Raw genomic sequence first — 71,466 nt, 5'->3', positions numbered from 1 at the left:
AGTGGGTGGTTAATGATGATTTTTGGTATTCAACTTTCTGTCAATTAGCGTAACTTCCCAAATTTGCTATTTTCATGTTAACTGTACTCATTTAAATAAACTTACACAATACACTTGCACACTATTCACTTTCACAACCTACACTTTCATATTCTCTCTAAACCTCCAACACACTTTCTTTCTCTCTCGTTAGTTTTCCAAACCCTACCCTAATCTCCAACAATGGTCGGACCTTCGTCATCTTCTTCAACAAAGATTCCACCGTTTATGTTCAAGAATCTTCAGATTGTTGGGAACGAGATGGAGTTTCCTGAATCTGAACTTTGCTTTCTGTCTGAGAAGATTGTGGATTTTGATAGTCTTTCTGCAAATGGTTTTGAAGTTAAGCAGTACTTTACATCACAAAGATGGGATAAGTACTTCGACATGCTTAACGGTCCTATCTACCCAGACTTGCTTAAGAAATTTTGGATGAAAGCAAGAGTGTTTGATAAACATGAAGCAAAGAAGGAAGAGATTGCTGCTATTGAGAGGAATCCTAGTCTGAAGGGTAAAACTAGGAAGGAAATGGGCTTGCTGGAATTTACAGGTGTTCAGATTAGGTCTAACATCTGTGGGATGAATATGGCTTTCTCACCAATTCATTTCAATGCTCTTCTTGGTCTACCTAACTCTGGGATAGAGTTAGATGCTTTTGAAAAGGATACAAGATATAGAGATGATCTTCTGCATCTCATCTGCACTGACTTCAAGCTGAAAGGGAAAGTCAAAGGATTGACTGACGAGTGCAGAGTTTTGTTCAAGATAATCCTTGCTTCTATCAGTCCAAGAGTTGGAGGGACTGATACAATCTCCTGGACGCATCGTCATTTGTTATATTTCCTTCTGACAAGGAAGAGAGTTAATCTTGGAGATTACTTTTTTGAACGGATTTGTGAAGCAATTTTTGCAAGTAAGTCTCAGAGGAAAACTACTATAGTTTATCCCAGGTTGTTGTCAGATCTTCTATATCAAGGTCACGTGATTCAGAACCTGCAGAAGTTCCACCCAGAACTAGTTCAGAAGAAGTTTTATCCAGAGATTCTGAATGCTAGTTTTCTATCCAAGATGCGTTTGATTGCATCTAAGCCTGTTGCTCCTCCTAAAGAATTGTCTGTTAGGCTTGAAAATTGTAACGACCCAAAATTTAGTATTCGTTATTTAATTATTTTATTACGCGAGGGCGTGATTTATAATTAAATTATTAAGCGGCGAATAATCATTTAGCGAGAACGTAAGTTAATGAGCGAGAAGTTATGTTGTTGGGCCTTGGGGCGTGTAAGTGGTTATTGGGCTTAGCCAATTGGGCTTTGATCCATGAGAATAGAGAGAGCTATAAGTAGCAAGTCAAACCAATGAATAGTCTCATAAGTTGCAATTCTTGAGAAAGAGCAAGAGGAGGAGCTCATGAGAGAAAGAGAGGAGCTCGTGGGAGAGAAAGAGAAGAGCAAGCTTGTGGATTCGTCGAGCTAAGGTACGAGAGTTAGATTACATATTCGTGAGTGATTCGAAAGAGGGGAGGATGTCGATTCCTCCATTCCCAAACTCTTTCCACTCTATTTTCTTGTGGGTTTTGTGGGTGATTTTCTTAATGGAAAATGGATTCTTTTGATCCTAACATGTGTAGTGAACTCATGGTAGATGAGGTAAACAACTTTGGGGAGTTGAAAATGGGAATATGTAGATGTTTGATCAATGATTTGCATGTTTTGTTAAACTTGCTTATTTTGCAAGAAATTGGCATGATTTTGATTGTTTGAGGTATTTGGATGTTTGGAAGGGATGATTAATGTTCCTTGATACCATATATTCTTGAATTAGCTGTTTATAAGAATTTATAACATGTTTAGATGAATTTTTGGTTGGATTTCATGTTAAACCGCCTTATTGAAACTCAAGAACAGATATTTTTCTGGTATAGTTCGCTAAGCGACCAGGAGTTCGCTGTAGCGAACAGGTTCGCTGAAGCTCGCCAAAGCTCGCTATTAGCAGGTATCCCCGGGTGAGGTTCGCTTAGGCTCGCTAAGCCTTCGCTCAGCGAATAGTTCGTAGAAGCTCGCCAATGCTCGCCATGAGCAGGTGATTCTCTGGTGTGGTTCGCCATGTCTCGCTAAGGCTTCGCTTAGCGAAGGCCTCTGTGACAGAAATCTTTGTTGATGTTCGTAAGTGTAATTAGACACTTGTAACATGGTTTAAGGGTATCCTTACATGATTATTGATACATGTTGATACTGTTAATGCTTATTGTTAATCGTTATATGATTGATAAACGTGTATGCAATAAGTTGTAGCTTAAAGTGAGCAATGTGATGTTTTAGCATTAATTTGCAATGTTAAGGAAATGATGTGTGTTTTATAACATAAGTGTAAATGAAACTTTATGTGTATAAAAATGGTTATGCAGATAATTATCATGTGAATAATTATGATTGGAATGATAGGATATTGTGTTATCCTAATGTGTTAGATGTTGGAATTGTGTTCCCGCATTCATAATGAGTAGCTTCGAGCTAGAAATATCATATTGATGATATGTGCAAACATACATGCATTCATGTATATATATGTTGAAATTGGAAACTTGGGTTCCAATAGATTTAAATGGATTTTTGAGTCCATAAGGAAGCCGAGGATCGGATTAGATGAATCCATAAGATCTAGAGCTGCTATCCAGCAGGATATAAAACTGTTTAACTTATCCATGAGGGATATGAAGGTTCGGTAAGTTCCGACGCATCCAACAAGATGTAAAACTGGGTTCATCTTAAATGGGGTGAATAGCAGCATCCAACAAGATGTAAAACTGGGTTCATCTTAAATGGGGTGAATAGCAGCATCCAACAAGATGTAAAACTGGGTTCATCTTAAATGGGGTGAATAGCAGCATCCAACATGATGTAAAACTGGTTTGGTCCACCATTGGTGAGACGCTTATCCTGCATGATGTAAAACTGCTGATGTAGAGTCCGTACATGACTATAATCTGAACAGTCCGTCATGACTGAAATCTGAACAATGTAAAATTGGTACCACATGCATTAGTCGTGTCTAGGGATGACATGACATTGGATAATTGGCATTAGATGCATTAGGGTGAATGCACGTGTATCTGATAATTGTTATGTGACATTATCTGATTGGATTGTAATGTGTTTTCCGTATGTGTTAAGCTTTGGTATTTACTAATTGTTTAATACTGTGATTATTGCCATGACTTGGTATGTGAGTAGAGTCCGTCATGACTATAAAATGAACAAGTGTAGAGTCCGTCATGACTATAAAATGAACAAGTGTAGAGTCCGTCATGACTATAAAATGTACACTTTGGTAGTGTCCGAGAAGACGTGAAACTATATGATTGGTGTGTTTGTAAATGAATGATTAATTGGTAGTCGTATTTGACGATGTATGTGCGTGAGTTAGAAATGTATGATAGCGTGTGGAGTGTGTAGTATACTACTCACACTTATATTTATGTTTATGTTTTCTAACTCTCTGCTTTGTGTTAATTGCTGGACCTTTGGGGGTCCAGGTTGACAGGTTATGTGTTAGCCTCGTCCGAGTGCAATGGTGAAGCTCTGCTCTGATTGAGACACGGGAAAAAGGGGTTTTTATATGTATATGCATGTAGTCCTCTTAGTATACTCTGTTGGTCTTAAGCTTTCATTTGAAAAGTATCCGTTTTGTATAACTAATAACGCATCGTTCGATGCGAGGTATTGTTTTTAGTTCATTCGAATATTTTACTAGATAAATGTATTAGTATTATCTTTGAATGAAGTTTGTGATATTCAAACCAGCGCTTTATAAATCAGATTTTCAATTTTTCCGCTGCGTATTTTCGAAAAAGATTTTATAAAGGCAGAGTTAATTAAATAACGGGTTTGGGTGTTACAAAGTGGTATCAGAGCAGGTCGTCTTCGGACTGTGAGGTTAGGTGTCAATCAGAGCCGGTCTGTGCATTCAGATCGAGTGAGCATGTGTGCCAGTTGTGTCTGTCTTTTCTTGTTGTGTGTACTTGATGCGATTGATACTTATCATTGTTATAAGTTATCAAGTCAAGTAGTGGTTGTGTATTTCTATGCTTAAAGTTTTAGAAATTTGTGTGGTTTGAACTTTTGGTTTGTAGATGCTTATTGCTAATTGTTGATGATCCAGCATGATGTAAAACTGCATGTGATGAAGATTTTGTTGAAAATATAAGATTATTTTCTTTTGAGTAAGTGAAAATGAATTTTTTCACTAGAGTGAGAAAGGAGTAGGATGTAAGTAGATCCTAATGTGTGTTGTTATATGTTTGTTTATAACATGTAGTAGATTGATTACTAGTACTTAGTGTGGTTCTTTAATTGAACTATGTGAATATATTCTCATGATGAGAACTTGTTTGAGAACATGCTATGTTTTATACATGTTTGAGTAGATGTTGTAAGTATGCGAACAAACGAAATGTAATGCATGTACTTGACTCGATGTCTTGTGTACATGGATGTTTCATTGTCTTACATATAGTTTAGTTATAAATATATGTATAGACATGTGGTAGTAATTATGTATGCTAGTTGTTACGTAGGTCGTTACATTAGCATAGAGGGGAATAGTGTGTTTATGTATTTTGTAGTGGGTGTATGTCAAGAGGACTGCACCGGAGTTTTGAGTAGATGCTTAGATATCTTACCTTATGTTTACCCTTTGCATACGACATGCATGTGAATGCTGTCGGTATTAGATTTCTCTTGGGAGGAATAGATTTGGAATCGATAGGACGGTTAGGTGCTTACACCGAATGTTCTAGTGGAAGTGTGAAGGTGGGTTTGAGATAAGTGGGGGAGAAGATTTTGTCTCTCCAAGATGTTTCGAACGCGAGAAGTAAGGACGAATAGAGATGTTCTTGAAGTGGATTGTTTAAGATTGAGTAGCATTGTTCGAAGTGGAGTTCTTATTTGGAGAATATTTTGGAGGAAGTATCAGATGATCATTTCGGAGTGAGTCGGAATGAATTTGTTTAGCCGTAGGGAGAATGTGGCCATTGGGGAACGATGGAGCAGATTGAATGTTAAGTGAAAACCGTTGCTGGGAAACGGAGAAGACGTGTGCGTCGAGGGTAAGAAAACCTAGTGATGATCATACGACGAGTATGCGAATGGTGGATACCTTGAGGGTTAAGTTAAGTGGGAGATTGATGTCAAGGATGGAAGGTGTGGTTAAGGAACTGAAAACCCGATTACAATAAGTGGGACTGGTGGTGTTTCTAACGGAACTCGTAGCAAGAATGTTCCATTGTTTGGTTGTCTTTCACTTGATGGTTCATCCTCAAAGAGGAGGAAGAGTGATATAGATGGAAGCTTTGTTGATGAAAAGTTTTCAGAGGAATCTGATGAGAGTTGTGTTGGAATCAACAAGACAGAGATCATGGTTGTTTGGAAATCAACTTTTGATAGTAGCTGAGATTTAAATACAGAATTACTAGGTGATCAAGAAGAGCCTAGGAAGGATTTATAAAGGTTGAGTATGTTTGAACCGAGTAGTCATTTCTTGGAAGGATTTGAGGAACTTAGAAATAGAGGTGGAGCCTTGTAAACCGTTAGTGTTAGTTAACCACGGAATGAGAATGAAGTTATGAAGATATCATAATAAGATTAGCAAACTTTTTAAGTTATCAAGTGGCATATGATTGTACAAGTAGTAGAGTTATTCCAAGATGGAAGTGGGATAACAAATCGAAGGATTTCATAAGAAGTTTATAGAGGAAGGAAATGAATCCATTTGGACGATAATCAGACAATTAGTGTCTAAGATTGGATGAAACCTTAGAGGTTGATGAGAAGCTGAGTGCGAAGTGTTACCTTTGGATGTTTGGGGATAAGAAAGTTAGCCTTTGGAAACGTGTCGAGCACGAGTATTAGAGAGACGTAAGAAAGTGACTTATGTCAAGTAAGAATTTGCGGAAAGGACTATCTCACACATAAGTGATTGTTGTGTTTGGAAAATGTGCGTTGAGAATTTAGAAGTGATGCTTGAAGTAAGTATCAGAGATGTTTTGTAGCAATTGGAAACTAAGTGATGTTGGGAACATCGTATATGTTGGAGTAGTATAGTAATACTATGTGGTAAGGAAATGAAATATTTTGGATAAAAGTACCTCGACGGAAAAGTGACATTGGAAATGTCGTGTTAAGGAACCTGGAAATTTGGATAAGAGATTGTTTGGAAAATAAAACAGTTATGATGGGGTTGACGCAACGATTTGGGAGTTGCGAAGGAAAGGAATTTGACGGTTGGAGATAATATATTTTTGGAATGTGTTAAGAACTTTGAGAAGTTAGACAGCAGATGAGTGTAGAGGTTGTGCTACCGAATGAATGGTTGGAGTGAGATTCGACGCAGTCAAGAACTTATGGAGTTTGAAAAGTTGTGAAGTATGCAACGGAAGGGTCTTTCGGAGTATTTTGGGTTAAGTAGTTTTGTTTTGGAGTGGTGCTGCGAGTACCGTAAGATGTTAAGAGAAAGTTTTAAGTAGTTTGATGAGAATGGTTTATGCCATCATCACGATTGTTGACTATCTATCGACAAATCAAGGGATTAGCTGTCCTTGATCTATTGTTGATGAGTAGACGAGATGGTGTCGATTGGGATTGACTGATTTTGTCAAACTTGGTTTGGTTTGGAGTTTGTATGTTTTGTTGGTACGAATCCGGAAGAAGTGTGAATTTGAATCGGGGTTTGTGTAAGAGACCGTATCGGTTAAGGTGTTATGACTAAGAAAACCCGTTGGTTAGAATGCAAGTTGGGAATTAGAAGGTCGGATGAGGGAGTTTATCCGGAGTTGTGTTTTAGTCGGGTAATTTTCGAGGGCGAAAATCTTTTAAGGGGGGTAGAGTTGTAACGACCCAAAATTTAGTATTCGTTATTTAATTATTTTATTACGCGAGGGCGTGATTTATAATTAAATTATTAAGCGGCGAATAATCATTTAGCGAGAACGTAAGTTAATGAGCGAGAAGTTATGTTGTTGGGCCTTGGGGCGTGTAAGTGGTTATTGGGCTTAGCCAATTGGGCTTTGATCCATGAGAATAGAGAGAGCTATAAGTAGCAAGTCAAACCAATGAATAGTCTCATAAGTTGCAATTCTTGAGAAAGAGCAAGAGGAGGAGCTCATGAGAGAAAGAGAGGAGCTCGTGGGAGAGAAAGAGAAGAGCAAGCTTGTGGATTCGTCGAGCTAAGGTACGAGAGTTAGATTACATATTCGTGAGTGATTCGAAAGAGGGGAGGATGTCGATTCCTCCATTCCCAAACTCTTTCCACTCTATTTTCTTGTGGGTTTTGTGGGTGATTTTCTTAATGGAAAATGGATTCTTTTGATCCTAACATGTGTAGTGAACTCATGGTAGATGAGGTAAACAACTTTGGGGAGTTGAAAATGGGAATATGTAGATGTTTGATCAATGATTTGCATGTTTTGTTAAACTTGCTTATTTTGCAAGAAATTGGCATGATTTTGATTGTTTGAGGTATTTGGATGTTTGGAAGGGATGATTAATGTTCCTTGATACCATATATGCTTGAATTAGCTGTTTATAAGAATTTATAACATGTTTAGATGAATTTTTGGTTGGATTTCATGTTAAACCGCCTTATTGAAACTCAAGAACAGATATTTTTCTGGTATAGTTCGCTAAGCGACCAGGAGTTCGCTGTAGCGAACAGGTTCGCTGAAGCTCGCCGAAGCTCGCTATTAGCAGGTGATCCCCGGGTGAGGTTCGCTTAGGCTCGCTAAGCCTTCGCTCAGCGAATAGTTCGTAGAAGCTCGCCAATGCTCGCCATGAGCAGGTGATTCTCTGGTGTGGTTCGCCATGTCTCGCTAAGGCTTCGCTTAGCGAAGGCCTCTGTGACAGCAATCTTTGTTGATGTTCGTAAGTGTAATTAGACACTTGTAACATGGTTTAAGGGTATCCTTACATGATTATTGATACATGTTGATACTGTTAATGCTTATTGTTAATCGTTATATGATTGATAAACGTGTATGCAATAAGTTGTAGCTTAAAGTGAGCAATGTGATGTTTTAGCATTAATTTGCAATGTTAAGGAAATGATGTGTGTTTCATAACATAAGTGTAAATGAAACTTTATGTGTATAAAAATGGTTATGCAGATAATTATCATGTGAATAATTATGATTGGAATGATAGGATATTGTGTTATCCTAATGTGTTAGATGTTGGAATTGTGTTCCCGCATTCATAATGAGTAGCTTCGAGCTAGAAATATCATATTGATGATATGTGCAAACATACATGCATTCATGTATATATATGTTGAAATTGGAAACTTGGGTTCCAATAGATTTAAATGGATTTTTGAGTCCATAAGGAAGCCGAGGATCGGATTAGATGAATCCATAAGATCTAGAGCTGCTATCCAGCAGGATATAAAACTGTTTAACTTATCCATGAGGGATATGAAGGTTCGGTAAGTTCCGACGCATCCAACAAGATGTAAAACTGGGTTCATCTTAAATGGGGTGAATAGCAGCATCCAACAAGATGTAAAACTGGGTTCATCTTAAATGGGGTGAATAGCAGCATCCAACAAGATGTAAAACTGGGTTCATCTTAAATGGGGTGAATAGCAGCATCCAACATGATGTAAAACTGGTTTGGTCCACCATTGGTGAGACGCTTATCCTGCATGATGTAAAACTGCTGATGTAGAGTCCGTACATGACTATAATCTGAACAGTCCGTCATGACTGAAATCTGAACAATGTAAAATTGGTACCACATGCATTAGTCGTGTCTAGGGATGACATGACATTGGATAATTGGCATTAGATGCATTAGGGTGAATGCACGTGTATCTGATAATTGTTATGTGACATTATCTGATTGGATTGTAATGTGTTTTCCGTATGTGTTAAGCTTTGGTATTTACTAATTGTTTAATACTGTGATTATTGCCATGACTTGGTATGTGAGTAGAGTCCGTCATGACTATAAAATGAACAAGTGTAGAGTCCGTCATGACTATAAAATGAACAAGTGTAGAGTCCGTCATGACTATAAAATGTACACTTTGGTAGTGTCCGAGAAGACGTGAAACTATATGATTGGTGTGTTTGTAAATGAATGATTAATTGGTAGTCGTATTTGACGATGTATGTGCGTGAGTTAGAAATGTATGATAGCGTGTGGAGTGTGTAGTATACTACTCACACTTATATTTATGTTTATGTTTTCTAACTCTCTGCTTTGTGTTAATTGCTGGACCTTTGGGGGTCCAGGTTGACAGGTTATGTGTTAGCCTCGTCCGAGTGCAATGGTGAAGCTCTGCTCTGATTGAGACACGGGAAAAAGGGGTTTTTATATGTATATGCATGTAGTCCTCTTAGTATACTCTGTTGGTCTTAAGCTTTCATTTGAAAAGTATCCGTTTTGTATAACTAATAACGCATCGTTCGATGCGAGGTATTGTTTTTAGTTCATTCGAATATTTTACTAGATAAATGTATTAGTATTATCTTTGAATGAAGTTTGTGATATTCAAACCAGCGCTTTATAAATCAGATTTTCAATTTTTCCGCTGCGTATTTTCGAAAAAGATTTTATAAAGGCAGAGTTAATTAAATAACGGGTTTGGGTGTTACAAAAATTGTCTGTACGTTGAAGGCTACCCTGTTATTTCTGAAGCTGATGCTGAGCATGTAATTCAGGACTACTTAGAAGTGCTCAGAAAAGAAGGATTTGTTGTTGATAGGAGTATGGTTCCAAAGGCTCCTGCAAACCAGTATAACCCTTCTAGGAAGCAAAAGAGAAAGGCTGAAGCTCAAGATGAACTACCTAAGCCAGATCTTTTGGCTCAAAAGAAAGTTAAAGTTGAACAATCTATGGCTGAGCAAAGGACTAAGAGAAAACATGAAGAATCTGCTGCCAAGGCTACTGAAGAAGCTTCAAAAGAGCCTGCTGTTGTTGAGGTAGACAGTTCATCTGAAGAATCTGAGTCAGAAGATGAGACTGAATCTGATGAAGAGACTCTGGCTGCACGTTTGAGAAAAAGACCTGCTCCTACTCCTAAAGGTAAAGGTAAATCTACTAAGTTCATCTTTAATGAAAATGAGATTGGATTAGGTTACACCAAACCTCTCAGAACTGTTTTACCAACCTCTGATATTCCAACCTCTGACAACCCTTTGTCTGAACTAGAGAAACATCTTAGTCCAGACCCTCTCAATAATCAAACTTTCACCCAAAAACCTTCATCACCATCTGAACCTAAATCACTTATTCCTAACCCTGAACAAGCTTCAACCACAAAACAACCATCTCCAATTAAACCTGCTGAACCATCATCACAACTTAAATCTCCTGAACAACCTAACCCTGAACCAACCCCTGAACATAAATCTCCTGAACCATCTCCTGAACATATTTACCCTGAATCAACTTCTGACATCTCATCATCTGAACCAACCCCTGAACCCCATCCTAACCCAAGTGCTGAACATGCTTCTCCTGAGCGTATTCACACTTGTGCTCCCAATCCTTCAGAGGCAGAAGTTGTGATTATTGACAACCCTGCTACTGAAACACCTAATCTCTCTACCATTCCCAATCCTTCACCCTCAACATCTAACCCTTTTAGTAATCTATCCACTCAGTTTCATGATGACTTGGTTAGATTATCTATGTTAAAGGACAGGTTTCTAGTTTGTCCTTCTGATGTGGATTTGGAAGTTTCAAGCATTAAGGCAAGGATTTGCAATGCTTTGGATGGTGCTGCTGAGGAAATTAAGGCTGTGATTGGAAGAAGAGACTTGGATGTGATAAGCTTCATGAGGGAAAGTCTGGCTAGGGCTGAATTGAAAAGGTTAACCATGTTTAATCATGCTGGATCTGAACGTGCTAAGCTGGAAGCACTTGCTGCTGCTGAACAACGTCTGAACGCTTTCAAAGTCATCTGGATAGACTCCAAGCTGTTTCAGAGTCTTGAAGCTCAGAGGTCTGAGTCTGAAAGGTTAGAAGAAGCTGCTGCAAGAGTTGCCCAGTTGGCAAATGAGTTGCAACCCGAGGACTTTTCAGAGGATGATGTGCTGGCTTCTCAGAGTCACGAGGATGTGCTGATGATTGATTACCCAGAGGAAGGTGAACCCTCTGATAAAGGCAAGGCACCTTTGGTTGAAGAACAAGCGCCTTTGGTTCAAGATCAAGCTCCTGTTGTGGCTGATCAGTTGCAGATCTTTCAAGAAGCTCTGAGGGAGCAGCAAGAAGGTTTGGAAAGGCAAAGGACAGCTCACCTCAACTTGGAATCCAAAGTGGATGGTCTGGTTTCCAACGTGGGATCTTTGAACGACAAATTTGACCAACTTTTAGCCTTTCTTAAGAAACCCTAGGATTCTATGCACCTGTTTTAAGCTTTCTTTTTATTTTCTTGTTTATCTTCTGAACACTTTTTCTGGTTTATCTATTTCAAGTTGTTTTGTTTATGTTTTGCTTGCTTACTTCTTTCATGTTCACTTGATATTTATATTTTCTTGATAAATAAGAACATAAGAACACAAGATGCTTTTTAAAACGAAATTTTTTTTTATTAATGATCTAACAATGTTGAGTACATTGGTAAAAAGAAAAAGAAAAAGACAACCTCATCCTAATCAGATGGATAAAACTCAGAAGAAATCTCTGATTTCTCCTCAGCATCATCTGATGAAATTTCTATGGGATCCGGGTTTTGCTCTTGTTCTTCTTCTTCTTGTTCCTCTTCTGGAACATAGCTAGCCAAAAACTCAACATAGTCAGCATCATCTTCATTCTCTTCAGCTTCAGAATCTGATGAGATGATTATTATCTCCGCATCTTGTGGTTTCTTGTTGTCTTCTTTATTTTTCTCCTCGTCTTCGCGTTTATCTTCGTCCTTCTTTCTCTTAAACTCTGCGATGCGTAAACTAAATCTTTTCATTATTCCTAATCTTTCTTGTTTCACTTGTTTACTCTTGTTTTTACGTGAAGAAGGCATGTTAACTCGTTCACCTTTTTATAAACCTTTGAGCGCGTTGGTTTTTGTTTTTGAAATTAATTCACCTTTGTAACAACCACTCTTCTTTCTTTGACTGTCTTGGTTATATAAATTTTTTTACTTTTTGATAATGACAAAAGGGGGAGTAGTTACGCATTAATTGATAAGTGATAAGTTCAAAACTGAAACCACTTTTATCTCGCTTTTATCCGTTATGTTAAAAGTTGTTACTTTTAAGTTGTTTTACGTATTTCAATGTGGAGACTAAGTTAGTTGAAACTGAAATAAATTTCATTAGTAAGGATAAGTTAAGAGTGCAATTTTAACTTAGCCTTATGAGACTTAGGGGGAGAGCTTGCAAACCTCTCACTCTGAAGAAAGATATGAAATTGATTTTATTTCAAACCATCTTAATCTTATACTAAATTAAAATATCATGGATAAAACATAAAGTTCAGACTTTATGGAGTATCAATCTTAGGGGGAGCTTGCAAACCTCATAAACCTAAGAGAAACATGATAAGTTAATTTAACAACAATTGTCAATTAATACTGATGTTTGTCATCATCAAAAAGGGGGAGATTGTTGGAACAAAATTGATTTAAAAATGTTTGCCCCTAAATCTATAAAGGTTTTGATGATAACAAAGTATTAATTAACAATTGGAAGGACTAAAAATTTATTTTAAGTGCGCAGATATAAGCATCATATGAAGTTCAGAGGATGTGAATTCAGAAGTTCACAAGCGCTCAGAAGATGTTGGACTTCAGAAGTTACAACCTTCAGAGGATGAAGTCTTCAGAACTTCTTGAGTGACTAAAGCGTCATCAACCTCTGAAGATCTTTTTGATATCTGTGAAGATTCCCTTTGCAAGTCAACTCTTCTACCAATGAAGAAAAGGACCTTTCAAGCCTGATCAGTTCAGCTACCCTCTGTTTGTCTGTTCTAACTTGAGAACGTGGGTCTTCAGTTTTGTTAGCTGAATAAGGAAAGTCTTCTCTGCTGTAGTCAAAGTACCTGAAACTCTTTCTTAATTTTGGATACAACCAAACTGCATCAAGACAGACTGCTTGAAGACAAAAGATTATCAACTCCAACGGTTCTTTTTGCAACGACTCTTTTCTAGTGGTATATATACTAGAAGATTCAGCTACAACATACAATTATTAAGGATTGAACGTACGCTGAACAAACTCTGAACTTTGTGATATACAAGCTCTGAACCGCTGTTAAGTGTTTTTGCACTTTAGTCTAATACTCTGTACTCTTTGTATTGGCTCTCATTAGGTTCTGTTAAGAGCATTTGTATATTGTTATATACTTTTCTATTACTTGAGATAACTTAAGCTTGTGTGCTTAAGTGTGAAGTCTTAAGCTTGTGTGCTTGAGCATTGTTGAGAAGTCTCTTGCTTGTGTGCTTGAGCAGGTGTAATCTTGTGTGATTATAGTGAAATCCCTTGGAAGTGCAAGGGGACTGGACTACTCTCGTTTTGTGAGAGGAACCAGTATAAATTGCTTGTGTGATCTCTCTCTCTATCTTGCTTTTGTTTGTGTTATTTATCCGCTGCTAACGTAGTTGAGTTAAGAACTTGAAAAAGTTTTAACTTGGCTAAAACACAATTCAACCCCCCCCCTTCTTGTGTTTTCACACCTTCAGTCTGCTATGGCCGTCCTGCCGATGATGCACTGGTAGAGGCAGGGGCAGTCTACGACCAAAAATTTGACCCTGATCGACTTGGCAGTTTCCTCGGAGCCAAAAGTGACGATGAGGTCGACATAGCCCCAAGGCTTAGTAGTTGCCCCGTTGAATCCTGTGAGATATGAGCCTAAGTACGGGGTGAGGTGTGTCTCGTCCAGCTGTAAGGTCCTGAACAGACTGGCGTACATAATGTCGCAGGAGCTCCCCGGATCGATGAGGACCCGACGAACGTCCATGTTGGCCATGTCTGCCCAGACGAGGAGGGGAATTTGGAAATTGGCTGACCCACCAGGCAGCTCCTCGAGATAGAAGGCTAAAGGCATTGATCGCCCCTTCGCCTTGTCCAGCGTTGCGTTCATATTCGAGGACGTGTTGATGAGCTCCTCGAATTTTCTTTTTATTGATCCGACGGTGTGCTTGTCCATACGACCACCGGACATGACGAATGAGTCTGTAAAATAGTCCCACGTGCTAAGCGTAGGACCAGTATAGGTGTCCCTGAAACAGCTGGGGATAGCAAAATCTTCTGGCCGGGATACGCTCATAGCTATCTGCTTGGCGTTGTTCTGCCCGGCTGGTTGTGGAAGTACCTCCTCGACCGCGCGAGTCTCCGCGGCCTCTGGTCGAGGATCATTGTTTCTTTTGACTAACTCTCTCAGTTGTCCGCTCCTTATCATTATTTCAATAGCATCCTTCAGCTTGATGCAATCGTCGGTTCTGTGACCATAACTCTTGTGGTATCTGCAATACCTATTCTTGTCTTGGCCAGGCTTCAGAGGGGTTGGCTTTGGTTGCTTCACACCTGCTCTGTTGAACTCGGAGATGTGAACTTCAGCGAATATTTCTCCCCGAGATTTGACGAGGGGGGTGTAGGTGCTGAATGCGCTTGGAGGGCCACGGGGCTCTCGTCTTTCGCCCCTCCTTCTGTCTCTGCCCCTCTCGCCACCCCTATCGCCGCCTCTGTCGTTTCCCCTGTCACCGCCCCTATCATCGCTCCTATGGGAGGACTCGCGGGCAGGGTGGCTGCTTCCAGGTCGGGCAAGGCGGGCGACATCTGCTGCCGGGACTTCCTCGTATTCAATGTACTTTTGAGCTTTTATGAGAAGGTCGTCCCAGGTGGGTGGTTTTTCTATGCCAACAGCTTTGGCAAAATCGCCGCCCGGGCGAAGGCCCCTCTGCAGCAAATACTTCTTCATATCGTCGGTCGTCTCGACTTGCACAGCCTCTTTATTGAACCTCTAGACGAAATTGCGGAGAGTTTCTTCCTCGGTTTGGTATATGGCCTCTAAGGCGTGCACAGTTTTTGGGTGCTTGCGGGAAGCAGTGAAGTGTCTACAGAACTGTTCTGTAAGGTCCCTCCACGAGTGGATAGATTGAGGGGGCAGGCTTTGGTACCATGCCATCGCTCCCTTCCTCAGTGTGGTCGGGAATAGTCTGCACCTAATGGCACCGCTAATATTCCTGAAATCCAAGTTAGCGTTGACATTAGCAACGTGATCGTCGGGGTCGGTCAAACCGTCGTACGCGGGGAGCGTAAGAGGTCTCTCGAAGCCCTTTGGAATATGCTTCCTCAAGATGTCTTTGGAAAGGGGGCATCGGGGATCGCCCTCGTCACTCCCATTGGGAGAATGGTCCTCGGAAGACCGAGGAGAATAATCGCCGGGCATGGGCGTTGGACTGCGAGATTTGCGAGGGCGGTAGCTGCCCGACGCGCCCTGCTTGGACATCAGCGCCAACCCTTGAGGTGAATGGCGGCGCGGAGCTTCGTGTTTCCCTTTCTTGCCCGGGGAGAGTCTACCCTCGCGATGTGGAGGAGTACGATCCCTCTTCCGAGGAGTAACTTCGACCCTCTCTAGGTCGGGGCGTCGATGTTTGACGGCCGCCGGACGGGGAGGGGAAGGAGTAGCCTGGTGTCTCCGCGGGGGAGAGTTGGTCTTTCTGCGGCGCCGGCTCCTTTCCAGCGCGGCGATTCTTTCACTTTGCTCGTCTAGTCGACGACCTTGAGCCTGCATGGCCTCCGTTGTTTGTTTCAGGGCAGCGATCAAGGCTGTGATCTCAGAATTGGCCAAGGTGGCGGGCTGTCCAGCGTTGTTTGCCGGAGTTTCTTGTTTGAACTGCGGGCGTTTGCCCGTTCGGCGATCGGTCACGATCTCTACGTCTTCTTCATCGGACGAGAGTGAGGTTTCCCGTCCGTCACGGGAGTCAGTTTTTGGACCGTGCGCCGCGGTGGTGTTGTCACGCACCGGTGACAAAATGGTGTTATGCTGCGGCAGCGGAGAGGGTGAAACGTTGAGAACGTTCTCATCGCCGGTATTGGTGTTGAGTTGCTGTGATGAACTAGCCATCATGAAGTTTTTGAAGAACGAAATCGGTTTTGATCTTTAGAGTATTGATTGAAGACAAAAGAAGGGGAGGAACTCAGTCCCCGGCAACGGCGCCACTGATCTAACCTGATGATCAGAAGAGGTTGATGGCCGGTCCGTTGAGCAAGCTTCCACACCGAAGGGGGGGTTTGTACCTGCAGGTGCTCCGATGCCTAAGTCAGCAAGAGAAGAAGAGATACAAAAGAAGAGAGAGAAAGTAGAGTGAATAATGATTCAGAATACCTGGCTCTCCTGTCTAGGAGAGCTTATATAGTGCCCCCAGCGCTGGGCCAAAGGTTGGTCTATTGGGCCGAGATAACCGGCCCAATAGACTCAACTGCCAAGATAGTCCCTGTATCGTAGGGGGAGGCCGTTATCTGCCTCTATCTTGGTTGGAGCCGTTCCGCTATTCGCAGGTGAGGGATAGACTCCGTGACAGCTGTGGTTGGATAAAGGAGCACGTGCTAAACGTGCTGCTTAGCTGTTAAGCTATGGTGGAATGGGTCAACATGCATGGATAGATGAGCACGAGCTAACGTGTTGCTTATCCATTATGTCGAGCAGGACACGTCATTGGCTGACGTGTCAGGGAGGTCTCCCCTTATTGGGCTGTGCCCCAAATGTCGGGCAGAAGCGATTGGGCCAGCTCTTGGCCCAGCCCAGAACAACCAGCATAATGGTTTCCAGGATTTTTAAAACCATAAAAACACAATATTGATTTCAATAAACACATAAAACCATTTTATAATACAAATGATTTCACTTTTTAACTCTCTGAAACCATTTAATCAGCATAATGGTTTCCAGGATTTTTAAAACCATAAAAACACAATATTGATTTCAATAAACACATAAAACCATTTTATAATACAAATGGTTTCACTTTTTAACTCTCTGAAACCATTTAATCAGCATAATGGTTTCCAGGATTTTTAAAACCATAAAAACACAATATTGATTTCAATAAACACATAAAACCAATTTATAATACAAATGGTTTCACTTTTTAACTCTCTGAACCCATTTAACCAGCACAATGGTTTCCAGAATAATTGTAACGAAAATTCACTGTTCATCTTCTCTTAATTTAAAATGATTTTAACCGAAACCATAAGTATAACTTAATGATGTCACTATTGTTGTATCTGAAAACCAAAGTAGCTCTTTTAAGGTTTCAAATAAAACATTTATATTTAATTTAAAATAAATATTATAACTGAAACCATAAGTGTGACTTCATTAGTTTTGTATCTGAAACCAAAATAGCCCTCTTATGGTTTCTAATAAAATATCCATATTTAATTTAAAATAAATATTTTAACCGAAACCATAAGTATAACTTAATGGTGTCACTAGTGTTGTATCTGAAAACCAAAGTAGCTCTCTTATGGTTTCAAATAAAATATTTATATTTAATTTAAAATAAATATTATAACTAAAACCATATTTTATTCATATTTTATTCATAATGATTTTCAAAATAACATTGCATAAATAACCAATGATTTTGTAACAAAATTAGGGGAGAAAAAGAATAAAATCTGGGGGTGTAAAACTGGGTAAACAACAAAACCAACAAAAAAACAAAAAAGGAACTGGGCTTTCAGGCCTAGTAGGCTAAAAATAAAAACAAAACGTGTGCATCAGCAGAAAGGGGGTGGGGATAGCGAGCCTTTGGGGGGGCTGGGGGGCGCGCGCGAGAAACTTCTAGGGGGCGCGCGAGTAATTCTGGGCTTATGCACCATGCATAAACATCCCCTTATGCATAATAACCTTTGCCCACCAAAAAGACCTTTTTCAGTAACTAGAACTTTGACCCATGCAGTGCATGGGTCTAATTAGGTGTAATATGTAACAATAAAAAATAAAATACAAAAATTCTAAGAGCATTTTCAATAAGAGTAGTATAGGGAATTTCATGGACTAATTATTCTATATTTGTTTATGTGCTTATTTTATATTTTATATATTTTTTAAATAATTTTGGAACCTCATCGTTTTGTTTACTTATTAAAAAAAATTGCTGATAACTAAAGGTTAAAAAATTGATGATAATTAAAGGTTAAAAAAAATTAAAGACATAATCAAGAACATAAACTTAAGTAGACATCCATAAATAAATAAAAATTGTGATTAATTCCGTCGTTCAAATTTATTGAAAACAGGGTTAACATATTAGGATTCCTAAATTTTTTCATAATTGAAGCACATATTTTAGCGGTTGAAATGTTTTATTGTAAGTAAGAGATGCAGGTTCTATGACAATCTGTATTTTTTTAATATAAAGCTGCAATAAAAAGAAAGAGAAAATGAGAGGGGAAAAAATTTGGTTTAGGATTAGCTTATGTTGGCAAGCTTATAATATAAGAGATTATCGGTTTTTAATTGTTTAAATTGTGCAATGAAAATTAATGGTGCTTAATTGTCGTATGAAATCTTTCCTATGAAAGTTGATGGAGCTTAACACTTTGTGGACATAATTTAAATCACAATTGGTCTGCTAGTGCATGTTGTATCAATTAATCATCAGTTAATATTAAATCTACAATGTTAAAATCAAAATAATGAATGTGATTAGTGAAATGACTATAGTTGTGTTTGGTTGTATTGCAAAAAAAAATGATTTAGCAGAATTGAGTTTGATAATAACTTTCTAAATTACACGTGATAATAACTTTCCAAATCTCACATGATAATTATTCTCTAAATTTATGATCCGGTAGAAAAAAAATATTGATCAGGAAAGACATAAAAATATTTCGTGATGAATAATATAGTCAACAATAATTTTGATATGATATACTTTTAAAATTGATGGTGCTTATCAATTATTGCACATAATTTTAATCACAATTGATATACTTGTCATAATGGTTGGAAATATTGTCTTGCACTAAAGGGTTGCGGGTTCGAATCATAGTTAAGACAAAATTGTATTATTTTTTAATAAAAATTGCAAGATAAAATGGAGGGAAAACAGGGAAAACAAATTAGGGTTTAGAGTTTGCTTGTGTATACAAGCTTATAATTAGGGCTGGGCACAACCGACCCAATCCGATTGAAACCGTTCGGCCCAAACCGAAACAGAGCATTCAGGTTGGTTTCTGTGGAACCGCGGATTGGAATTGTGTAAGCCGTGGATATTAAGGCATTGAATGGGTGGTTTACGATTGGAAGGTTTCGGCCCATCGCAAACCGAAATCGAACCGTTATTAATTTATTATTATTATTATTAATTATTATCAAGCATATAGCTACTAACAGCATAATCATTTTAAAAAATAAGTAATTAAAAATTTAGACCAAAGATTTAGACAAGATATTTGGATAAAAAAATAGAAAATAATGGGCTAAGAATATGGCTAAGTTTAAAGGCCCTGAAATTGGGGAAAAAACGTTTGGACAAAGAATGACACAAGTAACCTGTAATTATATTGGGCCAATTTTAATTAAAAATTTGAGAAAAACAAAATTTTTAAAAAATGGTTTAAACCGTTGAACCGAACCGAAACCGAGTCAATCCGAGAAACCATAAACCGACCAAACCGAGTATTTAATTGGTTCGATATGGTTATGCATATGTCACCCATCGGTTCGACTGGTTCTAAGGTTTGAGCCCGAAACCGAACCGATGCCCAGCCCTACTTATAATATAAAAGATAACAAACTGAGAAGAGGACAGTGGCAAATGAGGAGCAAAAAGAAGGCTACTAAATCTTGTAATTTTAATTCCAGTTTGATCCTTGGATAAGAAGATTCTAGAATTAACACAATTAGCCCAGGAAATACCCAATGCAGGACAAACCCTTCTACCAGAAGAACACAATTCACTAAAATTCCCAATTCTAACACTTTCATTCCCTTCAATAAAATCAACAACCTGATTCGTAACAACCACAACCAAACCAAATCTCTCCGCCAACGATTTCAATCCACCAGAAATCTTGAAAAACAAGGAAGATCTACGCTTAAGATCAAAACAACAATTCCCAAATTCAGATCTAAATAAAGCAGCAATAGAATCAACAACTATTACTCTAATAGGTAACAATCGTGATTTCCAGTAACGTAAACAAAGCTCAATATCAGGCAATAATTCAACGAAATTCTCAGCGGAAGAAATTCCGCGGAGAATGATACGAGAGAGAGGATCAGAGCTACTGAGGAGGAGGTGATTTGGATGAGATGAAAGGAGAGAGAGGGAGAGTTGTTTTAAACGGCGGATAGGGAAAGGATATTCGGTGTATATGTAAAGAGATGAGCCGTTGAGACCGCCGTGAGAGGGTGGTAGTTGAGCGGACAGGACCAGTTGGAGACAGATTTGAGTTTTTCCGCTTCCGCTTTCGCCGACGACTTCGGTTATTGATTTTGTTGGTATTCCGCCGTTCAGGATGCGATCTAGTATGGGACAACCCACGGTGCATTTCTCACTTTTTTCATCCACCTTCTGCAGTAGATTCTGCGCCTCTCTCTTCATTTCGCTCTTTGCTTACTCATTCTAAAAATCATCCATATAAATAACCCTACTAATCTGTCCATAAAACCTAGAAATGTCAAAATTGCTAATTTCAGATGTAGGATCCCGATCACTTCACTTTGTGTGTGTGAATTTTAAATGGTTTTGCATTTCGTCTATCAACCAAAACCCTACTAATCAACATGGGACAATTTTTATGTTATATGTTATAAACTATTCCTAGAGAATAACAAGAATAGAGAAGAAGAGATGAAGGAGAGAAAGAGAAGAGAGAATAGACTCTTGTATTGTTCTATTCAAGGTGTATATCACATTGTATCATATGCTCTATTTATAGGACAATATATGGGCCATGAATATGGGCCAAGACTAATGGACATCTACTAATATATTCATAACACTCCCCCTTTAGATGTCCATTGAGAATATGCCTCATTAAAACCTTACTAAAAAAAACCTATTGGGAAAAAATCCTAGTAAAGGAAAAAAAGTACATAGTCTTTTGTGTGTGAACTGCCTCATTAAAAACCTTACCAGGAAAACCAGTGGGATAAAACCATGGTGAAGGGAAAAAGAGTGCATAACATATTTATATCTCCCCCTCATAAATACAAATATATCTAAGAAGAAAAATGTCAAATAATCTTCAATATTAGTTGCTCCAAAGCTTTGACGATTGGTGATGACGTGTTGACAATCTTATATCTTCGTTATTATATTCTTCAAATTAGTAGTGTTTGTGATATGATCTTCATGTTGAATTGTAGCAAAAACCCTTTACTAGAAAAATCACAACCCCTTGTATCTGGTGAATAGCGTACTTCAAAACAAATCACATTCTTGATCTATTTCATATAGTGCTAAACTTTCCGCATCATTTTATTTCATGAGATTGTTATTATAGTTCTTCATCATTTACTCGAACTCTAAAATGACATTTGTTTACATCGGTGATCTTACAAAACTTAACTGATTTTATCTTTCATATAGAATCATTTTAGAACCTTCTGTATATAAACTTCATGATTCACAAAATATTCTTCAAATACTTATTTTGTAAGAAATGACAATATCTCAAGCTCTTCAGGAGTCTGTTGATCATATTTTTATCATCGACATAAATCTTAAATATATCAAATTCATTGCCAAATATTTTCTTAAAATGAACAAATTGTCATTTTCATATTTCTCATTTGGAAATATTCAACAGGAATATTATACAACATGCATATAGATGTTGCTCGAGTATATAAGGAGACTTATTCATGTTTATTAAGTCATCTCTCCAATATATATGTGTCTTACGAAAATTAAATCCTTCTGGGATTTTCATATAATCATCATTATCCAGTGAGCCAGTCAAATACGTTAAAACACATATTTCACATAAATTGAGTATTTCATATGCTACTCAAACTTAATTAATTACAAAGAAGTTTTGAAATTCACTTTAGGTGAATATGCTTATTGAAAATAAAAGATAGACATTTATCAATATACTTGAATAACAATTCAAACTCTAAATATTTGATTTTCATTATTTTTCTCTTGAAAATTTATTCATATCGAATTATTTCCATCTGCAGATGGAATGGACTATTGGTCCAAAAACGTTCCGCTTTGCAAAGCTAGTTTAATTTTGTATCAATTACGTCTATCTATTTAGTCAATCATTTCATTGTCTATAATCCTTAATAGACTTTGATTTATGATCCTCATTATTTCTTATCATATATAGCGCTATATTATATAAATAAACACCGTCAACGTTGATTTTCTTTCGGTTTCATCGGATTCCATTCATGACATAATTTGTCGAGATCTCTTTATTTTCATAAATTTCAGGTACCTTATAAGTTCTTATGGAACTAGAAAATTAATTATGTCAAATAATCTTTTTATATCCTCACTTGGGTCATTTTTCTTTTTAGCTCCTTTTCTTATTTGAGGATTTTTATCTTTGGAACCGACCGACCTACCACGCTACAGGGTGGTTAAAATTCATTTGCAATATAAGATTGTCCAACAGGGACATCCATTTTGATTGGAGCATTAGCAGCTGATAGTTGATTTCATAAACTTTGCAAATGATACATCTTTTGAACATCTGGTTCAATCTATTTTATATGAGGATCAAGATGAGATAATAATAACTATTTATTTCAAGTGATTCATTTGAACTTCAGGTTCATATTTTTCAGCTGCTTATTCCCTCCCCATAATATTGGGAAAACTAATTCATCATCACTTGAATATTTTCCTTCTGGGCTATAAACAAGTCCCTAATTATTGGCTCAATATAATTTATAAGGGACGAAGAGTCATATCAAATATATTTTCCCAATATTCTTTAATAATTCATCGTATTGCATTATATTGGAGCAATTGGAACATACCAACACATCCAAAAATGCTTATATAAAAAATATTAGATTATAAAACTAAACTTAATTGCAAGTTAAGGGGAAGACTTTTGTATAATAACATATTGGCTTCAGCGAATCAATATCTCAACATATATATTTAAATGTTCCCAAAATATAAAATAGAACTTAGAAGTATTGATCTCATAAGTATCGACCATGTAATTAACTTTAGACGTCTAAAGAATGGATCTTCAAGTCCATTATTATTTTTGTTTGTATGAACATATTCTACAAGATGTTTGGTATAAATTTCAATTACAATATGATACTTATCAAATACTTTCTAGAATTTTTTATTTTTATATATATATATATATATATATATATATATATATATATAAAATGAGCTCTCAAAAATAATCTCACAAACTTTTGGTTGTGAGTTGATAACTAACATACATGTGACCATTTAGTTGATGCATCAATTAAAATTATAGAAATTTAATTGGTCCACATGATCGGTGTATTGATTTATAAATATCACCTTATATATAAAATAAGAGACGCTCGTTTACTAAATTTATCAATTTTCTTCGGGAACTAGTAATACACAAAAAGTGTTAGATTGAATGAACTTCTGGCCATTCAATACATATCCATAGAAATTTTTTCGCATCATAATAGACCAGAAATGACCCAACTGATCTTGCCAATGATAAAATTAATATGATTTATTTGTAAACTTCTGGTTTACTTGAACATGTGCTTAAATTGCACTAATATCATAAGTACACCGCAAACTAGAGACAAAAGTTGATAATATGTCTCGTAATATAGAGATAAAATATCTCCGTCGTTTCTTGTTTCTGTAACGACCCAATTTTCATATTATTAATTTTAATGAGTTAAAATATTTTATTTAACGTGGCATTTTAATTAAGTTAATAACTAGAGTTATTTATCGAGTACTTTAGTTATTAAGCGAATAGTGAGAGTTATCGTGTTATTGGGCCAAGCCAATTGGGCTTGAGGCCCAATGGGCCTTGTGTGTGTGAGGGGGGCGCCATATGACCATGAGGAAAGGGAGAAACATTTCATTTTCTCATAGTTCTTTGTGTTCTTGAGAGAGTTGGAAAGCTTGAGAGCTAGGGCAAGAAGAAAGGGAGAGATTCAAGATCATTCATCGAGTTTTCTTCGAATCCAGGTATGAGAGTAGATTCCTTAATCGTGGGTGACCCGAGGAAGGGGAGAATGTCGATTTCTCCTCACCCGAACTTCCTCCACCCCATTTTCATTTTAGCTTGGAATGGATTTTCTTGATGAAAATCGTTTCTAAGGTTCTGGATATGTTTAACATGCTTTTAACATGATTAATGAACGAAAATAATGGTTAAAAACGAGTTTTCTAATGGATTAAACTCAAGAACTTTGTGTTCTTGAGAATTTTGATGAAAAAGTGTCAATCTTTACTTTTTCGATGTTTCTGAGGTAGATCTGAAAAATGGACTGTCCTTTTGTGTTTATCTATGGTTGTTATGTGTGAATACAAACTCTTTTGGGATTTATAACATGAAAAATGGGATTTTTGGGTGATTTGGTGTAGAAAACGCAAGTTTTGAACTGTCCTGACAGGAGACACTCGCTAGGCCTTCGCTCAGCGAACGTGTGGCGAACAGCTCGCCACAGCTCACTGCATGCTCGCCATGAGCAGGTGATCCCCTGGTGAGGTTCGCTAAGCCTTCGCTAAGCCTTCGCTTAGCGAACAGTACTGGACCTGCAACTTTTTGTTAATGTTTGTAAGTGTAATTAGACACTTGTAACATGGTTTAAGGGTATCCTTACATGATTGTTGATGCATGTTGATGCTATTAATGCTTATTGCTAATCGTTAAATGATTGTTAAACGTGTATGAAGTATAAATGAAGAATATTAAGGTTTTGTTAAATCTTAATGATGAAGTATGTTGGATAGTGTTCCACATAGTAAAGGAAGAGCTTTATGCTATATAATTGTGAGTGAATTCATGAGAAACATATACATGCATTCATGAATTAAATAGGATATTGGATATTCCAATAAAGAAGTATATCGGATTTTATTTATCCAATAAAGAAGGATATTAGAGGTGAGATACTCTAATAAAGAAGATGGTACCACATGCATTAGAAATGTCTAGGGTGACATTCATGAAGTTGAAGCATTAGAGTCGCATTAGGCTATGTGTGCATTTTATGATAAATGATATGTGACACATGTTTGGCTAACTGTGGTATTTGATAATTGATACTTGATAGTTTGGTATCCGATTATGTGTTTTGAGAACTTCTAATTGGATTGTAGATGTGAATATATGTATATGTATATGTATATTAGTGAGGCATGCTTATGTCATTGAAGAATTGTTTAAGTATCAATTTACTTGCACTTGTATTTTGATTATGTGATCTAACTCTCATGCTTTGTGTTATGTGCTGGATCGTTGGGGGTTCAGATTCTCAGGTCGAGGATCCCGATCAGAGTTAGAGGGCTTGCTCGTGCTCGTGGTAGTGCGCTTTTTGGTGAGGAGTTAGCGTAGACTACTCCTTAGATATATGTTATATATCTTTTTGATGGGTTGTATAGAATTGCTCTGATTAGGTCTTACCGGGTCGGGTTATTCGTTTGTATTGTATTAAGCCCGTGATGGCATATTTAACTTTGCTAATCCTATCTTTTGGGTTGTAAACATAATATCCTTTGTTGATATGGCCTAGAGCCTAGGGATATTGTGTGAACAATTATGACTATTGTATGATATGTACTATGTTAATTATTCGCTTTTAATTCCGATGTGCTAGCATGATATTAATTATGTCGTGGTTTGTTTTATTAACATGTGACGCCTAGATTTTCTTAAGTGTTTTATTTATTTATATTTAATAAATACGCGTTTAAGGGGTTGGGCGTTACAATAGTGGTATCAGAGCAAGGTCGGTTCATGTGGAACCAATTAGGAATAGTTGCCCATATATTCAACTTGTTTAGAGATAACACTGTTGATATTACCTTTTTAAGGAGGTGCGACGCGATCGCAGGCGATCAAGATATCTCCATCGGCGGCGATCTGTTTCATCGTTTTATTCTCAGAACCGACATCTGGCAGCGGGAGATCGATTTGGATGGCGGCAGGGCAAGGAAGGAAGGAGGCGGTTGGAGAATGATGATCGGCGGGAGTTCCATGGCAGTGGGAAGCAGAGCAATGAATGTTGCGATGATGCGAAGGTGTATGGTGAGCGAGGGCAATATGAGTTACGCCAAAACCAGACCTTGCAGCAGTCTATTCATGGTGAGGGGCAGGCAAATGTGCGAAACAGGGTAGTTGGAAAGGAGATAGATTCTTACGGACGTGACGGTGGGTTGGTGAATCATGGGAAAGATGGTTTTGATGTGCTCGGGACGGAATTAAAACGGTATGTCACGTTTTATTTTACTAATTTCCCGCACCAATTATCAAAATTTCTTCTTTGCAAGGGCTTTGAAGTTTGTGGCATGCTGGAAGATGTTTTTGTCCCCAGGAAGAGAAATAAGCGTGGTGAACCGTTCGGTTTTGCCAAATTCTCAAACGTGAGAAATATCTCTAAATTGTTAAGTGCCCTGAATAATGTTTATTTTGGACATTACCGTGTTCGAGCTAGAATAGCCAGCTTCAACCGTAATGACAAGATGGAAGAGGCAAGACCAGAGAAGGGGAGGCATGTCATGACGAAGGTAAACGGCAAGCTAGCTGAAAAAGAGGGTGACGTCGTCGTTTCCTTTTACGGGGTATAATGTTGGAGCGGTCTACATGTCTTGATGGAGGCCATGGTGGAGCGTAACCTTTTTACGGGGTATAATGTTGGAGATATAAATCCGGTGTCGGTGTCACACCTTCAGTTTGCTGACGATACGTTGTTGTTGGGGTCCAAAAGTTGGGCAAATGTTCGTGCCTTGCGGGCTGTCCTTGTGCTGTTCGAGTCTATGTCGGGTTTGCGGGTTAACTTTAACAAAAGCATGCTGGTAGGGGTTAATATTCCTGATTCTTGGCTTGGTGAGGCGGCGTCAGCTTTGTGTTGTAAAGTGGGAAAAATTCCTTTCCTTTATCTGGGCCTATCTATTGGGGGTGATCCGAGACGTTTAGGTTTTTGGGAACCGGTCGTGAATCGTTTAAAGAATCGTTTATCAGGATGGAGGAGTCGTTTTCTTTCTTTTGGTGGTCGCTTGGTTCTGCTAAAATCTGTGTTGACCTCTCTGCCTGTCTATTTCCTTTCCTTCTTCAAAGTTCCCTCAGGTACTATCTCTGCTATTGAATCAATTTTGATTAAATTTTTTTGGGGGGGATGTGAGGATATTAGGAAAACTTCGTGGATTAATTGGAAAACTATTTGTTTGCGTAAGGAGTATGGGGGTTTGGGGGTTAGGCAGTTGAAGGAATTTAATTTGGCCCTGTTAGGTAAGTGGTGCTGGAGGATGTTAGTGGATAGAGAGGGATTATGGTTTCGAGTGCTGGCTGGTCGTTATGGGGTGGAGAGAGGCAGGTTGTGTGTGGGAGGGTCGAGAGGGTCTACGTGGTGGAGGGAGTTGGCGAGTTTACGAGATGGTGGTGGTGCGTTAGACGGAGGCTGGTTTGGAGGGCATATTTCAAGAAAGGTGGGAGATGGGTCTGACACTTTCTTTTGGACTGACCCTTGGGTGGATGGGACCACGTTGAGGGAGAGGTTTGGGCGGTTGTTTGACTTGGCAGAAAACAAATCGGCTTCTGTGGCTGAGATGTTTATGCGAGGGTGGGGGATTGGAGGGGTGGCGTGGGTATGGCGGCGTCAGTTGAGGGCGTGGGAGGAGGAGCTGGTGGGGGAGTGTCAGTCGTTACTTATGACCTTTTCCTTGCAGGATTATGTTTCAGATAGGTGGCAGTGGCAGCCTGACCCGGACGGTGGTTATACAGTGCGTGGTGCATATCAGCTGTTGACAGCTCAGGATACAGTTACTTTGGATACAGCGGCAAGGCTTATTTGGCACCCTCAGGTTCCTTTGAAGGTTTCTATTTTTGCGTGGCGACTCTTGCGGGACAGGTTACCTACCAAAGCAAACCTGGTTTCTCGAGCTATTTTATCTTCGGAGGATCATCTATGTGTTTCTGGTTGCGAGGAGGTTGAGTCAGCTCAGCACTTGTTCCTCTCATGTAGTACTTTTGGCGCTCTTTGGTCTCTTGTCAGCTCTTGGATTGGCTCGTCTTTGGTGACTGCTCAGACGCTTTCAGATCATTTTGTTCAGTTTACTGGTTCAGCGGGTGGTTTTCGAGCACGACATTCTTTTATGCAACTCATATGGCTTGCTTGTGTGTGGGTTGTGTGGACCGAAAGAAACCATCGATTGTTTAGAGGCTCGGCGAATTCTTTACTTTATATGTTGGACAAGATCAAGACTTTTTCATTTAGGTGGTTGAAAGCAACGAGTAGTACTTTAGCTTTAAACTGCCATAGTTGGTGGTCTAGTCCTATGCTTTGTTTGGGCCTTGTATAGTTTCTTTTGGTTTTATTTTGATTCTTGTTGTAACTTACTTTAGTCTCTCTTGGTACGTCTTGTGCTGAGAAGACTTCTTGGTATATATATATCTCATTTTGGTCTTTTCAAAAAAAAAGTCTGTTCTTGGATTGGTTGGTTGTTCAGGATCATGGCGGCTAGGGCTAACAATCAGATGGCAGATGCGATAGCTACTTTAACCAACATCGTGGCTAGAGATCATCAACCCGGGAGGGAAGATGAGATGAGGTTAGAAAGGTTTATGAAGCATAATCCGAAGCTTTTCACTGGAGGCTATGCTCCGGAGGCTGCTGTCAAGTGGATAGAGGAAGTGGAGATTGTCTTTGAGGCTATGAGGTGCACCGAGGAGAGTAAGTTGACCTTGGGTACTTATGTACTTCGTGAAGAAGCTAATAAGTGGTGGAAGAATGCCAAGCTGAGGATGGGAGTTGGTGGTGTGGTAATCACTTGGGAGATGTTCAAGGGAGAGTTCTTGAGGAAGTACTTTCCGGCTGATATTAGGAACAAGAAAGTGGTGGAGTTCATGGAGCTCAAGCAAGGAAACATGTCTGTGGTTGAGTATTCCGTGAAGTTTGAGGAGCTATGTGCGTTTAGTCCACACTACAACACCGTGGAAGCTGAGAATGACAAGTGTGTCAAGTTTGAAAGTGGGTTGTGCCCGGATAAGTGCCGTATCTGTGATGATGATGGAAAGGCCAAGACTAATTACTACAAGGCCATGAGTGACAAGAGAGGAAAAGGTCAAGACCGTGGGAAGCCTTATGGTGACAAGGGGAAGAAGGTTGTTGAGACTAGTGGTGGAAAGAAGAGGGGTGGTGGACAATGCTACAAGTGTGGTGAGTTGGGCCATAAGTCTTATGAGTGCCCAAAGAAAGTGGACAAGTGTTTCAACTGTGGGAGGCTAGGACACAAGTCGGATGTTTGTCAAGTGAAGGTGACTTGTTTCAATTGTGGTGAAGAGGGTCACAAGAGTCCTATGTGCAAGAAGCCGAAGAAGACTATGGGAAAGGTGTTTGCTTTGAGTGGAGATGATGCGGATCAGGGGGATAATCTCATTAGAGGTACGTGTTTCATCTATAACACTCCTTTAATTGCGATTATTGATACGGGAGCAACACATTCTTTTATATCCGTTGATTGCATGAAGCGTCTTAGTATACCTGTGTTTGAAATGTCTGGTCGTATGGATATAGAAACTCCTGCTAATGGTTCTGTAACTACCCGTCTCGTATGTCGTGACTGTCCCGTAACCGTGTTTGGTAGACACTTTGGAATGGACCTAGTGTGTATCCAACTTAGTGGAATAGATGTTATCTTTGGTATGAACTGGTTGATATTTAATCGAGTCCATATCAATTGTTGCGAGAAGACTGTTGTGTTTCCTAAACCGGAGGAGAGTTTGCATTTGATGAGTAAGAAGGAAGTAGTAGAATCGTTGAAGGAACCTATAGAAGTGTATGCGTTGTTTGCATCCTTGAAGATGGAAGGTGAAGTTAAGGTGGAAGAGTTACCGGTTGTTTGTGAATTTCCCGATGTATTTCCGGAAGACGTGTCAGATGTACCGCCGAAAAGAGAAGTAGAGTTTACGATTGATTTGGTACCTGGTACTAGTCCGATATCTATGGCACCGTATCGAATGTCAGCGTCAGAGTTGAATGAGTTGAAGAAACAACTAGAGGAACTACTTGAGAAGAAGTTTATTCGACCTAGTGTATCGCCGTGGGGTGCACCTGTGTTGTTGGTTAAGAAGAAAGAAGGGAGTATGAGGTTGTGTATTGACTACCGACAGTTGAACAAAGTGACGATCAAGAATAAGTATCCACTTCCGAGGATAGATGATTTAATGGATCAATTGGTTGGAGCTTGCGTGTTTAGTAAGATTGATTTGAGATCCGGATACCATCAGATTAGAGTGAAAACGGAAGATATACCAAAGACTGCTTTTAGGACGAGGTATGGTCATTACGAATATTCGGTGATGCCTTTTGGTGTGACCAATGCACCTGGTGTTGCGGATTGTTTTACAAGTTTTGAAGGAGAAGAAGTTGTATGCCAAATTGTCGAAGTGTGAATTTTGGTTGAAAGAAGTAAGTTTTCTTGGTCATGTGATTTCAAGTGGAGGGATAGCGGTTGACCCAGCGAAAGTTGATGCCGTATTGCAATGGGGAACGCCGGAGTCTGTTTCTGAGATAAGAAGTTTTCTTGGATTGGCTGGTTATTATAGAAGATTCATTGAAGGATTTTCAAAGTTGGCCTTGCCTTTGACGCAGTTGACTCGGAAGGATCAAGCGTTTGTTTGGGATGTGAAGTGTGAAGAAAGTTTTCAAGAGCTTAAGAAGAGGTTGACTACCGCGCCTGTGTTGATTTTGCCGGATGCTAAGGAATCTTTCGTCGTGTATTGTGATGCTTCGAAGATGGGACTAGGAGGTGTGCTTATGCAAAAAGGTCAGGTGGTAGCATATGCGTCGAGACAACTGAAGGTTCACGAGAGGAACTATTCGACACACGATCTTGAGTTAGCCGCAGTTGTGTTTTCATTGAAGGTATGGAGGCATTACTTGTATGGATCGAAGTTTGAAGTCTTTAGTGATCACAAGAGTTTGAAGTATCTATTCGATCAGAATGAGTTGAATATGAGACAAAGAAGATGGCTCGAATTTTTGAAGGATTATGACTTTGATTTGAGTTATCACCCCGGAAAGGCTAATGTGGTGGCCGATGCGTTGAGTAGGAAATCGTTGCACATGTCATCACTTATGGTGAAAGAGTTAGAGTTGATTGAAGAATTCCGAGATTTGAGTCTAGTGTGTGAAGTGACTCCTAAGAGTGTGAAGTTGGGAATGTTGAAGTTGACGAATCCTTTTCTAGAGAATATCAAAGAATGTCAAAAGACGGATAAGAAGTTAATGGAGAAGTTGGCAATAGTGGTTGAGGAAGGAAAAGAAGCTAATTTCAAAGTTGACGAGAATGGAGTTGTGAGATTTCATGGAAGAGTGTGCGTGCCCGATGTGCCCGAAATGAAGAAGATGATTTTGGAAGAAGGTCATAGGAGTGGAATGAGTATTCATCCTGGAGTAACCAAGATGTATCAAGATTTGAAGAAGTTATTTTGGTGGCCAGGAATGAAGAGGCGAATTTCTGAGTTTGTTTATGCTTGTCTAGTTTGCCAGAAGTCGAAGATTGAGCATCAGAAACCGTCTGGTTTATTGCAACCTTTGTTCATCCCGGAATGGAAGTGGGATAGTATTGCGATGAATTTTGTGGGAGGTTGACCCAAGACTACTAAAGGTTATGAAGTGATTTGGGTGGTAGTTGACCGTTTGACGAAGTGTGCACATTTTATTGCTATTAAGAAAGGTACCTTGGTGCCTAAGTTGGCCGAGATCTATGTGGAGCAAATTGTGAAGTTGCATGGTATTCCGTCGAGTATTGTTTCGGATCGAGATCCGAGGTTTACTTCAAGATTTTGGGAAAGTTTGCAAGAGGCTCTAGGGACTAAGTTGAGGTTGAGTTCGGCTTATCATCCTCAAACGGATGGTCAATCGGAAAGGACGATACAATCTTTGGAAGATTTGTTGAGAGCTTGTGTTTTGGAGCAAGGAGTAAGTTGGGATTCGTGTTTGCCGTTGATCGAGTTCACGTACAACAATAGTTTTCATTCGAGTATTGGAATGGCACCTTTTGAAGCCTTGTATGGAAGGAGGTGTAGAACACCGCTTTGTTGGTTTGAATCCGGAGAGAGTGTGATTCTTGGTCCGGAGATTGTGCAAGAGACTACGGAAAAGATTAGAATGATTCGAGAGAAGATGAAAGCGTCGCAGAGTCGTCAAAAGAGTTATTATGACAAGAGGAGGAAAGACATTGAATTTCAAGAAGGTGATCATGTTTTCTTAAGAGTTACATCGACTACCGGAATTGGACGTGCTTTGAAGTCGAGGAAGTTGACGTCGAAGTTTATTGGTCCTTATCAAATTTTGAAAAGAGTGGGGAAAGTGGCGTATAGGATTGCCTTACCGCCATCATTGGCGAATTTGCACGATGTGTTTCACGTGTCACAATTGAGGAAGTATGTAAGAGACCCGTCACATGTGATTGAATCGGATGATGTTCAAGTGAGAGATGACTTAACGGTCGAGACTGTGCCTTTGAGGATTGAAGGAAGAGAAGTGAAGAGGTTGAGAAACAAAGATATCGCCTCGGTGAAGGTGGTATGGGGAGGACCCGCTGGTGAGAATGCGACTTGGGAATTGGAGAGCAAGATGATGAGTTCGTATCCAGAGTTATTTCCAGGTAATTTTCGAGGGCGAAAATTCTTTAAGGAGGGTAGAGTTGTAACGACCCAATTTTCATATTATTAATTTTAATGAGTTAAAATATTTTATTTAACGTGGCATTTTAATTAAGTTAATAACTAGAGTTATTTATCGAGTACTTTAGTTATTAAGTGAATAGTGAGAGTTATCGTGTTATTGGGCCAAGCCAATTGGGCTTGAGGCCCAATGGGCCTTGTGTGTGTGAGGGGGGCGCCATATGGCCATGAGGAAAGGGAGAAACATTTCATTTTCTCATAGTTCTTTGTGTTCTTGAGAGAGTTGGAAAGCTTGAGAGCTAGGGCAAGAAGAAAGGGAGAGATTCAAGATCATTCATCGAGTTTTCTTCGAATCCAGGTATGAGAGTAGATTCCTTAATCGTGGGTGACCCGAGGAAGGGGAGAATGTCGATTTCTCCTCACCCGAACTTCCTCCACCCCATTTTCGTTTTAGCTTGGAATGGATTTTCTTGATGAAAATCGTTTCTAAGGTTCTTGATATGTTTAACATGCTTTTAACATGATTAATGAACGAAAATAATGGTTAAAAACGAGTTTTCTAATGGATTAAACTCAAGAACTTTGTGTTCTTGAGAATTTTGATGAAAAAGTGTCAATCTTTACTTTTTCGATGTTTCTGAGGTAGATCTGAGAAATGGACTGTCCTTTTGTGTTTATCTATGGTTGTTATGTGTGATTACAAACTCTTTTGGGATTTATAACATGAAAAATGGGATTTTTGGGTGATTTGGTGTAGAAAACGCAAGTTTTGAACTGTCCTGACAGGAGACACTCGCTAGGCCTTCGCTCAGCGAACGTGTGGCGAACAGCTCGCCACAGCTCGCTGCATGCTCGCCATGAGCAGGTGATCCCCTGGTGAGGTTCGCTAAGCCTTCGCTTAGCGAACAGTACTGGACCTGCAACTTTTTGTTAATGTTTGTAAGTGTAATTAGACACTTGTAACATGGTTTAAGGGTATCCTTACATGATTGTTGATGCATGTTGATGCTATTAATGCTTATTGCTAATCGTTAAATGATTGTTAAACGTGTATGAAGTATAAATGAAGAATATTAAGGTTTTGTTAAATCTTAATGATGAAGTATGTTGGATAGTGTTCCACATAGTAAAGGAAGAGCTTTATGCAATATAATTGTGAGTGAATTCATGAGAAACATATACATGCATTCATGAATTAAATAGGATATTGGATATTCCAATAAAGAAGTATATCGGATTATATTTATCCGATAAAGAAGGATATTAGAGGTGAGATACTCTAATAAAGAAGATGGTACCACATGCATTAGAAATGTCTAGGGTGACATTCATGAAGTTGAAGCATTAGAGTCGCATTAGGCTATGTGTGCATTTTATGATAAATGATATGTGACACATGTTTGGCTAATTGTGGTATTTGATAATTGATACTTGATAGTTTGGTATCCGATTATGTGTTTTGAGAACTTCTAATTGGATTGTAGATGTGAATATATGTATATGTATATTAGTGAGGCATGATTATGTCATTGAAGAAGTGTTTAAGTATCAATTTACTTGCACTTGTATTTTGATTATGTGATCTAACTCTCATGCTTTGTGTTATGTGCTGGACCGTTGGGGGTTCAGATTCTCAGGTCGAGGATCCCGATCAGAGTTAGAGGGCTTGCTCGTGCTCGTGGTAGTGCGCTTTTTGGTGAGGAGTTAGCGTAGACTACTCCTTAGATATATGTTATATATCTTTTTGATGGGTTGTATAGAATTGCTCTGATTAGGTCTTACCAGGTCGGGTTATTCGTTTGTATTGTATTAATCCCGTGATGGCATATTTAACTTTGCTAATCCTATCTTTTGGGTTGTAAACATAATATCCTTTGTTGATATGGCCTAGAGCCTAGGGATATTGTGTGAACAATTATGACTATTGTATGATATGTACTATGTTAATTATTCGCTTTTAATTCCGTTGTGCTAGCATGATATTAATTATGCCGTGGTTTGTTTTATTAACATGTGACGCCTAGATTTTCTTAAGTGTTTTATTTATTTATATTTAATAAATACGCGTTTAAGGGGTTGGGCGTTACAGTTTCAATATGATATTCATTTATGTGAATATCCTTCGGTAACAAATTTCTTTAAGACTTAAAATATAAAATACATTAGCAAAGTGCAACTTCGTTTCTCGATATAACAATGCATTGACTCTTCTGGAGCCTTCAATAATTTTCGTACTACCAAATATAAAATTTAATTTTTCATGAATAGTAGAATCAATGAATATTTTCAAGCTAAACAAATATGTTTCTACAAAAAAATCTTTTCGGTGGAACACAATAAAAAAAAATAGTAATAATTTATTTGTATGAGAATTAAAGAGTAAAAATAAAGTATAACAAAATAATGCTTATGTGGATTTCAGTAGAATTAGAAATTAAAATATAGTAACAATCAAAAGATTTTAAAATTCAAATCAATCAATTGATTTAAATATGTAACCGAATAATTAAAGTCAGTTTATGTTTGCAAAGAATAATTTTTTAATTTTTTTATTTTTAAGAGCAAAGAATAATCATTATTATGAGAGGAAAAAAAACGTATGAACCATGCATTCAATCATGAGTTTAATATATCAATAATATCCATCCAATGTATGTACAACAATGGATATACAAAATATTCTTGAACTTATTTTTTTTTTCAAAGTTGCTACTTCAAGAGCATATTCAAGAGACATAAATAATTTTTTTATTGATTTCCTTTAATTTTGGTCTATCTTATACCAAGTTCAAATATATCATATAGATTGTAATCATGTTGTGAAATTTTATAAGTTCTTCAGGAACTTAACAATAAGTCTCTATTCAGAATGGCTAGAGAAAATCACAATTTTACAATCTTTAATGAATGGTTAAATTATTTGTTCTTCAAAAATTATACCAATAATATACTTAATATTGGTTAAGAAAATCCATATTCTTTGAGCAATCCATCAAAGATGCGCTAATATTAAAGCTTTAGCTTTTCAAGAACTATATCACAAGTGATCTTCATATAATATTGATCACAATAATCTTCATAATTTCTTCAAGAAAAATTTATTCTTTGAGCAATCATTCAAAGAGACTTCAATATTAAGATTTTCCCTTTTTCTTCTTAGTTCTTCGGGAACTATCACATATATTTGGAAAATTTTTTTTCTACCCCAACAATCTTCATTCTACCCCAACATTTTTCTAAAAATACCCAATATACCCTTATTAAAAATTAATATATTTTAATTTTTTTTTTGTCGTATTATACTATTCCGGTAGAATTTTCATCCTCCCAAAAAACTGTTCCGGTAAGTATTTATCGTTACCGTGTTATCTCTAAACAAGTTGAATATATGGTATGAGCTATCATTGTCAAGTTAAGAATGATGGTAGCTTCTGTCTGATCATGGAGCCAGATTTGACAGAATTGGTATGAAAGTGAAGTTACCAAAATGGAGAATCAATTGCCAGCTACTTTGCATTTTAGCACAGATAAAGCAGTTTTACCTTGTGTGGATTCCGTTCATGAACTGAGTTTTTCACACAGCTACTTTGCATTTTTCATGAACTGAGTTTTAACATACCGGTACACTTTTTAAAAAGTGTACCGGTAACATAAACATACCGGAAAACATTTTAAAAAGTGTACCGGTAATATTAACATATCGGAACACTTTTTAAAAAGTGTACCGGTAAAGTTAACTTACCGGTAACGATAAATACTTACCGGAACAGTTTTTTGGGAGGATGAAAATTCTACCGGAACAGTATAATACGACAAAAAAAAATTTAAAATACATTAATTTTTAATAAGGGTATATTGGGTATTTTTAGAAAAATGTTGGGGTAGAATGAAGATTGTTGGGGTAGAAAAAAAAAATTCCATATATTTTCATTAGTTTTGCTCATTTGACCACTTTTTCGGCCTTTTTTTTTATTCTTGTCATTTTTTTTCACTTCTAGTGAGAAGCCGAACTTTTAAAATTATCACAACCATGACTATTACCACGACCATGACCACAATTTTGTCCATGGTAATTATGTATTGCTACATTCACTTCTGGGAATGGAGTAACATTAGTGGGTCGGAGTTCATTCATTTCTGGAAATGATTTTTCATTCATTTTTTATTGATAATATCATCAAATAATAAAATCAAGCAAATAATTAGATAAACATAGTAAACACAGTCAAATAAAAAATTCCAATTATCTTTATTAATATTAATATAATGTAACATAAAAGTTTATAATGCAAATTAAATAGTAACATAATGAAATTAATAATAATTATAATGTAACCTATAATAATAATTATAATGTAACATATATTAATTAGTAAGTTATTGAAAAAAATTGGCATATGCATAGAATAGGTAACGTAAATTAGCATATGATTGTACTTTTTTTTTTTTAACTAAAAATTCTAACATGATATGTATAGATTATGAGCAACATACATGAAGTATTCTAAAAAAAATGGCGCATGATATATGTATGTTTAGTTTGTTTTTATTATTATTACAGTAAATAAATAAATCCAATGAAAATTATAAATTGATAAAGCCATCATTCAGGGATGCATGTATAGGAAGTTCTTCAAGAATTATATGATATAATGTAAGAATAATCTTTCCTTTTTTTGTGTACAATCCTTTAGGATGCATATATATTGAATCATTCATAAGTTCTTCAAAACCTCTATAATAGATCTTATCAATTATTTTGTACATCTTTCAGGGATGTGTCACAATTGAATTCATCAAGATTTCATGGAGGACAAAATTTGAATTTTTAAGTTCTTTGAGAACTATATAATAGATCTAATTGTACGATCCTTCATAGATGTATCCGTAATGAATTCTTCAAGAATTATGGAGAATAAAAATTGGTTCTTAAATTGTTCAAGAATTGTATAACAAATCAAATCAATTATTTATCCAATCCTTCAGGGATTGATGTTTTTGAATTCTTCTAAAAGATTAACAAGATATTGATTTTACTTATATCTATGAATCTTCGGGATTCATATTTTAAAATTTCATCATATTATATCTATGAATCTTCGGGATTCATATTTTAAAAGATATTTTACGTTACTTTTATAAGCGTATGCTTATGAATCTTCAGGATTATATTTTAAAATTTCATCATACTATGAATCTTCAGGATTCATATTTTAAAATTTCATCACACTATGAATCTTCAGGATTCATATCACCACGATACTTCTGGATCGTAGGTTTTTGAATTAATATAAAAAAAATGAGAAGAACAAAATGATCTGAAAAAATAGAATAAAAAAAATTCATACATAAAATAAAATTGTCAATTCCCATTGTTGTTATACCTTTTTTGAAAGAGGAGAGACTATCGTGCTGATAACGTGTTATAAACTATTCCTAGAGAATAACAAGAATAGAGAAGAAGAGATGAAGGAGAGAAAGAGAAGAGAGAATAGACTCTTGTATTGTTCTATTCAAGGTGTATATCACATTGTATCATATGCTCTATTTATAGGACAATATATGGGCCAATGAATATGGGCCAAGACTAATGGACATCTACTAATATATTCATAACATTATAGAAGTATTATTTATTTGTTTATTTTTAGTTATTAAATGGAAAATTTTGCTGGAAATTATTTCCTTCATCTCTAATGTTTTGATTTAGACTTTGACACACAAGTTAAGAAATAATAATATTAGGTGATTAACAGTTAATTTTTGCACATAGAAGGGGGGTTTGGTAAAAAATACGTAGTCAATAGTTGATAAAATAACTTATAGCGAATGAGTTTATAGCGAATAACCTAGCTGATTTAATTTGTAGTGTTTGGTGAAATTACAGGTTAACTAGCTTATATATATGAAATGATATAAAAAAATGTTTAATTAATATTTAATTTTTTTCAAGTAATATGACATGGTAAAATTGGAAGAAAAAATGATGAGCTATAAATTATAAGCTCATAAACTACGTGAAATAGCGTATGAAAAATAAGCTATAAGCTCTTTTTGAGAAACGTTTACCAAACAGATATTTTTTAGTAATACGAACTTATAAGCTATAAGCTCAAAATCTGGTCTTACCAAACAGAGAGTCAAGCCTAAAACAAATACACAAACATAACGTGGAAAATAGCAACTTCCAAACCATCAAATAAACATAATAGCACAAAACCAAAAATCAAAAGTCAAATATTGTTGAATGTGTTTGGATGTTGACTACTGCCCGACAAATATACCAGTCCGTGGTTGAGTAATAATATTTATAAAGATTCGTCTACACAAGGATCGTGTCAAAGTGACTATAGTTTCATTTTGGAATTTAGATAGTTTGCATTCGTTTTTAGTTTTGAAAAGAGTTTTAAGACAGAAATAGAGAAAATGAAGTTAAGTGAGATCAGAAGAGAAAACTATTAGGTTAAGAGCTTTGGAATCACTCTCCTACTCCTGCTTCGTAATTTGGCGTTATATTACTTACTATTCCTTTTATTATCTGACGAATTAACACTAAAATAGTTAAATGTATTTTCGCATACTAAAATCACCCTATTGCAATTGAAAACGCATAAACTAAATCAAGATAGGAGAACTCATGTTGTCACGTGTTATACCTATACATGTTCTCACGTTAATACCTACCTTGGTCGAACAACTGTAAACATGCAGAAATTAATAAAGTGTTCGTTAATTCTATAGCCCCTAGCCACAGGTTCATGAGTTACCTTTCCCAATGCTGGCTAGCTTTATATCTCAATTCGGGATTAGTGGTATTGTCACGATATCACCTAATCCTAGAGACTTATTCAATAATATGACCGGTATTTTAAATAAAGCAGTAAAGTAGTAGATAATAAACTAAATAGTAATTAATATAAACTTTTATATCTATGTGAAGACTTGATATCTCATATCCATGACTCGTGAGATGAGGTCATCAGTCTACTCACATAATAGTCTCTATGTTTTATCGTTATCCCACATCACAGTAAAACTTGACTATGGATACTTTAAGAATAGTGTCCTTATGTTTAATGGAGTCTCACTATTAAGTCACACTTAATGTTCCATTAATTAGACTAGCTATTCTAGGGACTTTATTAGTTTCAAACAAACATAATAAAGAAATGTCTTATTATATATATTAATTATATAAACCAAAGTCATGATACAAAAGAAGATTCTATCAAAATAGATTGGCTTTTAGGGCTTACTCAAACAATCTCCCACTAGCACTAAAGCCAATCAGATATTAACTCAACATCTATTGGACTAGCGACATCATCAAGCATCTTCTATGCAAAATTTTCTATTAGTGGATATGAAGGAAAATCGTGTTTAAAACAGAGTGTAAAACGCAGCGGAATTTTAAATTTTTCCTTCAATGGATCCTTGCGAATGGTCATGATCAGGGATAAACGTTATACCTTTTGGTGAGAAATTTGAACAAATTCATAAATGAATTTTGTAATTTTTACACTTTCTAGCATCCTTTAGATTAACGAAACCCCATCCATATGTCAAATACATATGTAAGGTCATTCCAATTAAGGAGTGTAACCTCGTTGTCCATCTGCCAGAACTCGTAATAAAAGATACAACAATTGCAAGTGAAATCAAATGAGTTTAAGTACTATGATTGAAATAAAGGTTTCATCATTTGTGTGAATCTTTTCACATCCAATCACACCATAAAGGTATTCACAATACCATCCATGTGAGTCTTTACAACAAGACCCAATTTCATCATATGGGTCTTACCCATTTAGATGTCAAAACCAATATCAATATATGGTTTGTGTACATGGACTCTATTTAACATTTCGCCACTTCTCAGAATTTAGGTCACTCACGACCTCCTAATAAGTCACATTTTCATCTTCTATGAGCATCAGATCACCTTGTTGAGTCATGGTAAAACCATGTCTCTCAACCGTGTGATATGACATATCCGACTTATATAGGTCTTGTGCTACTCGAATTGGTGATCCAATAACAACCCTTGTGGAACTGATTCCATGTTCATTCTCAAAAGATATTTATTTTGTGGTACTTGAATTTACTCAAGTTCTACATTACTCCCACTATCTATTCTAGAGACACATTCCTTCTAAAGGAATATTTTAATTCTAGTAACAAAACAACTTTTGTCATAGTGAGCGTTGTAGAATTAGTATTCCTGAGTTTCTTTAGGATACCTCCACAAATACACATTCATCCAAGTCAAAATTAAGTTTATCTAATAAACGTTACAATCCAAACTATCATAAAGTCGAACTAGGTACTCTTACCTCCATATCAAATATGGTGTCTTTATGATTTCTTTTATTGGAACTTTTGTGGGTAAAGAATAACTCTAATTAAAATAAATTTTCGAAAGAGTCGCTGGAGATATAAACGAACTATCTTATTTGTAATCATGTTAAACATGATGTAATATAAATAGTTGTTACTATACTCCTTATCTAAGTATTTACCATTACGACTTGTTCGTATGGTCTTAATACTTTTCAAAATTATTCCTTTACTTCATTCATAAATTCTTTGAACAAATTCAAAGAATCATACTTTGTGTCAACCACACATATTCACAACTACTAAGCTAATTAGTAATGTAAATGAAGTAAAAGAAATAAAATTATATCTAGCAAATAATTAGTTTAGTGGTTCATATACATCTCATATGTATATATTTCAAATAGATCAAATGTCACTTTGCCTTAGTTGGTAATTGACATACTGAACTATTTTCAAAAGTGGAACTCACATCCTTCAAATGATATAAATCAAATGAGTCCAAAAATTCCTATCCATGGAGTATGGAAATGTGTGTCTCACCTATTAGTACTAAACAATATTAATTGCCACTAATTTACAAGGTTCAAATCTTATTTGATCCTTATTCATCATTGTTATAGATAAGGTTATCAAGTTGATGGAACTCAATTCCATTACTCAATTAGAACAATAGAATAGAAAACATTATTTGGATAATGAAACAATACTTGTCTATTATTCAAACAAGCAATCATTTTTCTTGTCAATACAAGGTTTAGGTCCAATGTTTCTATTATTAAATGAAACATAATAACAATTATTTGGTTCCATGTCAAACTTAACTTTTACAATCAATGAAACTATTTCATTCTAAACGTAGGTTGACTTTATCTATGGTCAAATTTTCACTTCTTTAAAACAACTTCATATTTCAACAAATATGAAATTAACAACTGGTATCATATACCTAAGATAAAAAGTGGATAATTTAACTTTCTATAACAAGGTCTATGAAGAAGTCTTACTTCTTTCTTTAACTTTAACTCTTTCAAAATCATTAGTAGTTTTTCTCTCGTATTTGAGAGAATAATTCTCAATACATGTACCAATTCAGAAACTCCTTTCTGAACTATTTATCCTTCGTGAGGACATTTTACAGTAAAATATAAAATATATGCCAAATATATCTAACTACGAAAATAAGAATATTTGTATCATGATTAAAACATATTTAACTAGGTCTTTAATTAAATATGCTCCAACTATTTTACTCAAACCAAATGACCCTCGACATTTGATTCGGAAAATCCCGTTGGAAGATTTTCTAGTGGGAATGAGATCCATATTTTACTATGTTCTAAGTCAGCGTTGGACTGATTACACAAAACATAGTTATTTTAGGTAGGAAACTCCTTTCCAATTGTATCTCATACAACTCTCATATCCTTTCCGTTGGGTGAATAACACTTATTCTAATCCATCATATGGAGTAACCCAACACTTGCTTCTAAAATCATATAATCATATTATATTTCTTTTAGTTAAGTTAGACCCAATGAATAGCAATCGGGTAAACTGGTTACCTCACCGCAACTTATCAATATAGACAATGCACTTTACGTTGGCAAAACCTACATTGATCGATATTGATCTTGAAGGGTGCTAAATGTTGGAAAGCTTTCAACTTAATATTTCTTTTAAGGGATTTTAATTAAATTTAATCTCACCGTATTTTGTATCTCATACAAAACGTGTTTCAATTTACATGACACTCATGTAAATATTTGTTTAACAATTATATAAAATATTCAAAACATATATAATTAAAACATTCATCTCATGCATCACATACATAAAATAAACTAAGGTAGTATAGTTATGGCCTCCTAAAACGAAAGAATTAAATAAACTAATTTATTACAATTCTTTGACCCTCGAGCAAACTTCTCAAGTTTCTCCATCGTCATCCTTTGTTTGGCTTTGTCTCCCGTCATCACGAGCAATTACAATTATTTAAAATAAATAAATAAAGTAAATAAATTGTCACGACACGCAGGTCGTATTTAAAAAATAATAACCACGACACGCAGGTCGTATTTAAACCAAACAAAATAAAATCAAACACGCTATGGCCATAACTATACACCTCTAATAACTAATTAAAATTATATAATTAATTAGCGCATCACAAAATTATTTAACAATAATTATTAAATAACCCTTTAATTATTTGAATTAAGTATTAATTCAAAGAAATTACTACAATTGGTCATAATTGATTTCCAAGACCAAAATAGGATTCCGGTCATTAAAACAATGAAACCAATTAATTTTGAATTTGATTTGCTGTTTCAAAACATGCCTAATATAATTTATTGATATATATGGCAGTTCCAAATTTTTCAAAAAGGAAAGAAAAAACGGCAGTTCCAAATTTGAACTATTCTTTCATGGAAAGTTAATATATTATCAATCAATTATATTTAATCAAAATACTTTTGAAATAAATAATTATTTTAAAACCGAATCAAATTCTTTGACTCATGATTGCTTTAGAAGTACCAAATTAACTCTTAACCGTTAAAAGCCTGTCATAACAAATTACGAGCGATTGGTTTCAAATTTACGTAATCGATTGTAATGAGCCCAAGGGAAGAGAATATTCTACAAGAGGGTGAGTCAGCAAAAGAGGGACTAAATGATATGCATGAAAGGAATTCTGTTATGATGGGACCACGTAGAGGCAAGAGAGTGCGCAAAACTAGCAAGCGTCTGGAAGGCTACGCGCTTTGATTTCCTTTATATGTTGTAACAAACTCATTTTTGAGATTATGCATGTATTCTGAGAAATTACTTCTTCTCTTCCAAACCTTCTCTTGTACCGTTACTTGCTTAATCAATTTCATTTATCCTTCACCTTTTATCCATCATAATCTACACTGTTTCATTGGTGCTTTCATCGAATCGCTATGGCTAGCGCAAGCAAATCCACTGCAGAACACAAAAATAATGTCGATGAGATGACGATCTTACAGGGTGAGATCTTTGAGCGATTGGAAAGATCAGAAGCTGCAAATGCAGGGAAGTTTGAGAAGATCTTCGCTGCACTGGATATACTCATAGATCAAACTCCTTCCAAGCATCACCGTGGCGCTGAATATCATCATCATCGTGTTCCATTTCAGGTGAGGAATGTTAAACTTGAGTTTCCTCGCTTTGATGGTACGAATGTGCATGAATGGATCTTCCGAGCTGAACAATTTTTTGAGTATTATGATACACCAGATTTAGATCGATTAACAATTGCAGCGGTTCATCTTGATAAGGATGTAGTTCCGTGGTATCAAATGATGCAACGGTCTCATCCTTTCCAATCTTGGATTGATTTTACGCGTGCAATTGAACTTGATTTTGGTCCTTCCATATATGATTGTCCTCGTGCTACGTTGTTTAAGCTAGCTCAAACCGGCACGGTGGCTGAGTATTTCGTTCAATTTACTTCCCTTGCTAATCGTGTTTATGGTATGAGTAATGATGCTCTGGTTGATTGCTTCATTAGCGGATTGAATTCTGATATCCGTCGTGATGTGCTTATCCATACTCCTAGCTCCATTGTTAAAGCTGTTTCTCTTGCAAAAGTCTATGAAGAGAAATACACCACCAGCACTAAACCACAAAAGCCTTATACACAAAACTACTCCACCAACAAACCTTATAATAATAAACCAGAAAACTCAACTAGAAATACAGCCCCCATCCTCAACACACCCCCTACTAGACCTATGAGTCAATTTCAAACGAATCCCAATGTCAAACGCATTTCCCCTGCAGAAAGGCAACTCAGACGTGATAAGGGTTTGTGCTATTGGTGTGATGATAAGTTTTCATTCACACACAAGTGCCCCAATAGGCAGTTGATGTTGCTTCAATATGAAGACAGTGATGACCAAGTGCTTGATGAAATGACTCAACCACCAGATCAAACTACAAATGGCCCTACCAACAACTTACCTGAACTACACCTCTCTATGAATGCAATGAAAGGAAGCAGTCATATGGGAGTATTGAGATTTACTGGAGCTGTTGAGCATATTCAAGTACAAATTCTTATTGATGGAGGCAGTTCTGACAATTTTGTGCAGCCTAGAATTGCAAAATTTTTGAAACTTCCTATTGAACCAGCACCTGTCTTTAAAGTGTTGGTAGGCAATGGTGAAGTGATGACTGCTGAGGGTATTGTTAAACAATTACCACTGGATGTGCAGGGACATCGCCTGCAGGTACCTGTGTATCTTCTACCTGTAGCTGGAGCTGATGTGATCTTGGGTGCTTCATGGTTGTCTACACTGGGACCCCATGTTGCAGATTATGCATCATTAACAATTAAATTCTTTCTGCATGACAAATTTGTGACATTAGTAGGAGAACCAGTAGCAAGACCTGAACCAGCTCAATTTCACCATATGAAGAGATTTCATCACACTGATGCCATAGATGAATGTTTTGCTATACAATGGTTTAAGGATAATGAAGTTGCAGATATCTTTAAAGAATTACCTACCAATACAGAGCCAGAAATTGCTATGCTATTATACAATTATCAGGCTGTGTTCAAGACTCCTACTACCCTACCTCCCACTAGAGCTCACAATCATGCTATTCCACTATTGGAGGGCACTAATCCAGTTAAGGTCAAACCTTACAGGTACCCCCATAGTCAGAAAACACAGATTGAGATTATGGTCCAGGATATGTTACAGCAGGGTATTATCCAGCCTAGTACAAGTCCATTCTCTTCTCCAATTATCTTGGTGAAGAAGAAAGATGGAACATGGAGGTTTTGTACTGACTACAGAGCTTTGAATGCTATCACAGTGAAGGATAGTTTTCCAATACCCACAGTGGATGAACTATTTGGTGCAAAGCATTTTTCAAAGTTAGATTTAAGGTCAGGTTATCATCAAATCTTACTACAACCAGAGGATAGACATAAGACTGCATTTAGAACTCATCAAGGGCACTATGAGTGGTTAGTCATGCCATTTGGACTAACAAATGCTCCAGCAACATTTCAGAGTCTTATGAATACTATTTTCCAAACAGTGTTAAGGAAATATGTATTGGTCTTCTTTGATGATATTTTGGTGTACAGCAAAACTTGGCATGAACACTTAAAGCACCTTGCTGCAGTGCTTCAAGTTTTACAAGACAATCAACTGTATGTTAAACTCTCTAAGTGTTCTTTTGGAGTTTTGGAGATAGAGTATTTGGGTCATGTAGTGTCTGGTGAAGGTGTGTCTATGGACAAGACAAAAATTCAAGCTGTTGTGGATTGGCCTCCACCTAAGAACATCAAACAGTTAAGAGGATTCTTAGGTCTCACTGGCTATTATAGAAGGTTTATTCAATCTTATGCAAAGATTGCCTCTCCTTTGACTGACTTATTAAAGAAAGAAGCTTATACATGGACCTCTCAAGAGGAATCTGCATTTCAGAAATTAAAGCATGCTATCACTACAGCCCCTGTATTAGCCTTACCTGATTTCACCAAACCCTTTGTCTTAGAAACTGATGCTTCGGGGATTGGGATAGGAGCAGTGTTACATCAAGAAGGACACCCCATTGCATACTTCTCTAAAAAGCTGGTACCTAGAAATCAGAGAAAGTCTGCTTACTTTAGAGAGATGTTGGCTATTGCTGAGGCCATTGCTAAGTTTAGACACTACTTATTGGGTCACAAGTTTATTATTCGTACAGATCAAAAGAGCCTGAGAAATCTTATGGAGCAAGCACTACAAACACCAGACCAACAGGAATGGCTACACAGGTTCTTAGGATATGATTTTTCTATTGAATATAAACCAGGTAAAGAAAATGTTGCTGCTGATGCTTTGTCTAGAGTTATGACAATGGCTTGGTCGGAACCTCAATACAAACTCCTTCACCAAATTAGAGCTGCATTGAAGCAAGATTCCACATTGCTAGGGATTATGCAGAAGTGTGTGCAAAACAATGCCATAAACTCTCATTACACTGTTAAGGATGAATTACTATTTTGGAAGCACAGAATAGTAATCCCTAAAAACAGTGAGTTGATAAAACAAGTCCTTTATGAATTGCATACATCACCAATTGGTGGTCATGCTGGGATGGCAAGGACTTTGGCAAGAGTGAAGTCACAGTTTTATTGGCCAGACATGAAGACAGATATTGCAGATTATGTTCAAAACTGTGCCATATGTCAGAAAGCAAAGACTACAAATACACTTCCTGCTGGACTATTGCAACCCTTACCAATTCCATCACAGGTTTGGGAAGATGTTGCCATGGATTTTATCACTGGACTTCCATCTTCACAAGGATACACCACCATCTTGGTAGTCATTGACAGGTTGACTAAATATGCACACTTCATTCCTCTCAAAACTGACTATTCTAGTAAAATAGTAGCTGAAGCATTCATGGATAATATAGTCAAATTACATGGTATGCCCAAATCCATTGTATCTGACAGAGATAAGGTTTTTACCAGCTCTTTTTGGCAACAATTATTCAAGTTACAGGGCACAACTTTAGCTATGAGTTCAGCATATCACCCACAATCAGATGGCCAATCTGAGGTGCTCAACAAAACACTTGAACTGTTCTTAAGGTGCTTCACATTTGACAATCCAAAGTCTTGGTGTAAGGCTCTATCCTGGTCGGAATTTTGGTATAATACAGCTTTTCAAACTAGCATTGGCATGACTCCATTCAAGGCTTTGTATGGGAGGGATCCACCAGCATTAATCAGGTATGAAACACAAGCCAATGATCCTCCAACACTTCAAGAGGAGTTGATGGAGAGGGATAGAATTATACAGCAGCTGAAGCTCAATTTGGAGAAGGCACAGCAGTATATGAAGAAGCAAGCTGATAAACACAGAGTTGATGTGAAGCTGCAGGTTGGAGATTTGGTCTTAGTCAAACTTCAACCTTATAGACAACAATCAGTAGCATTACGAAAGAATCAAAAGCTGGGGATGAGATACTTTGGTCCTTTTGAGGTTATAGCTAAGGTGGGTGAAGTGGCTTACAAGTTGAAATTGCCAGAACATGCTAAGATTCACCCTGTTTTTCATGTATCACAACTCAAACCATTCAAGGGTGACAATCAAGAGCAATACATGCCATTACCTCTCTCCATGACTGATACAGGACCTATGATACAACCAGTATCAATTTTGGCCACTAGAACTATTATTAGAGGTGCTCAGAGGATTCAGCAAGTCCTTATTCAATGGGATCAATACTCCACAGCTGAAGCTACTTGGGAGGATGTGGATGCCTTACAGAGCAAGTTTCCTGCATTCAACCTTGAGGACAAGGTTGCTTTTATAGGGGATGGTATTGTAATGAGCCCAAGGGAAGAGAATATTCTACAAGAGGGTGAGTCAGCAAAAGAGGGACTAAATGATATGCATGAAAGGAATTCTGTTATGATGGGACCACGTAGAGGCAAGAGAGTGCGCAAAACTAGCAAGCGTCTGGAAGGCTACGCGCTTTGATTTCCTTTATATGCTGTAACAAACTCATTTTTGAGATTATGCATGTATTCTGAGAAATTACTTCTTCTCTTCCAAACCTTCTCTTGTACCGTTACTTGCTTAATCAATTTCATTTATCCTTCACCTTTTATCCATCATAATCTACACTGTTTCATCGATATTACCTTTGAATCATATTCAAAATTGTAACCAATTAAATTAAGGTACTGGCCATTCTCAAAATTATTATATGACCTTTTAAAACACTTTTAAATTCACTCTTAGTGATATAGTTATTATAAATCATGTCAAATTAAACAAGAACATGCAATAGATTATTCTGGCAAAACCCCCCTTTTGACCACATATATGTATACGGATTAACTCTTTCAAAATTGTGAATCAAATTCAATAGACAAAATTCAGAAATCTCAACCGCAACGTTTTCAACGCAAGATTTAAATTTGTCATGTTAAAATTAATCATGCACGTGATCAAACAATCATCATATGAACATCACTATGCTCAAACAAATTTGAATTTAATGATTTAATCAAAACCAAAGCTCTGATACCATTGAAGGGATTTAAGAGGGGTTTTTCAAAATAATTAATCCTCTTAGCGGAACAATTCCGATGAACGGATCTTGATTAAACCATTAATCACAAATCAAAGAACACAAAACCACAAGTTTATGTGTTTACCTCTTGAAGTGCAGAACCTTTGAGGTAGAAACTGTTTCTGATCACGAGCAAAGCAAAGTAGCGATGCATCTACTCAGTCCACACTAACAGAACTTCTCCGATGACCGGTGCTAGCCAATTCCACCAGAGATTCAGAGAGAATAGGGTTTAGAGAGCGGCGGCTAGGTTTCACTTTGTGAATTAGGTTAAGCTTACAAAACTTCATCACAAGGGTTCTATTTATAGAACCACTTGTGTGGTCATCAAACCAAGCACTGCACCGTACCTTACGGTGGACCGCATTTCTCTATTTTCATAAATTAAATAATAAGTCATACTTAATTATTTAATTACTATAAGTCCTACTTATTATTTTATAAATAAGTCTTACCTATTTATTTATCTCATCTATCTGTTCTTTGTGTGTGACCCTATAGGTTCTCGTAACGTTGGCAATAATATTAAATCACATATTTAATATTATAAATAGTGAGCGGTATCTAGCAACACATCATTGCTACCCAAGTGACGAGAATGTCATGTGATCTGACGAAACCTTTATGTGATAACGATCGTGTGTATAATTACCCCTTTGCCCTTATGTCTATATTGAACACAAGGCATAGTATGTCACCCTTGCTAAGTTCAATATTGGGCCCATAGACATATCTCCTGTTATGTAGGAGGGGCAAATTCCATCTAGGTCACTCATGTCCCTCAGCATGATTCGTGGAATACCCATCAACCAACTTTATAGTCATCCTGTTACGGATAACAAGGTAATACACTCTTACATCTAGGGTACATAATGATTTCAGGTCGAAGGGTGGAATACACCATTATCACTATGAGAATAACTTATGACATTTTTCATAACATACTATGTAGTATTCTCATGGCGGGTCAATCCAATATAAATATTACTCCTAACATTTATATCTATGTGAAGACTTTGAAGGTGTGAAAACACAAGAAGGGGGGGTTGAATTGTGTTTTAGTCAAGTTTAAAACTTTTTCAAGTTCTTAACTTAACTACAACGGCAGCGGATAAATAACACAATAAACACGTTAAGAGAGAGAGAGAGAGATCACACAGGCAATTTATACTGGTTCCTCTCACAAAACGAGAGTAGTCCAGTCCCCTTGCACTTCCAAGGGATTTCACTATAATCACACAAGATTACACCTGCTCAAGCACACAAGCAAGAGACTTCTCAACAATGCTCAAGCACACAAGCTTAAGACTTCACACTTAAGCACACAAGCTTAAGTTTCCTCAAGTAATAGTAAAGTATATGAAAATATACAAATGCTCTTAGATGAACCTAAAGAGAGCAAATACAAATAGTACAGAGTATTTGACTAAAGTGCAAAAACACTTGATAAGAGGTTCAGAGCTTGTATACACAGAATTCAGAGTTTGTTCAGCGCACGTTCAATCCTTGATAATTGTATATTTGTTGTAGCTGATTCTTCTAGTATATATACCACTAGAAAAGAGTCGTTGCAAAAAGACCGTTGGAGTTGATAATCTTTTGTCTTCAAGCAGTCTGTCTTGATGCAGTTTGTTTGTATCTAAAACTGAGTAAGAGTTTCAGACACTTTGACTACTGCAGAGTGGACTTTCCTTATTCAGCTAACAAAACTGAAAACCCACGTTCTCAAGAGAGTACAGACAAACTGAGGGTAGCTGAACTGATCAGGCTTGAAGGGTCCTTTTCTTCATTGGTAGAAGAGTTGACTTGCAAAGAGAATCTTCACAGATTTCAAGAAGATCTTCAGAGGTTGATGAAGCTCTAGTCACTTAAGAAGTTCTGAAGTCTTCATCCTCTGAAGGTTGTAGCTTCTGAAGACCAACATCTTCTGAGCGCTTGTGAACTTCTGAATTCACATCCTCTGAGCTTCATTCAGAGCTTATCTGATACTTATATCTGCACGCTTAAAATAAATTTTTAGTCCTTCCAATTGTTTATTAATACTTTGTTATCATCAAAACCTTTATAGGTTTAGGGGCAAACATTTTTAAATCAATTTTGTTCCAACAATCTCCCCCTTTTTGATGATGACAAACATAAGTATTAATTGACAATTGTTGATAAATTAATTTATCATGTTTCTCTTAGGTTTATGAGGTTTGCAAGCTCCCCCTAAGATTGATACTCCTTAAAGCCAAAACTTTAAATTATATCCATGATATTTTAATTTAGTATAAGATTAAGATAATTTGAAATAAAACAAGTTTCATATCTTTCTTCAGAGTGAGAGGTTTGCAAGCTCTCCCCCTAAGTCTCATAAGGCTAAGTTAAAATTGCACTCTTAACTTATCCTTACTTATGAAATTTATTTTAGTTTCAACTAACTTAGTCTCCGCATTGAAATACGTAAAACAACTTAAAAGTAACAACTTTTAACTTAACGGATAAAAGCGAGATAAAAGTGTGGTTTCAGTTTTTGAACTTATCACTTATCAATTAATGCGTAACTACTCCCCCTTTTGTCATTATCAAAAAGTAAAAAAAAAATTTATATAACCAAGACAGTCAAAGAAGAAGAGTGGTTGTTACAAAGGTGAATTAATTTCAAAAGCAAAAAACCAACGCGCTCAAAGGTTTATAAAAGGCGAACGAGTTAACATGCCTGCTTCACGTAAAAAACAAGAATAAACGAGTAAAACACGAGAGATTAGGAATAATGAGAAGGTTTAGTACACGCATTGCAGAGTTTCGAAGAAAGAAAGAAGACGAACAACGCGAAAAAGATGAGAAGGATAAAGAAGACAACAAGAAACCACAAGATGCTGAGATAATAATCATCTCATCAGATTCTGAAGCTGAAGAGAATGAAGATGATGCTGACTATGTTGAGTTCTTGGCTGGCTATGTTCCAGAAGAAGAACAAGAAGAAGAAGAAGAAGAGCAAAACCCAGATCCCATAGTAATTTCATCAGATGATGCTGAGGAGAAATCTGAGATTTCTTCTGAGTATTATCCATCTGATTAGGATTAGGTTGTCTTTTTCTTTTTCTTTTTACCAATGTACTCAACATTGTTAGATCATTAATAAAAAATTTTCGTTTAAAAGCATTGTGTGTTCTTATGTTCTTATTTATCAAAGAAATTTAGTAAAAAAAATAACAAACAAAAAAACAAACAAAAATATAACAAAAAATATAATAAACCACATAATCAAGAAAAACAAAATAGCTAAAATAAAATTGTTCAGAAGATAATAAAAAAAACTTAAAACAAGTGCATAGAATCCTAGGGTTTCTTAAGGAAAGCTAAGAGTTGGTCAAATTTGTCATTCAGCGATCCCACATTGGAAACTAAACCATCCACCTTGGTTTCCAATGTTTGGTGAGCAGCTCTTTGCCTTTCCAAACCTTCCTGCTGTTCCCTCAGGGCTTCTTGAAAGATCTGCAACTGATTAACCACCACAGGAGCTTGATCTTGAACCAAAGGCGCTTGTTCTTCAACCAAAGGTGCCTTGCCTTTATCAGAGGGTTCACCTTCCTCTGGATAATCAATCATCAGGACATCATCCTGGTTCAGTACATTCAGTACATCCTCTTCTGTGGCATCCTCATGATGTAGCTCATTTGCCAACTGGGCAACTCTAGCAGCAGCTTCTTCCAGACGTTCCTTCTCAACCCTGTGAGCTTCAAGACTCTGAAAAAGCTTGGAATCAATCCAGCAAACCTTGAAAGCAGATAAATGCTGTTCAGCAGCAGCAATGGCTTTAACCTTATCATGCTCAGATTCTTCATGATTGAAAGACGTTAACCTCTTCAACTCAGCCCTAGCCAAACTGTCCTTCATGAAGCTTATAACATCCAGATCCCTCTTACCAACAACAGCCTTAATCTCTTCAGCAGCATCATCCAAAGCATTGCAAATCCTTGCCTTAATGCTTGACACTTCTAGGTCCACATCAGAAGGACATACTAAAAACCTGTCCTTTAACAGAGATAATCTAACCAAGTCATCATGAAACTGAGTGGATAGATTACTAAAAGGGTTAGATGATGAGGGTGAAGGATTGGGAATGGTAGAGAGATTTGGTGTTTCAGTAGCAGGGTTGTCAATAATAACAACTTCTGCTTCTGAAGGCTTAGGAGCACAAGTGTGAATACGCTCAGGAGAAACATGTTCAGCACTTGGGTTAGGATTGGGTTCAGGGGTTGCTTCAGATGATGAGATGTCAGAGGTTGATTCAGGATAAATGTGTTCAGGGGATGGTTCAGGAGATTTATGTTCAGCTGTTGGTTCAGGAGATTTATGTTCAGAAGGTTGTTTTGAGGGAGAGATTGGTTCAGTGATTGGAATATGTGTTTCTGGTTCAGATGATGGAATGATAGGTGTTTCTTTTTGTGATTGGGGTTGAGGTTGAGGTGATTTAGGTTTAGGGGGTGATGAAGATTTCTGGGTGAAGGTTTGATTATTCAGAGGGTCTGGACTAAGATGTTTCTCTAGTTCAGACAAAGGGTTATCAGAGGTTGGAATATCAGAGGTTGGAAGTACAGTTCTGAGTGGTTTGGTGTAACCTATTCCAATCTCATTTTCATTAAAGATGTACTTAGAAGACTTACCTTTACCTTTAGGAACAGGAACAGGTCTTCTACGAAGTCTTTCAGCCAGTGTCTCTTCATCAGATTCAGTCTCATCATCAGATTCAGACTCTTCAGATGAACTGTCAACTTCAACAACTATAGGCTCTTTGGAAGCTCCTTCAGCAGCCTTGGTTGCAGTTTCTTCATGCTTCTTCTTTGTTCTCTTTTCAGCATCAGCTTGCTCCACCTTAATCCTCTTTTGAGCCAAGAGATCTGGCTTAGGTTGATCAGCTTGAGCAACAGCCTTTCTTTTAGGTCTCCTTGTAGGATTATACAAATTTGCAGGAGCAGGAGGAATCATACTCCTATCAACAACGAATCCTTCTTCTCTGAGCACTTCCAAATAGTCCTGAATGATGTGCTCAGCATCAGCTTCTGAAATAACTGGATATCCATCCACATACAGACGATCTTCAAGTTTAGCAGAAAGCTCTTGTGGAGGTGCAACAGGCTTAGATGCAATAAGACGCATCTTAGTAAGGAAACTTGCATGTAGAATTTCTGGCGTGAACTTCTTCTCCACAAGTTCTGGATGAAATTTCTTTAAGTTCTGAACAACATGACCTTGATGCAGAAGGTCTGACAATAATCTAGGATAAACTATAGTAGTTTTCCTCTGAGATTTACTTGCAAAAATGGCTTCACATATCCTTTCAAAGAAATAATCTCCAAGATTTACCTTCTTTCCTGTCAGAAGGAAATACAGCAGATGACGATGAGTCCAGGAGATTGTATCAGTCCCACCAACCCTTGGACTGATAGCTGCTAAGATGATTTTGAAGAGAACTCTACATTCATCAGTCAATCCTTTTACTTTCCCTTTCAAGGAGAAGTCTGTGCAGATGAGATGCAGAAGATCATCTCTGTATCTTGTATCCTTTTCAAAAACATCTAACTCTATCCCAGAGTTAGGCAGACCAAGAAGAGCATTGAAATGAATGGGCGAGAAACTCATATTCATTCCACAGATGTTAGACCTAATCTGTACACCTGTATAATCCAGCAGACCCATTTCCTTCCTAGTTTTACCCTTCAGACTAGGATTCCTTTCTATTGCAGCAAGCTCTTCCTTCTTTGCTTCATGCTTATCAAAAACCTTTGCTTTCATCCAGAATTTCTTCAGCAAATCTGGGTAGATAGGACCGTTAAGCATGTCGAAGTACTTATCCCAACCTTGAGTGATAAAGTACGGCTTAACGTCGAAACCATTAGCTTTCAAACCGTCGAAATCTACTATCTTCTCTGACAGAAACGTGAGTTCAGATTCTGGGAATTCCATCTCGTTCCCAACAATCTGAAGGTTCTTGAACAAAAATGGTGGAATCTTAGTTGACGAGGAAGACGAAGGTCCGGCCATTGTTGGAGATTAGGGTAGGGTTTGGAAACTAACGAGAGAGAAAGAAAGTTTGTTGGAGGTTTAGAGAGAAAAAGAAAGTGTAGGTTGTGAGAGTGAGAAGTGTGCAAGTGTATTGTGTAAGTTTTATTTAAATGCACACAGTTAACACGAAAATAGCAAATTTGGGAAGTTACGCTAATTGAAAGAAAGTTGAATACCAAAAATCATCATTAACCACCCACTACCTGACACACGTAGACCACGTGCAGAAATTTACTCGGTAACTGCTATTTTAATGGACAACTGTTCAGCAGTGAATACTAAACGTTTCCCACTTAAATAGTTCAGAGCCTCTGAGATATTTAAAATTCTCTATCAGAGTTAGGTACTTCAGAGCTTGTGTTTCAGATGATCTGAATCATAAGTTCTGATATACATAACCTTTTACACTTTAAAAAGCCCAAAAAAAATTTTCATTCAGAGATTGAAAACATGTTCAGATGTTTCTTTATAAAATCAAATCTTTCAACAGGTAAGGCTTTAGTAAATATGTCAGCCCATTGATTTTCAGTATCAACAAACTTAATATCTATAATGCCTCTCTGAACATAATCTCTGATAAAATGGTGTTTAATTTCAATATGTTTGGCTCTAGAGTGTAGGATAGGATTTTTAGATAAATGAATGGCTGCAGTATTGTCACAATATAAAGGAATATTGTTACTGCTTACCTGATAATCTTCTAACTGATATTTTAACCAGAGTAATTGTGTACAACACTTAGCTGCTGAAATGTATTCTGCTTCTGCTGTAGACAAAGCTATAGTAGTTTGTCTCTTACTAGCCCAGGAGATAAGGTTTTCACCAACAAATTGACAATTGCCACTTGTGGATTTTCTTTCAATTTTATCTCCAGCATAGTCAGCATCACAGAATCCATTTAGCACATAATCATTGGATTTCTTATAGAGAAGTCCAAGATTAGTTGTTCCTTTCAGATACCTAAAGATTCTCTTTACAGCAGTAAGATGAGATTCTCTAGGATCTGACTGGAATCTTGCACATAAGCATACACTGAATAAAATATCTGGTCTAGAGGCTGTCAGATAGAGTAAGGAACCAATCATACCTCGGTAGACCTTTTGATCTACTTTTCCTTCATCATCTGACTTGCTCATGTTGGTAGTTGAATGCATAGGTGTGTTCATTATCTTGCAGTCATCTAGGTTGAACTTCTTCAGAAGTTCCTTGGTATATTTTGATTGATGAACATAAGTTCCTTCCTTCTTCTGATTGATTTGAATTCCAAGAAAGAATTTCAATTCTCCCATCATGCTCATTTCAAATTCATCCTGCATTATCTTAGAAAAATTCTTGCACAAGGAAGCATTAGTTGAACCAAAGATAATATCATCAACATAAATTTGAATGATTAAAATGTCTTCTTTGGTTGTTTTTCTAAAGATTGTGCAGTCAACCTTCCCTTTCTCAAAACCCTTTTCAAGAAGAAAATTACTGAGTCTATCATACCAAGCTCTTGGAGCTTGTTTCAGACCATACAGTGATTTCTTCAATTTAAAAACATGTTCTGGGTTTGAGACATCTTCAAAACCAGGAGGTTGCTTAACATACACTTCTTCAGAAATAAAACCATTTAAGAAGGCACTTTTAACATCCATCTGATACAAGGTTATTCCATGATTAACAGCATAGGATAGAAGTAACCTGATTGCTTCAAGTCTAGCAACTGGTGCAAAGGTTTCAGTATAGTCAATCCCCTCTTGTTGACTATAACCTTGTGCAACCAATCTAGCCTTGTTTCTTACCACTTCACCTTGTTCATTTAGCTTGTTTCTGAATACCCATTTTGTTCCAATAATGTTCTTGTGTGAAGGTTTGGGTACTAGAGTCCATACATCATTCCTTTGAAATTGATTCAGCTCTTCTTGCATTGCTACAATCCAAGCATCATCCTTCAGAGCTTCATCAATCTTTGAAGGTTCCATCATTGAGATAAGACCAACTAAAGATTCCTCATTCCTTAGTTGAGATCTTGTCTTCCTTGGACTATCCTTGTTGCCTAGAATCAGTTCCTCTGGATGTGATGATTTGTATTTGAAAGTATTTCTTGGGGGCTCATCATCTTCAGACTCATCAACATCAGGTTCAGCAGTTGCTTCAGTTCTTTGTTGTTCAGAGTCTGTAGGAACTGTTGTGTTCAGAGGTTCTTCAGAGAATGGATGTTCTGAGTAGTTTGGAATATCTGAATATTGATCCTCTGATACCTGAAATCTAGACAAACCTTCCACAAGCTCTGACACTTGGTCAGGCTCTTTGTCATCAAATTTGACATGCATACTTTCTTCCACAGTGTGTGTTTCAGAAATATACAGTCTGTATGCTTTTGAGCGTTCAGAGTATCCTATAAAGATACCCTTATAACCTCTAGCATCAAATTTCTTTAGATGGACTTTGTTGTTTAAGATATAACATGTACATCCAAACTGATGAAAATAAGAAATGTCAGGTTTTCTTCCTTTGAACAATTCATAAGCAGTTTTGTTCAATTTAGATCTGATATAGATTCTATTTTGAACATAACATGCTGTGTTTACAGCTTCTGCCCATAAAAATTTTGCTACATTAGTTTCATGCATCATGGTTCTGGCCATTTCTTGCAGAGTTCTATTTTTCCTTTCTACAACCCCATTTTGTTGAGGAGTTCTAGGAGAAGAGAATTCATGCAGAATGCCATATTTTTCACAAAAGTTTTCAAAAGGTTCATTTTCAAATTCTCCACCATGATCACTTCTAACTTTTAAAATAGTGTAGCCTTTTTCATTTTGAATTTGTTTGCAGAAGATGCTAAACTCATCATAAGCTTCATCTTTTGTTCTTAAGAATTTTACCCAAGTCCATCTACTGTAATCATCAACAATTACTAATCCATACTTCTTTCCATTGATAGAGGCAGTGTGAACTGGCCCAAAAAGATCAATGTGAAGAAGTTCCAATGGTCTTGAGGTAGAAACAATGTTTTTAGGTTTAAAAGAAGATTTTGTAATTTTTCCTTTTTGACAAGAACCACAAAGTGTGTTTGAGTGATATTTGATTTTTGGTAAACCTCTGACAAGGTCAAGCTTGCTAAGCTTAGAGATTAATCTCCAGTTAGCATGGCCTAACCTCTTATGCCAGATCCATTTTTCCTCACTCAAGGTCAAAAGACACATCACTTTTTGTTCATTCAAATCAGAAAGATTAATTTTATAAACATTGTTCTTTCTCAGACCTTTGAATATAATGGAGTTATCAGATTGTTTAGATACAGTACATGATTCCTTATTAAAGACAACTACATAACCATTGTCGCAAAATTGACTTATGCTCAATAAGTTATGTTTGAGTCCATCTACTAACCAAACATCATTAATAGATAGGGAAGAATTACCTACTGTACCTGTACCTATTATCTTTCCTTTTTGATTACCTCCAAAGCCAACAGAACCTCCTTCTTTCATAGTCATCTTAGAAAATAGTTGTTTGTCACCAGTCATATGCCTTGAACATCCACTATCCAGATACCATGAATGATTCATGATACTTCTTTGAGTGGCAGGCTGTATGATAAACAACTTTAATCATTGCGATAGAACTCTTCATCATAGTTAATGATAAAGTCATCCCAGTATTCTTCCTCTTCATTTTTCAAGTTCTGATTGTTAACTTGAGAACTTGTCAACCATTTGTCTAGGACATAAGCCCTTCTTCCTTTGCATAGGACTTGTTTCCATAATTTAGGTAGGACATATCCTTTCCTAGTTGGTAAATCTGAATGATACATTATTTCAGCTTTTGGTACCCATCTTCTGGGTCCACGCTTGTTAGTCCACACATGCTTACTATGTTGTCTAGTGTTGGAGAAAGATCTTGGTTTGGAGTAATAACCTTTTTGAAATCTTTTCTTTGTTTGAAATCTGTTTTTGTTCCAAGATTTGGATTGTTTGTGATTCCAGGGTTTGTATTTATCATCAATCCCATGATCTGATTGATTATATCTACTGACTCTAGAATCATAAATAATCTGAGTCTTGTACTTCATCTGAGATTTGGAGTTTGAATTTTTTCTTTTAAAAACTTCTGATCTTTTAGATTGACTAGCTTCAGGTACTGAAGTTCCTTTGAATCCAGAATTTGAAGTCTCAGATGTTGAAGCTTTCAGAACTTCTGAACTAATGTTCTCAGGTTCTGAACAGCTTCTATCTTCTGAACTTTTCTTTCCAGATCCTGAGGAACTTGGTTCCTCTGAGCTGTCAGCTTCTAAATCACTCAGATCATCATTGTCATTTTCAACAATACCAGGATTCTTTCCCTCTTCACTTGGTGGAACAACATAATAAACCCAAGATTTTCCAACCTTTTTGGCAAAGGTCTTCAGCTTTGAATATGTTCTACCATATTCATAGCCGAGTCCTTCTCCTCTATGTCTCAAAACATTATAAATTCTATTAGCAGCTTTGCTCTTCCCAAGGTTGAGATGCACAAACTGTTGAAGAGCTATTTCCTGCTCATCAATAGGTTTGTGACAAACAGCACAACCCTTTTCAAAGTCATTTACTCTATTCAGAGTTTCTTGATATAGACCTTGAAAACGTTCTGCTTGTTCAGTCAGAGTGTTAAGCTTTTCTTGTAAAACTTTTTGTTTACTTAACACTCTGAGATGTTTCTCAATGACCTTGTTAAGTGCAGTTATAAGTTGAGATTTAGAGCAGTCAGAAAATACCTCATCAGTTACTTCTGAATCTGATTCTGATTCATCGTCTGAGTCTGCATCTGAGTCAGTTGAAGCCATCAGGGCTAGATTTGCCTCTTCTTCTTCCTCAACTTCTTCCTCAGATGATAGCTCTTCAAAGGTAGCCATCAGACTCTTTCTCAATTTACTCTTGAATTGTTGCTTCTTTGAGCTGTATCTTTTGCTTTTGTCTTTAGCAGACATTTCTGGACAATCAGCAATAAAGTGTCTTGGCTTCTTACAGTTGAAGCAGTTCTTCTGATCATCCTTTTTGCTGACAAAATTTCTGGAGCTGTTGCCTCTGAAATTTCTTTTGTTAAATCTGTTCCATTGCTGAAACTTGGTGAATAAAGCAAACTCATCCTCATTCATCTCATCCTCTTGACCATCAGCAGAAGATTCTTCTTCAATATCAAGAAGCTGAGTCTTAAGAGCCTTAGAAGTAGTCCTAGTTAACTGTAAAGCCACTGACTTGGACTTCTTCTTAGTTTCTGAGTCAGCATCCAGAACCATCTCATGGCTTCTGAGATTGCTTATCAGAGCTTCAAGACTCAGAGTCTTGAGATTTTGAGCTTCCTCTATTGCAGTGACCTTGGGTCTCCAAGCAATAGGAAGACTTCTCAGAATCTTCTGAACATGGTCATAGGTGGAATAACTTCTCTTAAGAGCTTTAAGACCAGATACAAGGATTTGAAACCTTGTAAACATAGTCTCAATGTTTTCATCTTGTTGCATAGTGAATAGTTCATATTGCCTTATCAAAAGACTAGCTTTAGCCTCTTGAACCTTTTCATTACCATCATAGGTAGCACACATAGAATCAAAGATAGATTTAGCAGTAGACTTGTTTTCTATTCTGACATAATCTTCATGTCTAATAGCACCAACAACAATGTCTTTTACTCTATGATGCTTAGTGTAGGTTTTTAAGTTAGCTGGTGTGAGTAACTTTCTATGCTCAATGGACAACCTTCCATGTTTATTTAAGTTTTCAAAAGTTACTCCCAGCTCAACCAAATCCCACAACTCATGATCAATAGCAGTAATATTGCTATACAGTCTTTCCTTCCACCACTCAAATAATGATGCATCACCATTGAATATAGGGGCTTTCCTATTGCCACTATGTTCATGTGATTCATTACTTAAGTAGTCAAAGCCAAAAGCATTTCTTGGACCACCACCAGCACCACTGGCCTCACCAGCTTCACCGGTTGTTCTAGTGCTACTATCGTCTCCTCCAGACATAGTGTTCTCACAAGATCTTTACTGTCTCACTGTTAAGTGAAAGTAACAGACCAGAGCTCTAGATACCAATTGAAGGTGTGAAAACACAAGAAGGGGGGGTTGAATTGTGTTTTAGTCAAGTTTAAAACTTTTTCAAGTTCTTAACTTAACTACAACGGCAGCGGATAAATAACACAATAAACACGTTAAGAGAGAGAGAGAGAGATCACACAGGCAATTTATACTGGTTCCTCTCACAAAACGAGAGTAGTCCAGTCCCCTTGCACTTCCAAGGGATTTCACTATAATCACACAAGATTACACCTGCTCAAGCACACAAGCAAGAGACTTCTCAACAATGCTCAAGCACACAAGCTTAAGACTTCACACTTAAGCACACAAGCTTAAGTTTCCTCAAGTAATAGTAAAGTATATGAAAATATACAAATGCTCTTAGATGAACCTAAAGAGAGCAAATACAAATAGTACAGAGTATTTGACTAAAGTGCAAAAACACTTGATAAGAGGTTCAGAGCTTGTATACACAGAATTTAGAGTTTGTTCAGCGCACGTTCAATCCTTGATAATTGTATATTTGTTGTAGCTGATTCTTCTAGTATATATACCACTAGAAAAGAGTCGTTGCAAAAAGACCGTTGGAGTTGATAATCTTTTGTCTTCAAGCAGTCTGTCTTGATGCAGTTTGTTTGTATCTAAAACTGAGTAAGAGTTTCAGACACTTTGACTACTGCAGAGTGGACTTTCCTTATTCAGCTAACAAAACTGAAAACCCACGTTCTCAAGAGAGTACAGACAAACTGAGGGTAGCTGAACTGATCAGGCTTGAAGGGTCCTTTTCTTCATTGGTAGAAGAGTTGACTTGCAAAGAGAATCTTCACAGATTTCAAGAAGATCTTCAGAGGTTGATGAAGCTCTAGTCACTTAAGAAGTTCTGAAGTCTTCATCCTCTGAAGGTTGTAGCTTCTGAAGACCAACATCTTCTGAGCGCTTGTGAACTTCTGAATTCACATCCTCTGAGCTTCATTCAGAGCTTATCTGATACTTATATCTGCACGCTTAAAATAAATTTTTACTCCTTCCAATTGTTTATTAATACTTTGTTATCATCAAAACCTTTATAGGTTTAGGGGCAAACATTTTTAAATCAATTTTGTTCCAACAGACTTGATATCTCATATCCATGACTCGTGAGATGAGGTCATCAGTCTACTCACATAATAGTCTCTATGTTTTATCGTTATCCCACATCACAGCAAAACTTGACTATGGATACTTTAAGAATAGTGTCCTTATGTTTAATGGAGTCTCACTATTAAGTCACACTTAATGTTCCATTAATTAGACTAGCTATTCTAGGGACTTTATTAGTTTCAAATAAACATAATAAAGAAATGCCTTATTATATATATTAAATATATAAATCAAAGTCATCATACAAAAGACGATTCTATCAAAATAGATTGGCTTTTAGGGCTTACTCCAACAGCATCAACATACATAATATAATAAAGTGACATGGTTATGGCCCCTAGCGTGATTGTTCCCTCAAGGCAATGAGAGAACCTATGCTATATCTAAGAACGACCTATACTTCTCCAAGATAGATCTTCATTGCTGTCCTGACTGTCCTATTTGCTAATCTTATATTACATCACTACAAGAAACTCGTGTTCATACGAGGGAGTGAGATGAGAAAAGAAATTACATCAAGAGAATATAAGAGAGGCACGACACGCAGGCCGTATTTAAAATCCCAAATAAAACGAAAAGAAGAACTAAGGCCATAACCATTCATCATGCAACTTTAATAACAATAAACACACAATTTATTATTATTAAATTAGTCCAATTAATAAATTTCGATGAACACTTCATCAATGAATCCTAATCGCACCAACACTTGATGCTTCAGATATAAACCCTAGCCGTACTCTGTTTTTATAACAACACAACCCTTGTATTGTTACAAAATTAATACAGTAATCATTCATCAAAACGTTTCAGGATTTTGTTCACCATAGACGATTGGATATATGATGCTTCACCAGTTATCGGTTCCGAAGCTCACGCTCACAATCATCCATGCTCACGACAATCACTTAAAACTTTCAATGAACAATATGTTCTGTTTATATAACAACACAACACTTGTATTGTTATAAACCCTAATACAACCACCATTCATCAAAACGTTTCAGGACTGCTAGTTCTAGATGAACGATCGGATATATGATGCTTCAACATAAACGGTTCCGAAGCTCACGCTCACAATCATCCAAATTAAACGCCAATCACTCAAACATTCGAATGAATGACACGATCAATGTATCACATACACCGATGCGTCGTATCAGAAATATATATCACATATATATTTTAAAACCGATCAATCAAATTTTATTAATCCTTGTTATTATTATTATTAATACCGATTCAAAACCATATTAATAAAACAGTAATAAAACAACAAACCGATTCATGGTTTCACAAGTGGCTCTGATACCACTGAAGGAAAATCGTGTTTAAAACAGAGTGTAAAACGCAGCGGAATTTTAAATTTTTCCTTCAATGGATCCTTACGAATGGTCATGATCAGGGATAAACGTTATACCTTTTGGTGAACTGAAACAGCAAACTCTTTGCTTCTATTCGTTGATCACAAGCACCACACGACGGCAGCACCTCTAGCTAGTCCACTCGAACAGGTCTTCAACTTTCAGTGCTAGCTGCTACAAGATGAAGGCTTAGGAAGTGCGGTTAGGGTTTCAGAGCTTTAAGGTTTCTCTGAAAAATGAATTGTGAAAAAGCAAGCACTCACTGAACTACACAAGCTTCTTATTTATAGAGTTTCTTGTGTGGTCAGTCGGGCCAAACGGTGCTTGGTCTTCTTAAGCCCAAAACCGTTTTTCACTAATCGCACCCTCAAAATAAGTCTTACTTATTTCTTCCATATCGACTGTCCTTATGTGTGTGACCCTGTAGGTTCTTATAACGTTGGCAATAATATTATTCTTAATATTATAAACAGTGAGCGGTATCTAGCAACACATCACTGCTACCCAAGTCACAAGAATGTCACGTGATCTGACAAACCTTTCCGTGATAAAACTCATGTGTATAATTACCCTTTTACCCTTATGTCTATATTGAACACAAGGCATAGTACGTCACCCTTGTTAAGTTCAATATTGGGCCCATAGACATATCTCCTGTTATGTAGGAGGGGTAAATTCCATCTAGGTCACTCATGTCCCTTAGCATGATTCGTGGAATACCCATCAACCAACTTTATAGTCATCCTGTTACGGATAACTTTGAATGGCGACAAAGTACTACACTCCTACATCTAGGGAACATAGTGGTTTCAGGTCGAAGGGTGGAATACACCACTTATCACTATGAGAATATCCTATGACATTTCATAACATACTATGTAGTATTCTCATGGTGGGTCAATCCGATATAAATATTACTCTTAATATTTATATCTATGTGAAGACTTGATAACTCTTTATCTATGATCCGTGAGATGTGATCATCAGTCTACCAACATAATAGTCTCTATGTTTTGATGTTATCCCAATTCACATTAAAGCTCGACTACGGATGTTTTAAGAGTAGTGTTCTTATGTGTAATGGACTCTCACGATTAAGTCACACTTAACGTTCCATTCAATGAACTTACTATTCTAGGGACTCTATTATTATTTAACACATAAACATAATAAAGAAAAGCCTTTATTTAATAAGTAAATTATCCAATACAAGTATCATGCAATTATAAATAATTGGCCTCTAGGACTTACACCAACAGGATAAGGAACTCTTTCCTATGTTGGTACCTGATACATCTTCCAATTTACACTTTTGATCTTCTATCAAAAGGAAATAAAGTGTCAAAACTTGTATTTGAATCGTTGGTGAGATCTGGTTTTCCGTTGCTTGCAAGATTAAACCATTACCATCTTTAATGAGGTCAAGGGAATCTGCAACGTAAGGAAAACAATTTTCTTCCTCATCTTATGAGACAAACGATTCAAATCATATATTTGACCTTTGTAATAGATATATCAATCTTCTGAAGCTTGTATGCTTACAAAGTTGACATCTGAGCATAAAGTTTATTCCAGACTACAATCTGGGTATAATGTTCTTCGGTTTTGGAATATCAGTATCATTGTAACTCATTTACAATGATCATTTCCAGATCCGATCAAGAAGCCATCCTTAGTCATTTTAAGATAACCATAGATATTCTTGATGGTGATCTAATGACAATCACTAAAAATAATTTGGTACATATTGTTTATGCTAATAACATATAGTACATCTGGTCTAGTACATGTCATGATGTACATGATCAATCCAATTGCTAAAGCATTTGGATACTCCTCATGCATTCCTTTCTCATCCAATGAGGTTGGATATTGTCTTTGAGACAAAAATACATCATGTGACGTATGCAATAATTTCAATGAAATTAAGCACATGAGGTGTTAGTACACTTCATCAAATATGTACAAAGGCTAAGGTTGAGATATGTCAACAATCTATCTCTATAGATCTTGATTCCTAACTTTTAGGAAGTTTCACCTAAGTATTTCATCAAGAAACAATTACCTAATCATGTCTTACATGTGTAGTGTATGAAAATTGTCTTGATGATCAGTATGTCATCCACATACAATACCAGATTAATTTAAATACTCCCACTGACTTTCTTGTGTGTACAAGATTTCTTTTATTAATCTTAGTTTTCATAAAACTTGATCAATAAAACCGATAATTCAACTTTGAGAAATTTGAACAAATTCATAAATGAATTTTGTAATTTATATACTTTTCTAGCATCCTTTAGATTAACGAAACTCTATCCATATGTTAAATACATATGTAAGGTCATTCCAATTAAGGAATGTAACCTCGTTATCCATCTGTCAGAACTCGTAGTAAAACATACAACAATTGCAAGTGGAATCAAATGAGTTTAAGCACTGTGATTGAAATAAAAGTTTCATCATAATTGCACCATGTGTGAAACCTTTCACATTCAATCACACCTTAAAGGTTTTCACAATACCATCCATGTGAGTCTTTACAACAAGAATCATATTTATCCTATGAGTCTTACTCAATTGTGTACATGGACTCTTTATAAGTCACATTCTCATCCTCCATGAGCATCATATATCACCTTGTCGAGTCATGGTAAAACTGTGACTCTCAACTGTGTGATATGACATATCCGACTTATATAGGTCTTGTGCTACTCGAACTGGTGATCCAACAACAACCCTTGTTGAACCGATTCATGTTCCATTCTCAAAAACATGTGTTTTGTGGTACTCGAATTTACTCAAGTTCTACATCACTCCCACTATCTCTTCTAGAGACACATTCCTTCTAAAGGAATATTTTAATTCTAGTAACAAAACAAGTTTTGTCCTAGAAAGTGTTGTAGAATTAATATTTCAAAGTTTCTTTAGGATCCCTCTACAAATACACATTAATCCAAGATGAAATTATGTGTATCTTATAAACCTTACAATCCCAAACTACCATAAAGTCAACTTGGAACGGTCATCGGCTAATGCGGTTTGAATAACGATTATTGCCTTTAAATCGTCGGTTTCTTCCAAATACCAACCCTTACTTTTTAGGGTTTCTATCACCATTGTTGTTGATTCTGAACTTCCTTGCATTTTCACACTTTCAAATTCATATTCAAATTTCTGAGCTTCTCTCAGCTGTTGTTTGTAGTATATTTGGGTTAGTCTTTTCGGCTCAAATGTTGTTTAGGTCACTACTCTTTAATTGCATTTGTTTTTTGTCATGGGATGGGAACTCACCAATGAATAACTAGCAAATTTCAATTTATAACATCGATTATTGGATCAGTAGTGATTGACGTTGAATTTGTTAGGAAAAACTACGGTTCGATTCCCGCAGTTTTATAAAATAATAGAATTTATAAAAGAGTTGGAAAGACATCAACCTGGCCCAATTAAATCACACAAATGTAGTGTTTATGTTATAGTATCATATTACGAACATACCACACAAGGGTGGCTTTGTTATAAGGGCATGTTTCCGGCGTGGTTTTGACATGGGTTTGGATCCGGCGAGGTCCATTCTTGTTGTGTTTATGTCTCGCGTGGTATGTTCGTCGCTGAGAGAGGTAAAGTGGTGGTCCTATGTGGCAGTGGAGCTGGGTGTCACTCTAGGGCTGGGTCTGACACTGCCACCCTTGTGGGGGTGGTCGGTGGCCACTATTTAGAAGGTGTGGTTCTATGGTGGTGGTTGTTTGATTTTAGAGGTGGATGTGTTTGTAGACTAGACGGACATTTGGTGGTGATATTCATAACACAGCTTTCTGTGGTGATGTATGGTTGATGTCGCATGTGATTGGTTCTCTACGATACTTGTTTATCAGACTGTTTTCAAATCTGTTGAGATTTGCACGACTCTTTTTGAGTCTCTGATAGTTCCCAAATCTGATGAGATTTGCAGATTTCTTTGTATCTGGTTGACTTCTATCACGTCAGTGTTGACTGTTTTTACTTTGGTCGTGTTTGGTGCTTTGTTGCAGTTGTTTCGGCATTGCCGCCTCATGGCGGTACCTCTTTCGTGGTTTGGAGTGTAGGGGGTACTGCGCGCCGAGACTTATCTGCCTATGTTTTCATTCTACCGTTGCCCTGTTTGTTCGATTTTGATAGGTCAATCACTTTTGATTCGAGATGGCGAGTTAGTATTTACGGACTATGGGCAATTTTTTGGCCGGGGTTGATGTCTTCTCTGGTGGTCTGGAAGCTGATGGGACTTTTTAAGAATGTGATTAGAAGTTGACCTCTTTTAGGTGATATTTGTTTTGGTATTGATCTTGGGTGCTCCGCTTACGTACGACGTCTTGATATTGTAGTAATTCTTTATTTACCGATCTTTGTTCGCCTTATGAGAGACCTAATATTAATAATATATTTCTCGTTAAAAAAAAATGAATTCTTGTAGCATAAACATGATACGGTAGTCTTAGAGGTATCCCTAGTGAAGTACTACTAGTACTAGTAGTATTTTTTTTTTCTTCTTTTCTTTTTGAGAAAAATAGTATACTTCCTCCGGTCCTAAATATAAGAGGGAAACTACTTTTTGAATTTATTGAGAATATAATGTATTTGGCCTACCACAATGAATCTAAAAAGTAGTTTTCTTCTACAGGAGGGAGTATTTGGTTTTTGTTGCCTGTAAAGGAGAAAACGTTAGGATTTTCTATGGGAGAAAGAACGAAAACGTAATAGTGCAGTTATTGAAATCAGTCAGACTTGATATATGTGAAGTCATTAAAACAACCACACTGATCACTGTCGTTTCGTGATCAAAATAAGTTTTAATTAAGAAAAGTAGTAACAAGGTAGTTAACCTTGGTCGTCTCACAAGGACCTCTAATTTAATAATTAGTAAAAATAAGAACAATGAATAACACAATTAAATATGGGGTTTTGGGTTTGTTTAGATCGAAAGAGTAGTATTAGAAATTCAATTCATAAAAAGACGATCAATCCATTGGTTTTGGGAAAACTTCGTTATGATTCTATCCTCGGTTCACATAAAATATTGTTTATATATTCATGCCTTGGTTGGTTTATAAGACCGATTATACAAGCGATAAACAGTTTATACGAATTCATTCGATTAAGCAAAGAATGTGTTCAACTAACCATGAGTATTGAACAAGCGTCACTTAGAACACGGTTTGTATCATGACAGATTTCGACCAACCCTTTTTTGCTAAGCGCGAAAAAAACCTATATCAATTCCTATTCGAACTAGTCATACAAGCGATGAATCAATCCGAAAAGTCTCACAATATATAACTCAAAATAGAGATTAAGCATCACTATATTCGAGTTTCATAAATAAATAAAGAGCATGAATTGATAAGAGAAGACAATAAATAAATAAACTGAATTACTATTAAGAATTGAACCTCAAGAAGTCATGAACGATGTTCCCGTATACCAATGGATCAACCTAGGGTTGCTAGTTCTCCATGAGAATGTAGCAGCCTTTCTTTTCTATTTTTTTGCGTGAAATCGGAATTCTTCTGAAACCCTAGCTGTGTTTTTGCTTAAGTACTCATAGAAAATTGGGCTTAAAAAGCTACGGGTCGAAAAACATAAGTTTGACCCGAAATTACATTATTTTCATAAAGTCTGGAACATAAACGTAAATATTTGACTTCTTTTCACTCCGAACTGGGTTCTGGCCTTAACATGAAAGTTGTAGCTCTTTCTCTTATCTTTCCAACGCATATTCGCACACCTCAATCCGATACTCTTAGCTCAAGTTATGACCTGTAGAGTGAGCAGGATCAATATGCAATTAAATCCGAAAATTAATCAAAGAAATACATTAGAGCTCAATTATGACCCAAAGTTTAGAAACATGGTAAAAAGTTAATATTAGGCTAGAAAAGCTTCCAATATGCCAAAGTACAAAGCCATAAAATATGTGCCAAATTGCACTGATCAAATTCCCCCACACTTATTCTTTTGCTCTCCTGAGCAAAACTCAAGTTTAAAGACTAAAGTAAAACTTTTTTATTTATTTTAAGAAATAACAAAGCATGATACAACGTCATAAGCAATCAACACATTCTAAGATTCAAGCTCAAACCATGGATTGTATTTCAAAGATTGGCATAACTCTTGTATATCAACTGTCAATGATAATCAAGCGTGTGTGTGTACTTTCCTATTACTGTCAACCAAAGTCATGACATGATCCTTCTCAAAAACTACACAGTCAGGATACTAAGCTACCTTTTCTTTCCTACAACTCAGAGTTTGAGTTTAGATTTCAGCTTGAGGGGAAGCTATTCTTTTCTTGTTCTCACAGGCTTTTTGATTTTTATACGCAGGGATACCACTTAAGTTCATTTTAGTTATGCTTTAGGTGCTACTCTACCTTTTCACCTGACGGGATCTCACTTGTAATGAGTCCAACCTGTTACTCCGAATAGAGCACCCTACAGAACATTTGTTCCTCCAGTTTTAGGCACAGGAACTCAACATATTCATTATTGTTCCTCCAGTTTCGGGCACAGGAACTTATTCTATTTTTATTTTTATTTTTTTAATTTTTTTTTTGTGTAGTATCCCATCATTTAATCTAGCCATGATCCTACAATCAAGTAATCCAGTTTTCCCCCAAACTTAGTCCTAATCATACCTCTTTATCATATTCTATACTTAGACAACTTAGCTGATGACTGTGTATTTTAAAGATTTATCAAGCCACTACTAAGTTTGCAAGTTTTACAGCAGTTGTGCATTAAGGTGCAAAGATCATCATATCAAGCATGAAAACGAGAATTTCCAAAAATTTCACCAATCCTACAACTATATTGCTCTAGTCCTAAAACATGTAACTACTCATAAAAATTGCATGCATGCTAAATTTATTTTTATTTTATTATTATTATTATATGTTTTTAATTGACATAAAAATAAAATAAATAAATGTTCCCCCCATACTTAAAACGGACATTGTCCGCAATGTATAACAATAAGCATAAAGTGAGAAAAGGAAGGAACACACCCGAGGAGCTAAGCTGTAGCAACTGGAAAGTCCATGTCCGGCGGTTTTGGTGGAGGCCTTTCTGCACTACGAACACTTGAAACAAGAAAAAGCAAATAGCACGTGAACTTGTATAATAGTACAAAATCCGGTGGCTTAGGAGGAATAGCCAGCACATATAGTGAACCTGCATTAACAAAAGCATGGAAATCACAAAATCCACAGTTAACTGGTGAGGCAGGTAAAATAGGTGGAAGAGATGCATAAATGATGAAGGATGGCTGCTTGTTGTGCGGCTTAATCAGAGGTTCCATCAACAATTTTTCCGCTATGGGCAATGGTTGCTTGCGGCTAACATCCACACTTGTAGTGTCAAATTCAATTGTTATTGAATTCTTTTGAATTTCTGCACAAGTGGTTGTCGGCATCAAAATTTCTTCACTTACAATGGCTGCATTGATCTCACAACAAACATTACAGACATCAAATTTAGAAGCAAAAATTTCAAAAGACTTATCTACTTCAAGCGAAGTATATAATTCATCTATATCAG

General features: G+C 36.7%; 1 protein-coding gene across 1 annotated transcript; it reads right to left on the bottom strand.

Annotated features, from left to right (window-relative positions):
- Nucleotides 1-19,533: 19,533 nt before the first annotated feature.
- Nucleotides 19,534-20,943, bottom strand: LOC123884903 (DNA repair protein XRCC3 homolog). Its single transcript, XM_045934131.1, has one exon. It carries the CDS (start codon nucleotides 20,590-20,592, stop codon nucleotides 19,720-19,722), a length of 873 nt encoding a protein of 290 aa, XP_045790087.1. The 5' UTR covers nucleotides 20,593-20,943; the 3' UTR covers nucleotides 19,534-19,719.
- Between the last annotated feature and the right edge of the window lie 50,523 nt (nucleotides 20,944-71,466).

The sequence above is a fragment of the Trifolium pratense genome, linkage group LG5 (assembly GCF_020283565.1).
Source record: "Trifolium pratense cultivar HEN17-A07 linkage group LG5, ARS_RC_1.1, whole genome shotgun sequence".
Taxonomy (NCBI): Eukaryota; Viridiplantae; Streptophyta; class Magnoliopsida; order Fabales; family Fabaceae; genus Trifolium; species Trifolium pratense.
This window is presented reverse-complemented; position numbering and strand designations above follow the sequence as displayed.

Bases quoted from the DNA above. Each gene is read 5' to 3' on its own strand.
- LOC123884903 (XM_045934131.1), bottom strand. From the start codon at position 20,592: ATGAAGAGAGAGGCGCAGAATCTACTGCAGAAGGTGGATGAAAAAAGT.